Source organism: Microcebus murinus, chromosome 25 (assembly GCF_040939455.1).
Source record: "Microcebus murinus isolate Inina chromosome 25, M.murinus_Inina_mat1.0, whole genome shotgun sequence".
Classification (NCBI taxonomy): domain Eukaryota; kingdom Metazoa; phylum Chordata; class Mammalia; order Primates; family Cheirogaleidae; genus Microcebus; species Microcebus murinus.
The window spans coordinates 11,978,588-12,050,676 of record NC_134128.1 but is presented as its reverse complement, the minus strand read 5'-3'; the positions used below and the strand labels follow the sequence as shown (position 1 = coordinate 12,050,676).

At 39.3% G+C, this 72,089-nt stretch overlaps 1 pseudogene; it reads right to left on the bottom strand.

Moving 5' to 3' along the window:
• Window positions 1–29,528: 29,528 nt before the first annotated feature.
• On the bottom strand, window positions 29,529–57,957 carry LOC105862387 (obg-like ATPase 1 pseudogene; annotated as a pseudogene).
• Between the last annotated feature and the right edge of the window lie 14,132 nt (window positions 57,958–72,089).

Genomic DNA, 72,089 nt, shown 5'->3' with positions numbered 1-72,089 from the left:
AGATGCGAAAAAGCTTTTACTGCGCTCGAAAGTAAAAATCCAATAGCCTTCATCTATTTGGGGCATGAAGTAGAGAGGAATGAGGTAAGAGGGTGAAAATCAGCTATTCTAGAGTTAGGGTTAGTTAGAAGGTCCTTTTTCCAAGCTCCAGTTCTCAATCATCTAGAATTTTCTGAAGCCTGCAGTTATGATCCCAGAGTAAACATACATGACAAAAAATGTCGAATAAAACATTATTGCAACTTTCAGCATAAGACAGTGGAGAGTAAACAGTGCCCGGTAAACAGTTTTCCCTCATCTAGACTATTTGCATTCCTAGGAGTGGACATAAGTCTACCCAAAATGAGAAGTGCACATTTGGAGTGCAACAGATGTGCTGTTTCAGAAATTTGTCTGGTTTGGGAAGAAATACTATTCACAAGAGCGAATATGGAACCGCATGGAGGATTTACCAGCATCTGATGTAAATTTCCACCTCGGAAACACAGCAGGGCTGGGGAGAAAAAACTAGCAAGGCTTTGATTCTCTTCCCCACTGTCTGCCTTTCTTTACCTAAGAACAGAGAGCCTGCCCCAACCAGAAAATCAGGTAGCTTCTCCCACGCAGGAAGGGACCTGCTTCCTGAGGTCGGAACGGCTGTTTGGGTGCTGTTGGACAAAGCACTCATTCATTTCTCTCTTCCCTACATCCTTTTGAGATTACACTTTGATTATATTGTATTATATCAATCACTGAAGGAATAAAAGGGCACAGGAAAAGGAATTGATCAATCATTGCACACTGGGACGTGAAGGGTGGATACCAGGAGAGCCCAGTGACCCCCAGACCTCTCTGGGTTTTAAGTGACATCTGTCATGCACCCTTCCTGGCAGCAGGAGAAGGCCAGGGGGATCAGGATCACCCAGGAATGAATACGTGTGCTTTCTCACAGCCATGAAACCAAGATACGAGAGCAAGAATGAGCTTTGGGGTCTGGTATCTAGCAACTCAAATTAGTTAATTTTGGTATGTCTATTTTATCCCAATTTTTAAAAATAATCTCAAATTTTAAAAATTCAGACATATGTTTAAAGGCTATATGGGGAATCTTTAAGCCTCTGGGGTGGATAGCAAGGAGTCCTAAAGCCTGGTCTGATTAGCGCAGTACCAGAGAGTGGACTCTTCATCTGGGAGTATCCAAATTAAAAACAAACAAGATCATAAAACTTATGAAAAGATTCCATACTGCAGGAGGAGATTACTGCTCCTAAATGCAGAGAAAAATCATAGTTTTGAAAAACACTGACTACAAGAAAGAGAGGAAATTTTCAGAAAGCATTTGCTTCATGTTCTCAATGAAATATAACAAAACATGGAATAAGAAATGGAAAAGTGAGCTTTAAAAGGTTACTTAGATGCTGTCTGAGATATAAACTGATACGATAAGGTGCAGGCTGAAAGAAGAAAAAAAATTGTAGAGAATAAAAATGTAATCGATTTACTGTTTTTAGATACGGCAAAGCAGAGCATTGACACTACAGCAGAATAATTCAGCAACATAAAGGACAAATTTGAGAAGCCATCCTGGAGGGCAGAGGAAAAAGAAAGAAAACTAAAATATGAAAGAGAAATAAAGTTGCTTACATAGGGAGATGGTGGTAAGGAGAGAGAGAGAATTATAATTATGGAAGGTAGAAAATGATTTACTTCACAAAATGCAACCAGAATGTGTGGAACACACAAGATAATCAAAGACTTACTACACACATTTTTTCCCTGAATTTAAAAATATCCAGACCAGGTGATTAAAAAAGGATAGAGACAAAATTACTCAAAAAAGACCATTGTGTCAACATATCACTGTGATTATTTTAAATATAAGTAAAAAATGTCAGTCTCCAATAAAACAAATAATCAAATGAATTACTTTTGAAAACAAACAAACAAAAGACTGCCTTTATTTCTCTTTCAGAGCCCTAAATGTCAGAAAACAAAGGAACAATGTCTACAAAAGTTTTCAGAAGAAAAAAATTGAAGATGGGATCCAATAATTTAGAACTCAGTGTTATCCAGAAATAACACTGGATAATTAATTTAAAAATAACACTTTTAAATTGTGTCCTCAAAATAAAAGTCATGAGCCACAAAAAAAAAACAAAAAAAAACCAGAATTGTATCCTCAAATATCTGGTGTCAAAAAGACTGCCACCCACATTCCAGGGTTAAACATAAGAGAAAAAAATGTATGCCAACTGACCATGAAAGGAGTAAAAAACAATAACTGAAGAAATGGAAACGGGATGTAAAATGACAAATTTCAAGCATTAACTAGAAATTTTAAATTGTACTTCTAGGTTTTTAAGCCATAACTTGATTCGAATTAAAAATAATCCTCAACAAAGAAGTCATATAGTAAAATAATAGCAACTTAATAAAAAGCCTCTTCCTTTTGCCACATGCCAAAAGAAATTTTAGATGGATTAATTTAATTAGTATCCAAATTAAATATTTTTAAATTAGGGATGTATACTTATAGCAGGAGAGTAGACATAAATACATTCATAAGCAGAATTGATAAAGAAAAATAGATATAAGAGATATGACAACAGGAAGATTGAAAATTGTCGATGAAATAAGCACAAACAGAAGTAAATGTTAACGAAACTTTAAAATTAATGTAAATGTATAATAAATAAAAGTTTTACAATTTTGATATATATATATAAACCTCTTGTAAATCAATAAGAAAACAGAATATCTTGAAGAAAACATAAGCAAGGATATGAAAATCCAAGTTATAAAAGAAAAAATATAAATGGCCAACAAATATCTTAAAATTAAACGCAATGGTCAACAAATAAATACAAGTTAAGACATCGATTTTTCATCTTTAAGATGAAATCAGAAAAAGTGGGAAAACAATTATAATACATGCTTCTGGAAAGAGTTTGGATCAACAATCATCCTCTTATAAAGGGGTATAAATTGGAAAAACTATTGTGATAAATTATTGAGCAAGTCATAGCTACATTTTAGAATTTCGTATACTCTTTGAGGCAATCCCTCCATATATAGGAGTTTATCTGAATGATCTGAAATGTGTACAAGATTCTAACATCATTTATGCCACAGTATAAATCAAAATTAAAAGCAGTAAATAACACAAGTATAAAAATGGAAAGCATAAATAAATTAGGATACATACATACATTCCAATACCGTGCTCTAAAAATCATGTTGCAAAAGAATACTAATGGCATGGAGGAAAGTTCAGATATAGTTAAAAAAAAATTTACCCATGTCAAAATATACATAGCAAGATTACTAGATATATGCATATATATGATATTGAAAAGGTAACAAAATATGAACAGTAGTAGAATATGAATCTTTTGGGTGTTGAAATAACAAGCGATTTCCCTTTTCTTTGTGTTCACCTAAAAACATACAATAAAACCTCTGCCATGACTCTTTCTAAAATAATGTGAGTTGGGACATAACACAGTTGATGCCTGCACTCTGCCTAGCCCCAGTTCTCAAACAGGGACAGCGCAAAATCCTTCTGCAAGGAGAAAGGAAGGGGAAGGGAAGGCCATTAATAGAAATAGCAGGCAAACTTCTCTAAGAAAATGGAGAAGTAGAGGTGAAGTCCACAAACCTCTGGTAAAATCAGAATCCAATGTTCCCAGATAGGCCAATGGAATAGACACCAACTAACCAGAACATTCAAACCATAGCTGCTGTTTGTTCTCAGGAAGTCTCATCCAGCCACAGTATCCCAAATCTTCACCGTGGCTGTTTAAGCCAGAATGGAAAACTGATACTAAAAGGTACCAAACCTAGATAGTTCCCATGGGGGTCTCTGGAACTCCAAATTAGCTAGTTAAATAGGTTTGTGCCAGGCATTTCGTTAACCTCGCAATAATCCAACCCTTCATTTCTAATGACTGGATATTTGGGAACTCACTTATGACATTATGGCATGGTTCTATTGGATTTCTTTCATAATCAAAAATGAAATTAATATTATTTAAGAAAAAAGTTTATATTAATATTTTTTTAATTCCAACCACTTGGAAATTTAAAGGTACTCTCCTAAATAACTACAGAGGTAAAACAAAAAAGTTTTCAATGTAAATATAAACAATTTAGAATATATTTTTTAAAATCTAAACATGTATCCAAACCTAAGAAATGAATCCAAAGCTGCATTCAAAGGAAAATTCATAGTATTAAATATTTCTGTTATTTAAAAAAAGGAGGAAACAACATAAAGAAATCAAGTCTAACTTCAAGATATTAATCTGGGGGGGGGAGAGAATACTTAAAAAGGTAAAAGTAACACAAAGAAAATAGAACATGGAAATTTATCTGAATTGAGAAATAAATCCTAGAGCTGGTCATCTGAAAAACAAGCAAACCAATAAAAGATTTTGATAAAGCTTACTAGAAAGAAAAATAATCCATTGTAATGAGGTCATATTTTAAAAACTATTGGTATGTTTTTCTCTTTTGTCTTTCTGAGAACATGAACTTCCCCTATCCAATTTGAAACATATTTCTGGGGAGGAGGGAGAGCTTAAGACTTTTTACTGAAAGAATGCAAAGAAAAAGAATAAGGTAGACTTTAGATGAGCAAAATAGAATTTGCTGCAGATTTTCCAAATGTGTTTCATTCTCCCTCTTTAGCACATTAACCACCTTATCTGGAAGACACAGACCCTTTAGTTTTCGCAATCCTTTTCCTCTGGTCCCACAATTTACCTGAAGGTTTGCATTATGGCAAAAAAAAAATATGTGGCAGAGAAAAGCCTGAACATTTCTGGAATTGAATAAGTAGCAGGAGAAGAGAGAGAAAGGAAGAAGACAGTTTAGGCTTGGAGAGAGAAAAGGGGGAGCAATAACAAGGGTAATAATAAGGACAGAGGGGGCTTTGCCTCCTTCTATTAGGATTCTGGAAATTGATCACCTCTTGGGCAGTGAAATAACTTAGAGAAGGGGCAAGTAGAGTGAGGCCCTGATATTTAGTTTCCTGTACCAACCTTGGTTCTTATATATTTAGGTGGGGCCCTGAAATAGCTAAGGAACTGGCCATGGAGCTAGCTACCTAGAGTTGAGTGAGACAGTGCCATAGCAATGTTGCAGAGTAACAACCCAAGATAGGACCAAAAGAGAATCTTACTCAGATCCCTGAGTGGGGGATCCCATCAGTGGGATCCCACATAAGGCCAAGACAGGCAGGGAGTAGCAGCAGGTGCAAAAAACCACAAGCTGCGGATCTCATAATTGACCATCAACAGGGTGCTCAGCCACCAGATGGAAAAGGGACAACATCACTCTGAAGTTAGAGGAGTTAAAGGATAGCATGGCCATGAACCACATCTCTAAACAATAACCGCACATTATCTAAGGCCCCCTCCCTCATACCTGGATGTCATCTTAAAGTGAGAAGAGATGGTAGAAGCAATCTGAGAATCCAGGCATGTGCTCCCAGAGAGAATAAATATTAACAGAAAGAGTTGCTTAAATTGTCACATCTAAGTTTTCATGTGGAATGAACATTTTGATCACACACACACATACACACCATCTTTCACAGCACCTGTGACAGGCTGCACAGCAGGGAACTTAGGAATGTGGGATTCTGAATCTGCATAACTTAGGTTTGAACTCTGGCTCCACAGTTTGTTAACTCTGTGACTTTGGGCCATTTACTTAATTGCTTTGTGCCTCCATTTCTTCATCTATACACTCAGGATAATAATAGTTTCTCTAAGTATTTTTTAAGGATTAAATGAGTTAAATGTAAAGTGCTTAGATCAGTCAATAGGAAGAATTCATTAAGTGTTAGCTCTCCTTATCCCTAAAACCATCATTACCTAGAGCGTGGGCTCATGGAGGAAGATCAGACCAGCTACAGAAAAATGAAGAAATCGCAATTGTTTTACATAACCAAAATAGTATTGTAGATTAAAATTTGCACCTCTTTTCCCCAAATAATCAAAATAACTAATGATAAATGGGACACAAAATATACCAAAAGACAAAGAGGCTTTTACAAACACAGGAGAATGGTATACATTTTTAAATCGTAATAAAATGGGCCACATTCAGGGAAAAAAAATGAATTACCTATATTAGCTAAGAAGTATGCCAAGTAGAAAAGGAGTATGATCAAAGGAACTGAAAAATTCATTAAAGGATTGCCTCCAAAAAGACCTAGGATCAAATCATTTAATGAGTACATTCTTTCAAACTTTCCCATGGGGCAATCCTAGAAATGTGCAACAGTCAGAGGGCTTGAGAAAAGATAGGATGCTCCCAGTTCATCTCGCAAACCTGAGAAATAAATGAAAACCATGGGATAATATTTTTCTCAAAAGCTTTTGTCACTATAGGATTTCTTAGTGCCTCTAACACACTGTGACATTCCAATGAGGGAGATGGGGCAGGACATGGTGTTTCCCACTTCCCGGATTCCTCCAGGCACTTCCAGACCCTTCTTGGAGCCATGCTGGGGCCACAGAAAAGAAATCCTTGAGTCACAGTAATCCAAGAGCCAGGAATATACAGAAGGGCACATGGAGAAAAAGGGATTCACGAGAGAAAAAAAGAAGAAAAGAGGCAGTGTACAAGATTGCAATAATAACATTCTGCCGGTGAACACGTACATTGATTCAACCCTTCAAGGAAGCAATTGGCGATATGACATAGAACCTAATATGTGGACATACTCTTTGACTTAATAATCCAACTTCTGTCAGTCCGTTCTGGGTAATTAATTTGAAATGAAGATAAAGATTTATATACAAGGATGGATTTAATAGAATTATTGATAACAACAACAACAAAAAAGCACAAAATGGAAACAAGCCAAAGCTAAAGGTCTAAAATTAGAAAGAGGTGAATTGATAAATCAAATTATGCAACAATCAAAAGCAATGTTTTGGGGAAAAAAAATTAATGGCAGGTATAGGTCTATTTTTTTTAGGGAAAAAAGCAGACCACAAACTGCAAAGTATACTATTAACTATATTTTAAAAATATATGCATATAGGAAAGACTACTGGAAAAATACAGACCAAAGCCAACCTGAATATGGTCTCTGGGTGGTAGAACCCTGAATGAATATTATTTTCTGTTATATATTTATCCTATTGTCTAACTTTCTACACAAAGCTGCATTACTTTTACAATCAGAAAAGAATTATAAAAACCAAACAAGTATTGCACATGGATAAATATTCATATGAATGATAAAAAAAAATGTTAAGTCTCCGTTTACTAAGAACAAAAACATACACAGCACAAGAATTCCAGTCCTCCAAGCCTGAATCCTAACACTGGTGCACTTTAAAGCGTAGAAAACAAAAAGCAAACCAACCAAATCCCTCAGTAAAGACAGGCTGAGCTGCTTCTCTCCGGGGTTTTCAACACGCTGTTACCAAGAGGAGAACTCAGCACCCACTTTTTAAGTGCAGCTGTTGTATGTCTCTTGGGTCAGAGAACGTGCACATCGAGGAACAGGTTTTAAAAGGCTGATGGAGTGGGAAGGTAGCCCCCACCTTCTCCCTCTCTCTCTCTCTTACACACACTCATACACACACACACACACACACACACACTCGCGCTCACTCAATCGTGTCAACTGTGTCGTCCCAGGCAGATCAGTGGAAGCGAGTCCAGCCAGTGCAGCCCGCGATCCCCAAGCTCCCGCCCGCCCGCCCGCCGCTGGGCGCCCGGGTACCCGTTCGTGGTGCGCGGTGCCAGGGTCACGGGGCTCCGGAGGGTCCTCAGCGCCGCGGGGGTGCCGTGGGTGGCCTCCCTGCTTTCCTCCACCGAGAGCCTGCACAGCCAGGGAGAAAACTTAAGTTGCCACACCGCGCAGGGAGCCGCTGGCTAGCAGGCTGGGCGTCGCGCTCCAAGCCTGGCATAGCGGGGCATCCTCGCGCTCCCGGGCCCCAGGGCCAGGTCCCAAAGCCCAGATTGGAAGAGCCTTAGGGCGGGAAGGAAGACAAACCGGGGAACGGAATGGAGAGCCCAAGATCTTGCTGAGGAGCCCGACGGCAGGTCCGGCTCCGCAGCTCCGTTGCCCACCGCGACGTGCGCTGGAGCGCTACCCACCCTGACCAGCCCCCTCTACACCCCGGCAGCTGCCGGCTGCTCCAAGTGTCGCCTCTCTGCGGCCCCCTGTCCCGCCCCACCCCACCCCACCCTCGGGCCGCCGCCGCTTCTCGTTGGCTTGTCCCTCGGTGGCCGAAAGTCCGAGCGCCCAAGTCGAGGCGACCGGAGGCTGGGGTCCCCGGGGCGCACCGCGGGGCGCACGGCGGGGCGCAGGAGTGGCGGGGCGCCCGGGGGCCGGGGGTTACCTGGAGCCGGCGGGCGCGTCGTTCGGGCACCAGAGCAGGCGCAGCAGCAGCAGCAGCAGCAGGCTGGCGAGCAGGGCGAGCAGCGCGCCCCCCGGCCGCATCCTGAGCCCCAGGCGCGGCCGCCGCTGCTGCCAGGGCGAAGCGCAGCCCGGGCGGCCCCGACTCGCCGCTCTCGCCGCCGCCGCCGCCGCTGCTGCTGCCACCGCGGCCGCAGCCCCGCACACCCCCAGGGTTCACGGGCGGCGGCGAGGGGCGACGACAGCGCGCGGCGCGGGCCCGCACACCCGGGCGCCGCCAGTCAGCGCAGCCCGCGCGGTCTCGGCGGGGACAGGCAGCGGCCGCGTCCCGGCCCGCTCGCTGCTCCCGCCCAGCTCCGAGCCAGGCGCTCGCTGGCAGATGACGCTTCGCCCGGCTCGCCACCTGGCCTCCCGGAGGCGCTCCGAGCTGCTGCGGGCTCTGGTCTCTGGTCGCCGCCGCCGCGCCGCTGCCACCGCCGCCGCCGCGCGGGGTCACCTGAAGGTTGGGGCGCGGAAGCCCAACTCCGTGCTGATTGGGCTCCAACTTTTCTGCGCCCTCACCTTGTCCTGAGTGGCCGCGAGTCTCCTGGGAAGCCTACGCAGCCACCGCAGTCAATCACACCGCAACTCGGCCCACCGAGCGCGAGGGCTTCGAGTGGCGAAAGGGGACAGGAGAAAGGACCCACTTCAAAAACTTTCAAAACTGTAGAGTCCCTCTGCTGGAGCCTCCCCACATAAAGGCTGCTGGGGACTTGGGAGTTGTTAGGTGGATCATGACACTGAACAGAAACAGTCACCTCCGCCTACTTAAAGCCTGAATCAGAGGGACAGCGAATTGATACCAGGGACTGGGAAATCTTTAGGGGTGAGCAAATTATTAATACTCCATGCTGGCTAATTCCACCCCTGCCTGTTTTTGTAAATAGTTCTGTTGGAATACCTCCATGCCCATGACTTGCTACGATCGATGACTAGAGATGGCCGTGTGATCCATGGCTACTAGTGCACTACAGGGGCAGAATTGAGTAGGGGTGACAGATATGGTATAGCTCACAAAGGTTAAAATATTTCCTATCTGATACTTTTCCAGAAAAAGCTTGCACACTGTTGTTAACTAAGAAGTCATTAGACTGAGGCTGTCTCTGTACTTTCAACTCCTACCTAACAAACCAAAACCTAAATTAGGCTGTAACAAACAGTTGAGTTCAGGCCAATCACAGACAGCAAACTCATTACACTATGCCCACATAAGGCAAATGACTCCTCGCTCAGTGCCCAAATAAGGCAGCTGCCCACCTACAGACAATCGGGTGATGTGTGTATGCTCTGTCTACCACCTGTAAAAGTTTCCTGTTCATACTGTTGGGTGGAGCTCTCTGAACCTCCTCTGGTTATGAGTGCTGCCTGGTTCATGAATCCTGTGCTCAAATAAACTCTGCTAAATTTAATTTGTCTAAGATTTTCCTTTTAACAATGCTATGCACTGAATGTATGTCCCCCATCCTCCCCCCCAAATCTGTAGGTTGAAACCCTAACCCTCAATGTGATGTGGTGGTATTTGGAGGTGGGGCCTTGGGGAGGTGATTAGGTCATGAGGGGGGAGGCCTCATGATGGAATTAGTGCCCTTATAACAAAAAGCAGGAGGGAGTTTGCTTTCTCTGTCTCTGCTCTCTGCAGTGTGAACACACAGCAAGGGGGAAGCTGTCTGCCAACCAGGAAGAAAGCCCTCACCAAGACCTGACCATGCTGGCACCCTGATCTTTACCTTCTTACCATTCAGAACCATGAGAAGTAAATTTCTATTGTTTCAGCCACCAAGTCTAAGGTATTTTTGTACAGCAGCTGTAACTAACACACAGACCCAGGTCTAGATCATACTGGTTAGTATCTCATTTATTGGTTAGCATCTCTTTTATTACAGGACAGTGAACCAATGACAATGTGATAGAGTCTGGCCCTCTAATTTAGAAGTGGGCCTCAACCCTTTCAGCCCTAAGCTATCCCGTCCACACATGACCCACCGACTATCCAAGCCCTCACTGAGAGACCTCCGTAGGTTTTAACCCCATAGTGCTTATATGAATGGTCATTAGGTTATCCATCTTATTTTTGTATAGGTTTGAGATTTTTCCAAAAGCAACCCTTGGACTTTACTGTGTTGGGAGTATCTTGATAAAGATACTTTGAAAAGCTTTTAATGAGTTAACTTTCTCAAGTAATAAAAAAAGTTATATTTCGACTGAAGTCTCCTAGAAGCATAAAGTTCTTAACCTAAAAGAGGCCAAAGTGAGAGCCTTTGGGGAACAAGTAGGCCAGGCAGCTAAATAAAGCTGTCACCAGTGGTTTTGTCACAAGAAAAATAACATATATCACGAAGAGAGACAGAAGGATGCCTAGTCCCTTTCTGCTAATTCTGCATTTATTCCAAAAATATTTGGTTGAAAACAAACCAGAACTTTGCACATAGTAATTGATCAATAAATGTTTGGTGAATGAATAAAAATACCTCAGAACTAGTGCTATTCTTAGAGAGAAAAAGGAGCAAAAACCTAAAAATAAATGTGACTGAAAATATTCTTTCCTTCTATAGCTCACCATTGCTGTTAAAATAAGTTCTAATCAAAAAATAAAAAGCTGCTACTTTTATACAAGACCCACATTTTTAGGGATCCAGTTGCTTCATCTAAGTATGATATAATAATGCGATGCTATATTCAGATAGTGCTAAAATAATATAGTAATTCAATTCTACATATTTGAAAATTTAAGCCCTCTATAAAATAAATGGGATATGGCACAATTATCCTGAAAATGGAAGAGTTGTCTGGATTTGGAAGAGATTCTGAATTCTACTTCTCTTAGTGTAGAAGAACTGTGCAGACAACTCATGCTGAAGACGGTTTGCAGAAAAAGAAAAAGGCATTATTGTATCAGCCAGGAAGCTGCAATTTCACCTAATTTACTAAAGTTTAATATTTCAGCACAGCTGGGCTCAAGGCAACAACAGAAGAGTCAGCCCTGCACTGGGTTCCCTAAACACACTGGCTGCAAATGAAGATACTTTTTATCAAGCCAATGGCTATAGGCAGGGGAGTCACAAAAGCCCATTTTAATTGGAAAACCAAGTGTAAATTCGCAATGGGAATTCCGAGCCCCGTGTTAAAATTTGACAGTAGGGAACTTTACTGTAAGCTTTGTAAGTTAAGACTTGGGTTGGCAAGATATGGATTATCTTGCTTAAGCTTGAGAGATAAAGGAACCTGACAAAAACATGATTCCTTAAATATTATTAGCCACAGAACCACTGCTGGAAAAGTGGGCATTTTGGTAACTTAACATTTACAGGTTTGACTGGCAACCCCAAAGATCTGTGTCATGTAGTAATTTGAGATGCACCTGAGACCAGGAGAATCCAAACATAAACCCAGGCTCATGTGCAGAAGCTGCTCCCAAGCCGGTGATCAGTGTGGAACCTACCCCAATCTCCCAGTCCACCCAGCATGTGCCTCCCATTTGGCCTCTGGTATTCTTTATTCATCATCATGAATTCCTTTCCTTTTATAAAATAACTTTAAAAAAATGATTGGAAAGTTTTGGTATATAAAAATGTTAAAGCCATTAAAATCTTCCTGAAAGTAGAAGAGATTTCTGATTTGGGGTATAAGGTTTTATAGTTAGGAAACAAGTGACTTTCAACAAAAAAGATGATTTGGGGGGAAAACTAGAAATGTGTAAGATTTCCATAGGCACAGATTTTGGGATTCATAAGTATGAATCCCAAATATCAAGTGTCTACTTAACACTTGATACATACATATGTATATATACTATGTAAACATATACACTATACTATTTACATAGTATATATACATATACTGATATATATCATTCCTTTTTTTCTTTATATTATTTCCACTCCTATATACCAGTGAGTGAATATTTCAATATACCATATCTATATATAGATATAAGTATATGGATATATACTTACACACTACATAAGTATATATATGTGTATATGGTGTATACACATATATATACTCACACACTATGTAAATATATATGTGTAAAGGGTGTATACACATATACATCATATATGTATACATACAGATATATCTCACTGGTATATATGAGTCAGAGTTCTCAATATAAGAAAAAAGAGGAATACTGTGAGGAACACTGAAAATTGATGAACCAGAGAATCTTTTCCTTCACTTGGGTGACATTTTTTACCTATGCTTAGAAAGGATGGTTTCTGATGTTTCCAGACTACTTGATTGGTCCTTGTAATATTAAAGATTTGTGAGGACTGCAAGACAATAGCACATTTATAACATTCAACTACTCCTTGGGGAGAAAATTTATAAGAATAGTATGGTCAAGGCTACATATTTTCAATAAATCATAGAATAGAAATAAAAGTAGAAATAACTTAAAGAAATCAATGACCTTGCGTGTGTGGGGGGGGCGGGGGAGGATATCTCTTTAAATATATTACAGATTTGTGCCCACTGCTAATTGAATATGAAAAAGGAAGCAATTCCATGTACGAAGTAGTTTTAACTTTAAAGACAGTATAACTAAAATTACAGAACAGCAAAAAAAAGGGGGTTACTATTCACTTTATAAAATAGATTATGAATGTACAAAACATTCAAACTTCCAAAACTCCTCTTTGTCTCTGAAATCCACTTAAAAGATCATAAAGGTACAAAAAAGGAAATAGAAATGATTTATCCTGAAACTATAAAATGGTCACAATCCCATGTGTCTATTCTGCAAACTCCCAAGAACGGGAGCGAAGGATCAACCAACCAGACGAGAATGCCAGGTTCAAGAGTGTCCCAGGCTGGGCGCGGTGGCTCACACCTGTAATCCTAGCACTCTGGGAGGCCGAGGTGGGTGGACTGCTCGAGGTCAGGAGTTCTAATCCAGCCTGAGCAAGAGCAGGACCCTGTTTCTACTATAAATAGAAAGAAATTAATTGGCCAACTAATATATATAGAAAAAATTAGCCGGGCATAGTGGCACATGCCTGTAGTCCCAGCTACTTGGGAGGCTGAGGCAGGAGGATTGCTTGAGCCCAGGAGTTTGAGGTTGCTGTGAACTAGGCTGATGTCACGGCACTCACTCTAGCCTGGGCAACAAAAGTGAGACTCTGTCTCAAAAAAGGACACATGTCCCCTATGTATGACCTTAGATTTGTGGGACAGAAGTAAAAAGGTTTTCAAGGTTCTATTAATACCCAATTTGGAAGCACAAAGGCTAGGGACAGAATCAGTATCAACCGCCAGTGCTGCAGAGTTGAAAGAGAGATGGTGGTCAACGTTTCTGTTTCAGTAAATGCATCTTTCTCATCAGAAGAACATTGGCTCCCTAGAGACAATCTTGGGGAAAGATGCTACAAAAGAATGTTTTAGCTACGGATTAAAGTCAATTGACCAAGAAAAAAATGAGTACCTATTCTAACTACACAATAAACGAAAGGCCGTTGAGCCATTGGTTTTCACACCAATCTGGCCACTTCCAGGATGTCCTCCCACTTAATTCTAGAGTCTGCAGGACCAGGCAGAACCCCAGTCATTTCAACAGATTGGCAGGGTGGAACTTGAGCAAGCAGAGGTTATATACGAAAATCTGTTGAATTTCTCCCCAACTCCTCTTCCCCACCTCTTCCTTCCATTCACTTATAAAATAGATTTTGAGTGTACAAAACATTCAAACTTCCAAAACTCCACTCTCTCTCTCTCTCTCTCTGAAATATACTTAAAAGATCATAAGTGATAATGGGACAATAGAATGATCTTCCAACCCACCTAAACTGTGTAACAACAACAACAACAACAATTCAATAGCAAGCCCTTAATGCAAAGCTAAGTTTCAACAAGTGCACAAATAAAAAGTGCCACAGATTTTCCATTTATAATATTCCTGGCAAGTAGCAAAAAGAAGCACACATAATTTCTTTCAAGTGTGAGTAGGTGGGAAAAAATTATGCAAAGTTCTGCAAAATATAAGATAAAAGGAATGGAATGTAACCAGGAAAAAGGCAAATGAAGAGTATATGTTGTAAGGATTCCAGGAAACAGCAGAAACTTTAAGCAACAACTACTTCATACTCTCCAGGAAATTAAATATAATAACAATACTGTAATAGGAGAGTCCAAAGAAGAAATAAGAACTGAGAGAAGAGATAATGGGGTAATAGAATATGCTGAAAAGTAAACTGACAACAGTAAAACAAAACAAAAAGCTATTGCAGAACTTAAAATCATCTTTGAAGTCTAAGGAGCAGAATTTATATGGCAAAAATCTGAATCAGTGTCATAAAGATTGGACTCCTGACAACTTCAAAAATAAAAAGAAAGGGACAAGAAAAATACATTGATCAGAAAAAAATATATGTATCAAAGACAGATATTAAATATACATCATATAAGTATTAGATGTTCTTTTAAGAAAAGCACAAAATGAAACATCAAAAACATTTAAGGATATAATGGAAGAAAACTTTCCTTAAACAATGAAATATGTGAACATGTGATGTTTCATCTTCTTGTTGTCTGAACTCATTATGTAAACTTACGGTGCTGCAGAGAAATTTAACATAAAACAACTAACTTAATGACTTATTTGTTGCAGAGATTATTCAAAGACAAAGGAAGAACCTTAAAAACATCCAGTGAGAAAAAAAACAGGTAAAAATTAATCTTGTTTCCAACTTCACCTTAGCAACATTAGAATCAAAAGGAAGAAAATCATATTTAAAGAGTTTTTAAGCAGAAAAGATGTGACCCAAAAACTCTAGACACAGCCAAGACAGTTTTCATAGGTAAAAACAAATATTTTTACATATAAAAGTTTCCAGTATTTTCAAATATTTAAGAACTCAGAATATATAACGCTTATGTGTATATACTGGAAAAAATCAACTTGAGCCATAACCCCACCATAAAACATGAATAAGAATAAGTAATTCACAATGAAGAAGTCTTGATTACAAATAACTCAGATGAGAAATAAGTCATTTAAAAATAGGATTAAGTATAAATAACAGTATCCCACAATATAAGTGTCACATTTTCTTTAAAAATAGCTACATAAATATAAAATAATACTTTGATGCAATAAATCTCAGAAGCTCATGGCAAATAGTGGGAAGGATAAAATAAGAAAAATAATGAAGGATGTAGCAAAAGCTGAAAGTTCATTAATTTCTTCAACTTTCAGGGTAGATATACCTGAAATTAAATTAAATCATTAAAATCATTTAAATCAATTAAATCATTTAAAAAAATGATTAAATCATTAAATCATTAAAAAAATTAAATCAATTAAATCATTAAAAAAACTTAGTCGGAAAAAGTAATCATTGCCTTACCAAAAAAGAAAAAAAAACAGATAGAAAGAAGCAATGTATAAATATCTTCCAAAGAGGAGGAAGAGAAAGAAAATTCAGACGTTTTAGCAAAAGAAAGAATACCAATTCAAGTGCCAAATGACATTTATAGGAGACCACTGATTTGCACTAGGCTCCTGCACAAGGCCCCAACAAGCCAACCCAAAATGGAGTCACTCGTGCTAACATTCTATGTCACCAAACCAAGACTAAGTTGTTTATGGGACTTTCCAAGAAATCAGGAGAGAGAGGTAATAGCTGAATCTCCAAACAAGCCAGTTTTAGCCACCACCATAAGGAAATCCTCTCTGCTTTAACCCTTATAAGGAAAGTAACGTGAAGTAACCTGATGTTACCCAACCCACTTTTTGTATTGTTTCCTTGTTCCTGTTTAAGCTATCTTATAAAAGCCAGCTGTTCTGCCATGCTCAGTGTGGCACTTCTTTATTTTCAGATGAGATGCTATCAGATTAATGAATCACAAATAAAAGCTACTTACCAGTAGATCATTTAACTAAATGTGTTAAAATGTTGTCTTTTGACACAAGCAATAGATGGATCAGTTACAAACACTTAGAAATTTTTAAAATATAACAATGAAAAATTAATGCATAGCTGAGCTCTCAATGAATAAAAATCCCCAGGTACCAGAAGAGAGGAATGAACTGAAAAGAAGACCAGTGAGTGTGAGATCTGACACAACAGCTTACCTGAGATGCATTATCATCCTGGTAACCTAGAGCTTTGCTACAAAGATTCACACACCTGCACAATGACAAATATTTGCCTCTGCCTAGCTCTAGGTGAAAGAATTTTACTCCAAAACCTTTGGGTTCTAGGCCCAATTTTACATCACCCAAGCAGTCCTGAAATGCTGTAGTCCCCAACACCCAGGCTGCAGCCTGGTACCAGTCGGTGGCCTGTTAAGAACCAGGCTGTGCATCACTGCCTGAGCTCCACCTCCTTCTCCCTGCTCCCACTATCCGTGGAAAAATTGTCTTCCATGAAACCAATCCCTGGTGCCAAAAAGATTGGGGACCACTGCTGTAATGACCATAAAAAGTTATCCCTCTCTGGCTAATGATGTCCTGATGTGCAGTTACAATAGAAATAGTTAGAAAAATGCTAACTATCTGGCTCTATAAAATCTAAAAAAAAAAAAGGACTCTCATTAAAAATGAGCTTAAATCCAAAAATTGCAAAACACTTAATGAATTCACTATGGATATGTCTTAGTAGGTATAACTAATGGAAGAATAATAGCCCCCCCAAATCTGATATTGAAGCAATAACAAAAACCCATAAGTTTAAAATCATAAGAATATGAAGGAATGAATCAATACACTGAGAAAACAACTATGATAAAAGGAGATTTTTTTCTAAAAAGAAAAACTACGAGAAAGAAAACATTAGCCCTTGATATAAAGATAATCAACAGATAGATCAAGTGACAAGATTATATATGACTAAAGAGAAAATCAATGACCTGGAATACCAGTCTGAAAAAAATCACCCATTGAAATATAAAGAGATGAAAAATATGAAAGAGGCTAAACATCTGTAGAAAAAAAATATAAAGGTCCACATTCCTATTATCTACTGCTGTATAACAAACCACTCCAACACCTAGTGGTTTAAAACAATAACCATTTTATTATATTTAAAAAATGTTGTTGGTTAGGAATTCAGGCAGGGTTCACCTGGGTGATATAGTGTTTCACACGGCATCAAATGTGGTCTGGAGGGTTCAATATGGTTTCACTGACATGTCTTGCCCTTTGGTGCAAATGGCTAGCAGGATGGTCTCAACACGGACTGTTAACTGGAGGGTCAATATATAAACTCTCCAGTATAGTGATCTTAGAGTAGCCTGACTTCTTACATAGCTGCTCATGATTCCCAGTGAAAATAAGAGGACTAGGCAGAAGCTGCAAGCTTCTTATAACCTAACCTCGAAAGTGCCAGAACTTTACTTCTTCTGCATTTCATTGGTCATGTAAGTCCCTAAGTCTAGCATATGCTCAATGGGAGAGGAATTAGACTTCATCTCTAGGAGAAATAACAAATAATTTGGGGCTATCTTTAATCTACCACAATCCAATATTTCCTTAATAGGAATTCCAGAAGGAAAAAATAGGGATATTGGGAAAGAGGTAATATTTAAAGAGGTAATGTCTGGAAACCTCCCAGAATGAATGAATGACTTGAAACCTCAGATTTAAAAGTCATAAGTCCTGACCAGAATGGATAGAAATACATCCGAATTTAGACACACAGTAATAAAACTGCAGAATTTCTAAGGCAAAAAGAAAGCAATCAAGGAGGAAAGAAATGTAATTTACCCAAAACTGATAATAAGATTATAGCATATTTCTCATCAGCAAAAAATAGAGCCCTAAAGTTTACTGAGTCTTCAATGTGCTAAGGGAAATAACTGTCCTTCTCAATTTTATATCTAGCCAAACTATCGTGCAAAGGAGACGGTAAACTAAGAAGTGTTTATAAAGACTGAAAAAGTCTACCATCCATAGACTCTTTTTGGAAAGAAAAACTATACAGTTGACCCTTAAACAATAAGGTTTGAACTGTGTGTGTCCACTTATAGGCAGGTTTTGTCCAACCAAACTCAGATAGAAAATACAATATTCATGGGATGTGAATCCAAGGATACTTAAGGCCAACTTTTTCTATACTAGGTTCTGAAACTGCTGGACCCGAGTATGTGCAGATTTTGGTGTATGCAGGAGGTCCTGAAACCAATCCCCCAGTATACCAAGGGACGACTATAAATGGTACATTCCAGGAGAAAAGAAATTGACCCCAAAAGAAAGGAATGAGATATCAAAATAAAGGTAAAAAAGGAAAATGGTAAAACAGCATTGACTGCATGAAACAAAATCATGATGACTAATCTGTGAAAGAAACTGCAAAACAAGATTGAATTAAAACAACAGACAGGCCGGGCGCGGTAGCTCACGCCTGTAATCCTAGCACTCTGGGTTGCCGAGGCAGGAGGATCGCTCAAGGTCAGGAGTTCAAAACCAGCCTGAGCAAGAGCAAGACCCCATCTCTATTATAAATAGAAAGAAATTAATTGGCCAACTAGTATATACAGAAAAAATTAGCCGGGCATTGTGTCACATGCCTGTAGTCCCAGCTACTCAGGAGGCTGAGGCAGCAGGATCGCTTCAGCCCAGGAGTTTGAGGTTGCTGTGAGCTAGGCTGACACCACGGCACTCACTCTAGCCTGGGCAACAAAGCGAGACTCTGTCTCAAAACAAAAAAACAAACAAAAAACAACAATGGACAACAATAACACAAAAGACAAGCAAACAGGAAGGATCAGAGTTAAAGCATAATTAGGTCTTTATCTTATTCTGAAGGTGGGTAGAAATAGCAGTTACTTTTATATCTTGTTAAATCAAATATGCACTTTTTGAATGTTAAGACACTCATTAAATAATAATAATACGATAACTCTTAAACCAATGGAGATGGGAGTAGAGAAAAATCAATCCATTCACTAGAAGACAGAAAAGCAAGGGGAGGGGGAAAGTAAAGAGAAGTCCAAAATAAAGCACGAAATAAAATGATGTCAATAAATTCAAATATGTCAGTTATCACAGTGAATAAAATAAATTAAACTTACTCGTTAGGAGATGGAAATTCACAGATTACATAAAAATAAAATGACACAGAAAAAATGAAAACAGCAGTATGTAAAATGACATACAAAGGAAATACTAGTCAAAAGAAAACTAAAACATCTGACAAAACAGACATGGAGGTGTTAAATATTGTTAGAAATAAATAGGGTTATTTCGTAATACCGACAGGCTCAATGCAGTAGGTAGAGATAGCCCTGAATCCATATGGAACAACCAACAACATAACCTCAAATTATACAAAACAAGTTTGATAGATTCAATACACCTCTCTCTTCAGGAGAAAAAAAAAAACATAGACTGAACAACACAATTCAAAAGAACACAATCTTCTCAGACTTATCTGGAATATGTCTGAAAACTGGTTACATTTCAGCCCACAAGGCAAGCCCCAACAAATCCCACATAATTATCATGGAGATCACATTCTCTGACCACAAATCAGGAAAATTATAAAACAATTTTAAAAAGATTAATGAAAGTATCCTCATACTTAAACAGACTTTCAAATACAGATGCTTCCTGATTCATTATGCGATTACATCCTGATAAACCTATTGTAAATTGAAAATACCGTAAGTGGAAAATGCATTTAATACACCTAACCTACCGAACATAATAGCTCAGCCTGGCCTACCTTAAACGTGCTCAGAACACTTACAATAGCTTACCGTTGGGCAAAACCATCTAACACAAAGCCTAATTTATAATACAATGTTGAGTACCTTATACAATTTATTGAATACTGTACTCAAAGTGAAAAAAAGAATGGTTGTACGGAGACCAGAAGTACAGTTTCTACCTAATGCTTATTGTTTCTGCACTATCATAAAGTAGAACAATCATAAGTCTAACCACCATAAGTCAGGGACCATCTGTAATTCACACGTCAAAGAAGTCATCTTAATTAAATTTAGACATAAATTTAAATAATATTTATGTTAAATAATATTTAGACAAAACCAATATTGAAAAGACAGCCTACCAAATTTCGTGTGGTAGCGAAAGCAGGAAAATGGATAAATGGATTAAACGTAAATATTATAAATTAAAACTTGAACATCAATGAATTAAGCATCCAACGTAAGATGCTGGGAAAATACAGCAGAATAAACCCGAACAATATGAAATATGCCCCCACCCGAAAAAAAAGGAACAAAAAGGTAAGAAAATTGGGAGAGCAATCTAAGGAAACCATTCTTCAATAATAGATTATCTTAGCCTGGGTTTTTTTCCCCCAATCTCCAAAAGCAAAGCTGGGACAGGAACTTTTACGCAGGTAGTTTATTTAAAAACAAATCCCCGGGAGGAAGGATGAGAAGCTGTGGAAAGTAAAGCAGAGGACAGAAAGCCACTCATCAAATTGGACATTCCTGTGGGTGACAAGCTTGAGCGTGCCTAGGGGGTCTCCAATGAACCTCACGGAATGTGCCTCCGTATTGTCTGCCTGAAGGAAGGTCGTATTTCTCCATTAGCTGCTGTTGCACGTTGCAATTTCAGGTTGCACAAGAATGAGTGACAGGTGCCCCACTGTGGTACCATGTCCCCACATCAGACATCAGACTTGGATTCACAGGAGAATGCTTCTATACTAACAAATTCTCCCAACCGACAGTTTTCTGCAGCTAACCTAACCACTGCCTTTCCTCTGAAAACTCCGATGGCCTTCAGAAAGGATGGGCACAATATAAGGAGAAGCTTTAGTCAGTAAACAGTGCAGAAAAAGGTAGAATAAAAAGGCCAGATAAATATACTGGCCACGGACTGAAAAATTCTAGCAAGTTGTTTTCCTATGGAAATATTTCTTTCCATTAAAAATTTCAGATGGACATATTTCTTTGGAAAAGACAACATGTGTAAATATAGCACTGAGGTTTTAATAGATTACTCTGTGACCATCCTGTTCTGAAAATCAGAGCACCTTGTTTTAAAGTACAAAACATGAGGGTTTTATTCAAACAGATCTGCTGCATACCTGAGCAGTATGTTTCACCTCTCCAAGTTTCTTCAGCTGCAAAGCAGAGGTAAAATGAACCTACTAGGGACTCTATTCCTCCTCCTGGGTTCAGACAACAAGATGCCCAAGCCAAAAACTGAGTGTTATCCTTCATGCCTTGCTCTCTGTCAATGCCCCCAGCCCCCCCATCCAACAGATCCTCAATACACCTTTCCAAGTCTACGTCATTAACGTCTCTTGAATCTATTCATTTCTCTCCGTCTACACTGCTGTCTGCCTTTTCTGTGGCCGGGGCCACCACTACCTCACTTGTCTGGCTTATTGCAACAGCCTCTGAGCTGATTTTATCGCAGCTGGTGTTCCCACCACCACTTCCCTTCCATCCCCCAAGCGGCAGAAAGAATGACTGCTCTAAAACACAAACATGCAATGATCTATTGCACAGCACGGTGACTATAGTTAATGATAGTGTGTGGTAGGTTTCAAAATAGCTGAAAGAATGGATTTTAAAAGTTCTCACCGCAAGAGAAATGAGAAATGTATGAGGTGATGGATATTTTGTTAGTTAACCTGATTTGATCATTCCACAATGTACATTTCTTGATACAGCACATTGTACCCCATAAATAGATGCAATTTTTATGTGTCAATTAAAAATAAAACCTAAAAAATAAGATATTTTAAAAAATTAACACAAACATGAGAATAAGTAGCAGACATTTGCCTCTTTTCCTGGATGCCTGCCTGATAGTCCAACCCCTCTTCATCTTTCATCTATTTTTATGGGAGTATTCCATGTTTTATGAATTTGGGTGGGGGGTGGTAGGAGGGCAGGCTGTCACTATTAATGTCTGTGGAAAGCAGACATTCTGTCTCCAAACCCTCTGGCAGCTAAGTTAAGGACCTGTGATCCAGGTGTGGCGAATCACACACTCACCTTTACAAAATAAGGATACTGAGGAAGTGACCCCAAGCTGCAGGGACAGCTGGGAATTACGCAGCATGGCGGCAGTGGCTTCAGGGAGAATTCCGTGGCACTGGGGGCGTCATGTGTCTGTGTAGCAGTGTCTGTGACAGAGCCCTGGTGAGATCGTGACCGTTGTCTGGCCTCCTTGGTTCATGTCCATTTTCCAAGCCCCCGTTCTCTAGCCCTTCTGATGCTTCCAGAACTAGACAACAAATACCCTTCCATTAAATTCTACCTTTGCCCAGGTCAGTTATTCATGCTTGTAACCAGGAACACTGGCTGGTGCATCACGAAACTCCCACTGCCTCTGACTCCTACAAGCCCACCTACCACTTCCAGTGACCTGCTGTTAACCCCACGTCCTCAGCATGGCTTTGGGATTCGAACACCTCCCTCCTCTCCTGCCGCCTCCTCTCATCTTGCACTTTAGCCACACTCGTCCTTCTGCAGTTGAGCTGGCGTGACATACTGTCCCTTGCTACTCGACTGCTGTACATGCTGTACTCTCTCTGCCTAATACCCTCCCCTGTATCCTCACCCAACACAACACCAACCCCCATTCCTCCTTCACTTGGCTACTGTCTACTTGTCCTTCAGATCTCAGCTTCAAACTCCCTCAAAAAGTCTTCCTGAAAGTGCACATGAATTTCCTTCCCTCTACTGCAAAAGGGCTCTCTTTACCTAGCAGGGGACACAGCTATGGACAGCCCCACACCTATGGCCTTGCGGCTTCCCAGAGAGATCCGTTTCACACCAGCTGCAGTGAGAAAAATCCTTGAGCAAGATACAGTTTGGATCGTGAGCTCGTCTTTCTACTAAGAGGGATAAGGGAATTCTTTGGCCTACCTCACCCTGGCCCCCTCCCTGGTGCGGTACTTTCTCCAGATAGATTGCTCAATAACTATTTTATTTAGAAAAAGAATTTCTTATTGTGAGTGAGGGGTGTAAAGGAGAGAGAATTCTTTATAATGAGATCTTTATAATGAGCACAGAGCTAAAATAAGGTGTTTTGAATTGTACAAAGGCAACTGGAAGCTTAGAGCTAGGAGAGAGAATTCTAGGAGGTGGGAGAAGAATGCACAAAGGGAGAGGAGAGGAGAGACTTCCAGGGACTTTGTAAATCCACCCAGGCTTGGTGGCAGCCACTGACATTTACAGATGAAAAATCACCGCGGTGCTTTTAAGCGTCGACACGGGAAGGAAAATGAACCTGTGACTTGAAGTCGGAGAGATTTGAATGCTCAGATCTGCCAATCGCTAAGTCAACTGAACCTCCCTGAGCTTCAATTTCCTCAGTTATGAAATAAGGATAAAATACCATTCTTAATATTAAGTGCCCAAAGCAAAGTGCAGAATAACGTGTATAGCAGGGTCCCATTTGCCTTGTTTGGAAAAAGTAGTGTATCAATCAAGCATCGCTGTGTGTGCACAAAGTGGTAGCAGTGGTTACTTCAGGAGAAGAAATGTCAGAGTGGAGTCAGACCTACATTCCATTTCCCTTTTTGAATTAAATGCTAGGTACATGTTTTAACTATTCTAATGAACTAATTGATTGCCTAAGAATATCTAAGATAACCCGTCATGTAACAGGTTTCCAACAAACACTGGCACCCTTCCTCTTTGCAAGTGGGTACAAATCACCAACCTGGAGTAGGATAGGAAATCTGGGAACTTTCTAGTGTAAACCCCACTAGCCTAGGTGTGAGAGCCTGTACGTGTGCTTTAGTATGAATGTGTATGTATGTGTGTAAATCCTGCCTGCACAGCACATAGTAAACGGGAATCAGACGACTTGAACCTATATCCTGTCGAATTGAGACTGCTAAACCTTATTAAAGTATGGCTGCGCTTAGGATTATATCTCAATCTGTAATAGTTTGCTTCATTTTTAAAAGGTACAAAAATAATAATTAAACCTTGAACAAGTGATCTTTCACCCTTTCCATTCCTGAACATTGAGATACAAGGTGAGGGTGGTCCAATCTTATCTACTAGTTCTGAAAAGTGGAAGATATTTTAGAGGACTTATACAGTAAGCCCTTGTTTTTACACATAAGGACACAGTCACCTGTGGCTGGTTTTCTAGCTCATTAGCCATCACCTGCTTAAACTCAATCTATTATCCTTTGCACTTAGTCCTCATGAGCCATTTCATCAACCAAATTTCAAATCAATAGCATGATTGTCCACCTGTTAGTTTTCCATTTTCCAAAGGGGAAAAAAAGGAAAGAAGGACTGACAACAGAGTCAAAAGGAAGGTTAGTTTGAAAAGAAAAATCTATTGACCTGGAATAACTAGTATATTGTGGAAACCACTATGACTTACAAACCACTCTGGGACATTTTTTTTGAAGCAAACACATAAATATTTGTGGATCTAAATACACAACACATTCTGTGCAAAGATATTCCAAAGTAATGGTGGCCTAAGAACCTATCATATATTTATGTTATTATTCTACATACATGTTTTATTTACTATAAAAATATAAAATGTTTGCTTTTTTTTCTAAAAAGATACTGTAAATTATTCAAAGTCTTATACATTTGCCATCTCCTCCCACAGGTAAAGTAAGTTTCCTTGATCACTAGTAAACTTTTTAAAAAGCAATCTTGGAGTCCAGAAAAGCACGATTCAGTAAAATCAAACACCTACACAGGAGACGTCACTGTTTCAAAATTGTTTCTCAATATAGAAAATTGGTTGTCCAAATGGAAAGTAAAAGGTCTTCATTTAGAGATTAACAAATAGTACTATTGTGATTAGAAAACAGCACAGAAATTAAATATCCCTTCTTCTGTACCCTGTGAGAGTTAGGAGATCAGAAATTAAGCTTTGGAGGCTTTTTTGGTCTAGAGTCTCACAAACAGCACTGGAATTTTTACTTACATCAAAACCATCCTGATAATTAAGAAAATCATTGATGAATAAAATATTCCATTTCAGATCCTTATCTTTTAGTTGCTGACTCTTCTATTCCTTTATATTTGGACATGTACATGATAATCCCTCAGAAGAACTACTGATAAGGAGACTTCTGCTTAGTATTTCACATCTGATTCACCATGATGTACAAGAACGGTTTCTTATACTCTTTTGTTCATTGAATTTCTTAGAATGGCTCCGTACCACGTGCATTGATTGCTGCGCTGTTCCATCTCCCTTATATTATAAACTAGAATTCTTATCCTCTTAGTCTACATGATGTGTAAGTGGTAATTCCACATTAAATTTATGAGATAACCATATGTTTACCCAGTTTAATTAATTTTCCCTTGGTAAATGTTCCTTTAATTTTGTTTTGCATATTTGAATGAGCCCCATTTTCCACCTGTGTTCAAAGACACCTGATTCTAATGGATTGATTATCTAGGTTAGAGAAAGAATACCATTGTGTTTTGTCTACTTTGATGGTGAACCTTACGTGTATTTGACCTAGCTGGTATTTTGTATTCTATTTTATCACCTCATTAACTCCATTAAGATGTTTCAACCATAGTTAACATCTTATGGATGTAGAATTAAAATATAAATTTAATCAAGTTTATATAAATTATGACTAAAACGATAGAGCCAAGACAACGCTGCATTTCTCTTTGTGCTTTCTCTGAGAGGTTTACCAACTTGGACCTCTCTCAGCCAATTGTCTTCACTGTTTTTTTTCCCCCACAGTCACTTGTATTTGTTTTGCTTTAGCAATGTGCCTTTAATTACCACCACTTTGTCTGCTTTGCTCAGGTTTCCAACATGGACACTGAATAAAGGTTTGCAGGAGTTATTCCGGTTATTTGAGCCAATATCATGTTTGGTGTTTGGATTATTGGACTAAGGGGAGCAGAGCTAGAATTTTCTTTCCTGCCTTATCCAAACAACAGCCTAATTACCTTTTCCATTCCAGCTGTGAAAGCCCAACCAGCGAGAAGTGAGATGATCTTTTTCCCAGTCCAAAAGCAAGTTATTAGCAGCTGCGGACCCAGGAATCTGTACTGTCTCCGTGGGCGCCCGTCAAATGTGACCCCATGTGTCTCTTGAGTTGGAAGAAGATATTTTTCCATTCTTCCTGAAAACAACTGCATGTTACTGCCGCTCCTGCTTTCATTCCACCTTAGAATTACTGACGCTGTCCTATTTATTTTAAATCTGTCCTAGAAAGTAGTTTGAATAAGTACAATAATATTGGTAATATGACTGGGGCTCACATTTTCAGCCAAAAATGTTTATAGAGATTCCATTAAAGGGACAGCTAGAGAATGAAAATTTAATACAAAAGAAGGCAAAATCTAAAATTACAGACTAAGGATGAATTGCCATTTTAAGAACACACCTTTTTATAGAGTCGGTCCTCCCCGTTTAAGCAGAGCTGAACAGATGGCTATCATCCAACGTCAGGAAGGAAGATTCCTCAGCTCAGAAACAAACAGCACTTAATAGACACCTGGGGGAAGGAAAATTCTGCATGCCTTTTCCTCATCAGCTCATTTTTTAATAAAGCACATTTTCAGAATTTATAATGATTCGGTACAGATACTGGGATAACGTCTCTTATTTTGAGCTCCACACATGAGTAATAGATAGCTCTCCCAACTAAAATAATCAATTAGCCTTCTTTAACTGTTTTTTGCTTGCCTACATAGTAAAGAAATTTAAATTTTCCATTTTTCTTATTTTCTTTTTAATAGCTTTCTTCACTTAAGGAAATACATTCTAACTCACGGTTTTCCTGTTTGGAAGTCAAAGCTCTCTGAGGATGGGGATGTTGACTGTCTTGTTCACACTCTGTGCCCAGTACTTAGAACCATGCTGTTATTTAAGTAAGTAAAATTAAACATTTGGAGGATGAATGGATATACAATATATCTAAGACGTCATTGGCAATATATGCATTATGATGTTTTCACTTAAATATAAATAAATTTCGTATTCTCTTGAGATTTTTAAAACTTAAAGTGCTTTCTTGAGTTTGAAAATGGCAAATCTATGAAGTTCACTAAAGAGGTAAACACACTGAGCATAATATTTTCTCCTGAGACCTCTGGCAAGCCATGCCAAAATGCCATTTTTCTTGGGGAAAAGAGACAAGTTCTCAAGCAACTGAGTCAATACCTGCAGGATCCTTTGAGGAAGCAGAAAGTAGAAAATACTATCTGGTTGATGAAGACCCACAGCTACAAGGAGTGGATCCACCCCCACTCACACCACAGGAATGAATGGTAGAAGACGGAAACAAGAAAGTACTCAGAAACAAGAAAGTGTCATTCATTAATGATATCTGACAGCAGCCTTCACAGGGGCTCTGACTACACTGCCTGATCCTAAACTGACATGAGTCATGTGAAACCCACTGGAAGGAGCTGTTAGTGGCATGAACGTGTTGTTACGTGTCTCAGGCGTGGGGGTGGAAGAAAGGTCGAAAACTAGTCAAAAACGTAGGCATTCTCCGGTCCTTGGTTCTGTCCCCTAATGTGACTCTCATGGGAATATTTCACATGCCTGGACTGACTCCCTTGCTCCTGAACTGGGGGACTCCTAAATCTGACCTCCAGCTTGGTCCTCTCTAGGCAATAGAAAACTCCTATTTCTAGAAGTTTCCTCTCTACCTTTATTTGTCACCAGTACCTCACTTAAATCCCTGAGTTTAGCTCTTCCTCCTGCCCAAAGCAAACCTTCCACGTGGCCCGTGTCCTATGATGACACTGCTGAGCCTCTCGGGCTGGATTTCCCAGAGTCAGCTTTATCTTTCATTTCTCTGCCTCTCATCCCACCCCTTCCATACATGCCCCCTGTCATCACCCTCTTTCGTATAGCATCGAAACTGGTCCCTTGACTTCACTTAATTCTAAGCTGATTGCTCCTACCTGCCACTACCACAATATATATATATTTTTGAGTTGTCACACCTAGGTCATGCCGTGCTGCTGTTCCACAATCAAATCTTCTGTGTCTCTCAACTGCCCCTCCGTAGAGATGACACTTCAGAGTCGACACCCAAACTACACTGCCTTGTTAGCATCAGGATCCGGGCACTTGGGTTCAGCATCATCCTGGGCTTGTCCCTTAATACCTCTGTGAGCTCAGATGTCCCCCACTTGATGGGTCAGTTTCTTCGTTTAAAAAATTTCCTCTTAGGGTTGTGTAAAGATTAAATGAGTTAATATTTGTTATGTTAGGCACTTAGAATCATCCCAAGCACTTGGTATGTGTTATATTGGTGTTTCCAGTTATGGCCAATCTTATAACCTAACAAATAGGACCACTCATTATTTCCCGAACATGTCTTGCTGTGTATTGTTTCTGAATTTTTGTTCAAATTGTTCCTTTGGCCTTAAATGACCTTTTCACCACTTAAAGTGTACTCATTTTTCAAAATCTACTTCAAATACCAATTCTTCCCTTGAAACTTTTACTTAAATGATTTGTCTTTTTCTGAATTCAAGATAATGCATCTGCCCTAACTACTTTTATTCATAGTAAATGAAATAATACACATTTTAGCATTTTAAAATCTCTCTATAAGATGTTCTTTAGGGCCATTTTGCTCTTAAATTGACCTCCTTATTGAAGCCATACTCCAAAAAATTTTTATTACGCTATTTTGTTTCATTTGTAAGTGGTGAACTTGAAATCCTTTTCAATAGCAAAATCAGAACCCCAAATCACAGCTTTAGGAAGAAATAAAGTAGAGCTTTCCTAGAACCTAGCATTTTAGGATTGAGGAAGATTTTTAAGAGAGAAGAGTTTAAATAGTTAATATCTTTGAAGTATAGAAATATATGGCACTTGTGAGAAATCTGAAGAAACAAATACAGCATTGCACCAGTATTGTACCATTTAATATCATTTCAGAAATGACTTTAAAATTTGGATGACCAGTTTTTTCAACTTTACGTTCTCTGCTCCGTTTGATGCATTGCAAGATTTTAAAGCTTGGCCCCTCTTGGAGACAAATTACACCTGGGGAAATTAGTCCAGGTGTTGGCAATTAATTGTGGCGTCAGAAAGTCCCCAGTGGAGTGAGACGGAGCTTTCTCACCGTGTTCCCTGGCTTCTTTTTCTACGACGATGGATTTTTTTTTTTTAATATTTTATGTGCCTTATTTAAAAAATTTTTCATCAAAAAAAAAAACTATCAAGTATCTAAAGAAGCTGCAAATTTTTACTTATATATTCAGGTTTTTAGTTGTTGTTGTTGTTGGTTTTTTTTTTGTTGGTTTTTTTTTTATCTCCTCTTCTCACAGTCGCCTTTTCTAGTTTATCTACAATGGGCCCAATCATTTCCTCATCTTTAAGCCAGAGTGCTTCATGTATCGTTTCTCTATTTCTAATAGGATCTACATTTCCTTCAACATGCATGAGAGCATCATCTTCAAAAGCATGTGTTAGAAGAAAAATCCCACTAATTATGGGATAGAAAAGCATTTCCCTGGCTCTGCCCACTGTGAGCCTCTTTCACAAGGCAACTGATGCCCACTCCATTTAGAACGGCCGGAATTGTCCTTGCTGGTTTTGGGTACTGGCAAAGAACATCAAAACTTTCACCTGGCACAGCTACTCTGCGGCCCTTAGGGCCAAGAGTGCAGAATGGGAAGTTTTCTGCTAAAGCCTTTTGGTTAATACATTGAAGAAGGTAGATATTCGAACATTTGGCAATCCAACAATACCATTTTCAGTAAGGTTGCAAAGCTTCCAACGATTGGAGGTGGTTTCATTCCGTCACCTCTCCTTTTGGGGGCATCATGCTTGGGGCGGGCGATGACACAGGGTCCCAGCTGCAGCAAGAGGCAGGTCCTGCCCTCAGCTGGAGGCAGGGAGGAAGAAGGCGAAAGCCCGACCTCCTGCCAAGCTGCACACAGGACAGCAGCAGTGACAGAACCAGCCAGATGATGGATCTTCACTTTTACTGAGGGAAAAGTGCCCCCATGTGGTTTGCACTTGGACTGGCTTTTTTTTTTTTTTTTTCCTGAGACAAGATCTAGCCCTGTCACCTGGGCTGGAGTGCAGTGGTGTCATCATAGCTCTCTGCAACTTCAAACTCCTGGGCTCAAATAATCCTCCTGCCTCAGTCTCTTGAGTAGCTGGTACTACAGGCATGAGCCACCACACTCAGCTATTTTTTTTTTTTTTTCAATTTTTGTGTGTAAACCGGGACTTGCTATATTGTCCAGGCTGGTCTGGAATTCCTGGCCTCAAGCAATCCTCCCGTCTCAGCCTCCCAAAGTGGCGAGGTGTATGGTTTCTTGTATGCTTTCTTGTTAATCTGTAGTGCCATCTTTATCATATGTTAAGTTGCTGAATTGTCTATTTGGTTACATTCGTCTCTTATCTGTTCGTATATCAATGTCACGTTATTTCTATTACTATGAGGCTGTGTAGTATGGCTTAGTATTTGGTAGAACAAGAACACTCTCATTCCGCTTTTTTCTGAAGACTGAATTATGCATTCCTGGACCTTTATTCTTTTGCATAAGTTTTATAGTAAATTCAACAAGGAATTTGATTAAGATTTCCATGAATGTGTGGATTCATTTGAGAAAAATTGAAATCTTTGTAATATGAACATCCATCTATATTTGTTTAGATTCATATCTATGTTCTTTGTTCACTTCAAAATTTTTCTCAGAAAAAGGTTTTATGTATTCTTTGTTAATTCCTAAATATCTTTAGTCTTATTGGAATTGTGAATCACGTCTTATTTGTTATTGTATTTTCTAGAAAGTTAATACAATTATTTAAAAACTCATGAATTTTTTTACAAGAGCAAAATATTTATTCCTTGTTGATTGAACAGAATTAATAATTTTAATAATGTTGGATATTGTGTATGGGGCTCTAACAAATGAAACCACAGCATTAACATTGTAGTAATCCATCCTGAGGCCACATTTACTTTTCCCAAATTTAAGAATAGAAAAAATTGGAATGTCAAATGGAAAAGTAGGGTTAATTATCCTCTATATGAATTAGGTTTCATGTAATATGTTTTAATTTTTGAAGGACCTGCCTTAGTTTACATTGAGCCATAGTAACTATTTTAACCAGTGGTCCATGAGGATCCCATTTTGTCAAGTTAATTTGTGAGTGACAAAGACTTAATTTAATTTCAATTTATAATTTATTATGTTAGAGCATTTAGGCCCAATATAGGATACTTTACAGCAATGGGCACTATAATTATGAGAAATTTAGGCAAGTCTGCAATTGAAATGAGGCATACCTACTTTCCTGTATTTTATATTTGTTTAATTTTAAGGTTGTTAGAGTGCAATTTTTAAATTGAGTAGGATTCCCAGTTATAATTACAATTTGAGCCTCAGTATTAAGTTCAGGAAGCATTGTCAATTAGTGCATTTTAGCAAATGCTAAAGTTAACTTAAAGCCTATGTTACAGAGACACAAAAGTCAATCTACATCCTTTTTATCTTTTTCTTTTCTTTTTTTTTTTTTTTTTTTTAAGACAGAGTCTCACTTTGTTGTCCAGGCTAGAGTGAGTGCCGTGGCATCAGCCTGGCTCACAGCAACCTCAAACTCCTGGGCTCAAGCAATCCTGCTGCCTCAGCCTCCCGAGTAGCTGGGACTACAGGCATGCGCCACCATGCCCGGCTAATTTTTTATATATATATCAGTTGGCCAATTAATTTCTTTCTATTTATAGTAGAGACGGGGTCTCGCTCTTGCTCAGGCTGGTATTGAACTCCTGACCTTGAGCAATCCGCCCGCCTCGGCCTCCCAAGAGCTAGGATTACAGGCGTGAGCCACAGCGCCCGGCCTATCTTTTTCTTATATAATTTTTTCAATATATAATTTAGCATATACATTTTGGATTTTGAATTAAATCAAATTAGGGAATTTTGTTTTAATTGAATTATATATTCAGTATAATATGCTCAATTTATTATATATTTATTAATATTGTATATTATATATGTCTATACAATTTATTTACCTTTTATTTTCTCACCCTAAAAAAACTCATGAATTTTTGTTAAGTTGGTCATGTATCCAGCAACCTTGATAAACTCGCTTAATTGTTCTAGTAGCTTGTATCTTGATTCTGTTGAGTTTTTTCCTGGGTAAATAATATCATCTACAATAATGACAGTGCCATATTTTACTTTTTTTTTTCCTTTTCTGCCCAATATGATCTAAAGGAAAGTTCCATATTTTTCTTAATCAAGCATTATATATCATTTGTTTTTCTTTTCTGACAGCATTCACTAGAATTATGTTAAGCAGTAGTGATGCTAATGAACATTCTTGTCTTTTCCTCCATCTTAAAGGGAATATTTTCAGTTTGGGTTATACAGTGGTGGCAAAAATATCCCTTCTTTTTTCACTTTTTTGTTTTGTTACAGAACCTCTGAATTTTAACTGGACTGACATCCATCCAAAATTAAGACTAACTTTACCACCCTCTCTTGCAGCTGTATACAGCCTCATGACTAAGTTTTGGTCAATTGGATATGAGTAGAAGTGATGTGCTCATCTTTTGGTTATAATTTTAAAATAGGGGCTGGGCGTGGTGGTTCACGCCTGTAATCCTAGCTCTCTGGGAGGCCGAGGCGGCGGATTGCTCGAGGTCAGGAGTTCGAAACCAGCCTGAGCAAGAGCAAGACCCCCGTCTCTACTATAAATAGAAAGAAATTAATTGGCCAACTAATACATATAGAAAAAATTAGCCGGGCATGGTGGCGCATGCCTGTAGTCCCAGCTACTTGGGAGGCTGAGGCAGAAGGATTGCTTGAGCCAGGAGTTTGACGTTGCTGTGAGCTAGGCTGACGCCACGGCACTCACTCTAGCCTAGGCAACAAAGTGAGACTCTGTCTCAAAAAAAAAAAAAAAAAAAAAATAGGAAAGAGGCTGGGCATGGTGGCTCAGTCCTATAATCCTAGCACTTTAGGAGGCCAAGGCAGGAGGATTGCTTGAGACCAGGAGTTCAACACCAGCCTGAGCAAGAGCAAAACTCAGCCTCTACAAAAAAAATAGAAAAATTAACTGGGCCTGGTGGCGTGCACTGTAGTCCCAGCTACTCGGGAGGCTGATGCAGGAGGATCACTTGAGCCCAGGAGTTGGATGTTGCAGTGAGATATAATGACACCACTGTACTCCAGGTGACATAGTGAGACACTGTCTCAAAAAAAAAAAAAGGATAAAAAGGAAAGGGCACGCCTTCCTATTTCTCATTTCTGGTGGCTGAAAGGTGGATAGAATGGTGACATCTGGAGTAGACACCATGGATCATAAGATGAGGCCAGCACCCAAAGAAGAAATGCCAACAACTATTAAGAGGGAACCTAGTCCCCCCAGACCATGAAACTGCCCCCATTAACCCCACACTGCTGTTGTACAAACAACACCTGGAGGAAGCACTTGAATTTTTATTTATACCCTCGTGCTTACATGCCAATATAGCTAGATGTAAAAATCTTGGCTCGAAGTTTATTTCTTTTCCATACTTTTAAAATACTAAGCCATTGTTTCCTTGTATACCGTGTAGCTATTTAATAAAATCAGTTTTATTTGTGGGTTTTTTTTGTAGGTGATCTGTTTATCTCTAGAAACTTTAATAATTTTCTCTTTGTCTTTGACGTTCTTAAATGTTACCAGAGCATCTAAGGGTGAGGGGGTTTGTTATTTTTTGTAGTTTGATTTTGTGATTTTTGTTTTTTTGTTTTTTTTTTTTTTTACATCATGCTTGCCACTTTATGAGCACCTGTTCTGGTCAGGAATTTATCCTTAAACTCTTCAAAAGAATAGGCATTATAAGTAAGTAGTGTTCCTAATTGTCCTAAGGCTTTATTGGGACAGAGGTGAAGAGCATGCCAGAGTGTGGCTGGTCATTCCTCATGTATTTTTATAAACTCCTCACCCTTGTAAGGCTTTTGCTTTGCCCTGATATTAGCCCCAAAGACCCTGGCACCACAGACCTGGGCTATAATAGCAGATTTCTGCAGTAAAGAATCTAGCAACAGCTAACCCAAGGCCTCAGAAAGAAGAAGCAATAGGGGAACATGAAAGCTCCTCTCCAACCTGTGATATCACCGAGCCCACCGTGTCCTTCTCTGTCCCCATCTCTCCAGCCTGTTCTCCATCTCTTCCCCCCAAACACACAGGAGTTCACCAGCCGTTCATGTTCCCCAGGAGGTTCACGCCATTTTTATGTCAGTTCTGCAGTTCCATGCTTTCTTTCTCACTTCTAGACTCTCTGGGGTTAATTTGGGGAAAGAAAGCCAGCAACCCACCCTGGCTCACCGTGCTAACAGGAAGCCAAAATCAGGTAGAGGGATTGTTGAAGCAGCCTTACGGCGATATTGACATGCTAGCTGTGAGACTTTTAGGCCCGGAAGGGAGGGAAGGTACCTACACTAGAGCCTGGAGAAGAAAAAGAGTTCATCTGCATGAGAGGTTGCTGGGGCCCCTTACTTGCACGGTAGTCTGGCTACAAGTTACTCGAATCTTATGAGATCATCTCTGGGAGAAGAGTAACATTTAGGGCCAACATTAGTGGCCCCCAACCTTTTTTGCACCAGAGACTGGTTTCATGGAAGACAGTTTTTCCACGGACTGGGAGGCAGGGAAATGAGTGGTGGGGAGTGGCTGTAAATTCAGATGAGGCTTCCCTTCATCACCGCCCACCACTCACCTCCTGCTGTGCGGCTGGTCCCCGACAGGCCACGGACCCATAGCAGTCCACGGGCGGTCGCAGAGTGCCATCTAATCAGGTGTCCCCTTGACTGATTCTAAAGGTGAACAGTATGCAGGTAAGATAAGAGGTTAAATAAAGCTTTCTTTCCTATCACTCGCAGTGAATCTCAGAAGCATATCATACGTTAAACACAACCAAAATAAGACTATTCTGGATGTACTGTTTTGTTTTTTTCCTGACATTTCCTTGGGTTGTTCATTATCTAAATTGGGGTTGCCTTAGGGACTTCAGCGAAGGTCATCATTTAGGTCGCCTTTCAACATGTAAAAGTGCAGGGTGAAATAGTCAAAGGATTATTAATGCCTGCATAGCTCAGTGCTGCTGAGTCAACGTGACTTTGATTGAGCCCAGGGACCATTTAGAAATCACAGCCTCTGGGCATTGTCATAGCCCAATGCCCAAAAGACGCTGTCTGGGGCTTCCATTAAACTGATGGATGTCAGGAAAGGGGAGCCAAAGTTCTAAAATGTTGCATCAGAAATTTGATAGGCCTAAGTTTGTTCTCTTACCTTTTCCAAAGACAAAGTGAGAGATGTCTAGTCTTTTAAAATAAGCATTAGAAAATCCCAAATCAGAACCACAGAAGAGACCTTCTAAAAAGCAAACCACGGGAAATATCAACAGATGATCATATTGTTAGCAATCAAACTGGATTGGTCCAGAAATACTACTTTCACACACCACCTTTATTATCTGCTTCTCAAACTTAATTCTATCGCATCATCTCCCTTTAAAGACAGCTTTACCTGTTATTATTAATTAAGGGTGCATGTTAATATGCAGGAAGATTGATAGCTTCCTTGGCCTGACAGCCGTGCTGCAGCTGCCATACATCCACGAGGATGGATGGCCCAGTCTGCCACACAAGAGTGATGGTCCATATCTCCAAGTTGGCCAGAGAGTTTTTAAAAGTATTTTGGGGAAATTGCCAGACAAGTCTTTTCCATTCCACCTCCTCACCCCCTTCTAACCACTGCCATCATAATAAAAAAAAAAGACCACATTTACATGAAGCAGTGTGTAAAAGTGGAGCCCGGGTGTGAAAAGGAAAAAACAAAAAAAAGTGAAGAGTGAAGACCTCATGATCAAATGCCAAATTGCAAAGTTGCAAAGAACGTTTTAGCCTGGGATACCCCCTACTTGAAACACAGCTGCTTTAGGCAAATAGAACAATATATTTTCATATAATCTGTCTGTATGGATTTAAGACAGGTCAGAAACACAATTTTTGGCCTTATAGTGGAGCCGGATGACAAAAAGAATGGATGTCAAAACACTTCTGGAATTTCAGAACATAAAATAGAGAAAACAAATTTGCAACTGACAATCATTTCTGATCATGACATTTCATCCAGTTTCCAACCCCAACTTTTCCAAAACTTCAAGATTTGTCCACATTATGATTTATAGGAGTCACAGGAAGGTATCTTTATTCTGGTTTTGCTATCTATTCAATTTATATAATCAGTGTCTACCTTAATGTGATTTAACTCTCCTTTTGTCTTATGGCTTTATTAGCATATCTTGATTAGCTTAACTTTACTATTCCAGGGTGCTCTTGACCTGGCAAATGACTTGATTGTTCATTACTGGAAGTTCCAGAAAGTCCCATCAGTTCTTCACAAGGAAGCATCAAGAGGTGGTTTATGATTCGTAAGATTCTTGAACCCCTTGCCTCAAATTTCTTGCTTTGCTTTCTTCACCGATCCTAAACTGTTAAACCTGACCCTTACCAACCCTAACCAATCTCATGCTTTGAAAGCCCCACCTTAAACCCAACTTCAAATTCTCCATAAAATCTGGCCTTGCCTTTCTCCCTGGGGACCCTATGGCAACTCCATGGAGGCCTTACCATGGTAAGCAGTAAACCCAGCTTTGCCTTATCAACGGGCTGCATTGGTGAGATTTGAGAAGCATGCCACAAAAGTGTATAATATTGCTTCATAGTCATTGAAAGCATTTAGAACAGACAGAGAAAATAATGACATAAATGACAAATTATTTTTCACTTTAATAAAGATTTATGTGCAAGAGAGGGGGAGATGTTTAAATTGCTGTTAAATAGCAAATGTGTGTGTAAAGTTTTCCAGTGGCGAAAGAAACAGAGAGAGAGAGAGAGAGAGTAGGCCAAACAACGTGGCTTTATTGAGCACTTGTGGGCAAGGTTCACAGGTCCCAGGAGAATGGGGCCTGAGAAGTCGCACCCGTTTGAAAGAGGTGAAGGTTTTTATACTGTCTGAGGCGGGCTAGGGACTTTTGGAAGGAAGAGCTGGGGATTTTCCACTGTGACTTTTGGAGGTTATTGAGAAATAGGAGGGGCTGGCAGTATTTGCGGAATCCAGGAACCGAAACTTTCTTATCCGGGTGGGCATCTGAGAGTGGTTATCCTTTAACTTAGCTGGGCCTAACAGTTATTTTTGTGGGTCTTATGGGCTTCTCCTTTTTTCTTTAGGGAGGGGAGGGGGTACCTGCCACCAGCCTTACAGTATGGGTCTTGGACTACAGAATTCTAGACGCTATACACAGAGAAGTGAGACAACTTTGAAGAGTTTTAAGTGGAGAAATGGCAAAATAACATTTGAGCTTTGAACAATCAAAACTTGGAGATAATATAGGAGGAGGGAGAAAGTGTATTTACAATGGCCCAGGCAAGGGAGATGGTTGCCAGGCCTAGGGTGGGGCAGAGGGAATAAGAGAGAAGTAGAAACATTCTAGAGACATTTATGGATGGATTTATCAGGGTGTGATGGCTCATTTGAAGGAGGAGTGAGGTGGAAGGAGAAGTCTAATATAACGTAAGACTGAGTGTCCAGATTGAGCAACTAAGTGGTGGATGGAGTCATTTCCTGGAGATTGGGCATATTAATTAAAGTAGCACTACCTGTATACACAATAGAAGTTGATAACTGAAATGACTGTCTATGCTACATATTGCACCTAGTTACTCCCTAAAGAGAATCAGATCCATTTTAGACAAAGAAAGTTAAAAATAAAAGAACAGAAATCAATTACATAAGGTGATTGTCATACCATGTGATAAGTAATCATAAGTTGTTATTAATCATTTTGAATAGAAAATAAGTGATGTAAGATGTTGGCAGTTGCACATTATACAGTAACAGCCCAATAATAGGCTGTTCTTGAAAGGCTAGGAGTTCATTTCCTTTTAATTCACCCGGTTTGTATTTCTTGGCTTATTATTCATATGTTCTTCAAACTTGAATTTCTAAGAGGTTTATCATAAGAAAAAAGGTCATAATTCTCAGTATGTATCTTTGAAAGGAATTGGAATGATTTATTTTATAATGTGACAAACATAGACAAAACAGCATTCTCTCTTGAGATCTTTGAGATTTTCCAAATCCTTTTCAGTGATTTTTATTGTCTTTTGAAACAGCATCATGTTTATTATGTGATTTGTTTAAGGGAGAATAAAAGGATAATGCCATTATCAAGAAAACAAATATAATTTCACCTTAGGTTTTATGTGCATAAAAATGTCTACAGCACCACATTTGCTCCAAAATTACCCATAAGCAAAAAGACAGCAGCAGCAGCTGCTAATCCCCCTAATCCTCCTATAAAAATAGACAGAACAATTGATATAGCAAAGCAAAAACTCATGGACAACATCAACACAAAGTGATAAAATATTCCCATGAGAAGAAAGGGTCAAACCACCAACAGCAATGAGATGCCTGTGCTAACAGCAGTGGGAGGAAGAAGAAAGACAAGGCACTTCCAACAACAGCCTAGAAAGCGAACTGCCAACAGGAACTGCTAACTTCCCAAAAGGAAGAGTCTGTTCTCAGTATGGCCAGTACCCACTCCCAAGGGGAAGAGTCCACTGTCAGTCCACCTGGCCAATCCTACATGCGCAGCCAAAACTGGGACTGGCCTTCGCAAGGCTCCAGATCTCCCACAAACTCTCTGATTCCTCACATCAAAATGCATCTCAAATGATAAAGAAGTTTTTGTTATTCTAACAGCTAAAATTCACGACCAAGATACAACAGTTAATACTTAGATGCACCCAAATACTCAAGGCAGCTTTCCTAACGCAGGACAAATCCCCACACTAAGGAGAAACTGCCAGGCATTGAATGCAAATGGGACAGAACAGGGATATGAAAGGCGTAAGAAAGAGCCGGGTGAGACCAAGATGGGAGGGAGAGCAAAGGGAACATATCCCAGAACAGGGTGTGTTCCTACCCAAGTCTATAGATCACAACACACCACAGTGACAACAGAAAAGGGAGCCCCAAAGCACTGACGTGAGGGAAGGCATTCTCGGCATGCTCCCCTCTAGAGCACAGGAAAGCCATTAGCTACAGTAGCGATTGTGGTTGATTCCCATATGACGTAATTTTACAGAAAAAGACAACAACGGACAGAGAACACTATTTCTATAGACAATGAAATGATGTCATAATAATATATGTGACAATAAACATCTAGCCTAATGTTTCCAAAACAGCTTAGAGTCTTTGAGAAAATGACAGAAGCTATGGAAGAATGCCACAAATCAGAATTAGAAAATGGGATGATTGGACAAAAGAAAAGTTTGAAAAGGGAGCTGAGAGAATTCAGAAAGAATTAGAAGTAAACGAAAAAATATATAATTTCAGAAATGAAGACTGAAGTAGGATGAGCAAAACAACAAATAAACATCATAAGAAAAAAAAAAGAAAATAGAATGGGAGGAAAATAAAAAATTGAAACAAAAATAAAAAACAAGATAAAAAGGGTTGGAGAGAAAGTAATAGATTATGACTTACATATTGGCATACGTGTGACAGAAGTCCCCAAAGAAGAAAACGAAAGCACAGAGAGAGAATACGAACTGAAATTATCCTTCAGGAAAGTGTTACTGATATAAAGAATATCTGAATCTACATATTTAAAGGTTTCAGTAGGTACTTTGGAAAATCAACCCACAGTGGCCAAAATGAGATATGTTTCAGTAAATCCATTGATCATAAAAGAAAGAGGGGAAAAACCCAACCAAATCAAACCAAATGACCAAGCCACTCATTAGGGAAAGAAAATAAGATTGATAGACTTTTCAATAGGAACATTTTGTACCATGGGAGAATGGCGTAGCATATATATAATGTATTACAAATGATGAATGCAAGCAAGGATTTTTTTATCCAGCCAAACAGATATTCAAGTATAAAAGCATACACAACATACATAAACTGTTATGAATATGCAAGAACCCAGAGAGTATTGTTCTCACCTGACCTTCCTGAAGACTCTACCATAAAATGACTCATACAACCAAATGACTGAAGAGGAATTGGCATAAGGATTGGAGGTGAGCATTGAATATATATATTTGCAGGTAGAACTAGCACTACATGATGGGTATAAGGGTAACAGGACAGACTATAGTTGTTATATGATACAGTCCAACTATAAATAATTATAACACAATTTTTAAAAGACAATCTGTACAAATCAAAGCAAAATGAAAGGAATAAACATTGTTCATCAAATTGGTGGCATAAGCATAAAGGAGAAATTACTTCAAGTCACTTTAAAATATATAGTAATCTGATGAATCATCCCTAGGCATGTCCCCTAAAAACAAAGAGAAAATCTTAAACTCAAGTTTTAAATCTCATATTTTAATAATAATATTGGTATCGTTATTCTGAAACTGTTAGATATTATATTGGAGAAATCAAATAAATAATTCTGTGCATGTCAATAGGAATCAAGATTGTGGCATGAGAAGGAAAAAATAAAATCAAAGAAATGATTTAAAACTCCATAATGCTAATATTTTAATGGGAAATGTAAATATGAACTAATAATGTAATTTAAAAAATATATATCTGGACATATGTATCATAGTTCTGTCCTTTCAAAGGGCTTCATAAGCGAGGGGGGAAGGGGACATGGGCAATATATGTAACCTTAACACTTGTACTCCTATAATACGCTAAAATGAAAAAAAAAAAAAAGAAAAGAAAAGAAAACAAACAAAAAAGGGCTTCATAACAATAACGCAAGTAGCAATGAGCACCCTAGTGTCCAAGTTGTGGAATATTAGTTCTATTTTCCACTAAAAGAAGCTGGAGCTTCTTGGAAAAATGGCCTATTCCAGGGCTAAGGCAAGGAATATAAAAGATGAACCTAAAATATCTTCTAATGCCAAAATAAGCCTAAAACATCATGTCAAAAGGACTGGAAGAGCCAAAAGAAGAGTCTTCAACTGGACAAAGATGGGACAATTTGAACATCAAATGAATATTAAATGCCATTTATTGAAATATGTCAAATATGTTTCAATCCATTAGTCAATAATGATACTAAAAAATCTCATTGGTAACATTTGGAAGATGCTAGGGCAACAACTCATTATTTGGAAAACAGGTGAAAGTAAAATGAAATCAAGCAGTTATCTTTCCTCACATGTTAGAACTGTACCTTGTGACAATAAATGATGAGATGAAAATTTGAAAGTATTCTTGCTAATTAAAAAAGAACAGTGATAGAATTAGAACATTACTTTATTTGCAAACCTTAATGAAATAATGGATCATTAATGACTGCTGATACCACAGAGCACCAGCCAGACAGTACATGCCTCCTGCTGGAAATACTCACCACAACTAAGGAAGCATTCCCCCAGTTTACAGGAAATGCAAGAAAAAGAAACACATTAAACCATGTATAACAGGGATGCAACCAAAACATTGCAAAATATGAGAAGCTTAACAGGTAAGTATCCTAGTCTCCTTAAGAAATAAGTTACAATGAAAAAACAAAGTTGGGGAGAGATGAGAAATCTATAGATAAAAAGAAATTTGAGACACATCAACAAATGGCAATGTATGGACATTATTTGGGTCTTAATTCAAACAAACCAACTGTGAAAATAATTATGAGATAATCACACAAATGTGAACACTAATTAAGCAGCCGATAGTATCAAGAACTTACTATTAATGGTTTTGGGTTTAATAATAATGCTCTGGTTTTATTTTCAAAGAGTGCTTATGCTTTATGAATACATACTAAAATGTTTTTGGATCAATGAATATTATAAGACTTGTTCCAACAAAAAAAAATGAGCTTGCCTCAAAATAATCTAGGTAGAGAGAGGAGTATAAATGGACCGAAATTGTCCTTGAGTTATTATTAATAATTATTAAAAGTGAGTGGGGAGACTTAGGGTTTGTTATATTAATACTATTCTCTATACTTTTGTATATCCTCCCAATTTTCCATCAGGAAGAGTTTAAAAAACACACATGGTCCTCCTTTTATTTTTTCATTTCAAATTTATCTCAACCGGTCCATCTACAATGAGTGTGTTAGATTAACTTTCCAGGTTACGAAGCCATTTAAAAATGAGCCCTAAGTTGAAAGAATAAATCATACTATAAGCGTGACATATTTCCCTTGATCTTGCTGTATATCATTTGTCAATGAATTTTAATAAACACTAGGTGGCATAGTGATTGCTTAACAGGCAAAAGAAAAAATGGATTAGCCCACTGACATGAATAACACTATCTATCAATGCTGTGGCATAGTGAAATCACTTTTGAAATTATCTCATTTCTTAATAGATGAAAATATGCTTTTTCATTTTAAAATTATAATTTTTCCCTTGGCATCACAAGTTCACCTAAACATCATTTATTTAAACCTCTATGTATGTAATTTTTATTCTTGCATTTTTTCCATCTTGCAGTTTATTCTAACGTGGCTGCACACTCTGGCAGGAAGAAGCTGATATTGAACCTTTTAAGTAGGAGGAAGAATTTTATGTTCTTCAAACTGGACCGACTCAAACTATTCCATATGCTGCAAAACTTAATAGGAAGTAGCTCTGAGACTTTATTCTCATATCTACATATTGCTTCTAGCTTTTCATTCTTATATTATTAATTGGTCCCAAATCTTGTTTTAGCTATCTCAATGTTCCTGTAAGCTGATTTTTTTCTTAATCAAAATAATATATCATTCTATTTTTACAGTGCATGACTAATTTAGGGATTCACTGAGGTTTTAATTAATGGATTATGATTAAGTATTCAGCTTCAAAATTCATTATTTTGGACAAGAAATAAACTTAATGGCCAGTGATATAGTAGAATGAACAAGAGGTTTGGATATTTGGAGATTTGTGCTACCATATGGCATTGGTCCAGTCCACTCAATTAATTTCTCTGGGTCTAGTTCCTTGCCTTCAATCTCTCATTTAATAAATATTTACGTACCTACTAAGTGACCAGATTTGTGCTGAAGCCAGGAATGCAGTGGTACACTTGATATCACATCCCCACAGTGGTGTCAAGTTGACATTAGAAAAATGTTTAAAAGTTGGCAGGATGAACAGTCAGGGACAGGAGTGTTCTGGGCAAAGATAAATTCAGTGGCACTTAGGAAAAGAACCAGTATACAATGGAGAAGCATGATTTAAAATGATAAAGAGGCATACCTGCTGAATGGTAGGATTGAATAAAGTGACCCATGAGATCCTTCCAGTTCTTAAACGCTTGCATAATTATGCAGCTGTGTTGAATTAGAGAATCCTAGCTTTATCATGTATTATTACCAGGATCGAATTCTTAGACTTGCTAACCTCAGTGTCCTCTGTAGAAGGGTGAGTATACCTACCTCCAGGTTGTTGTGGGTTTTTAAATAAGATAATATATTAAAAGCCTGTGTACGGTATACACTAACCATTCTGTGTATAAATGAAAATGATTATTGTTAGCTTATACTTTGCCTAATGCCCCTGCATCTATTACCTTATTTTATTTCAACAAAAGTCCTAGGAGAGATTTATGAGATTTATGACAGTATTTACTAATTCCTGTTTTACAAATGAGAACACATGAACTCAAAGAGGTAGCATAGAAAATGAATGGCAGAATCAGCCCTTTTTTTCTAACCCACATGGCATTCTTAAGACTATTTTAGTTTCTCTTTGAACAAGTAAGGAATAATAACACAGACCAGGGACTTGTACAGATTTGTTTATCTTACAGCTCAAGATTTCAGGTTTTCCTTTGGGTTTTCTCTATTATTCCAACAGATCGATCTTATACGGAAGCAGTTGCTCTCAAGCTAAGCTTTCTTTTTTGGAATGTTAAGATTATGAATGTCCTGTCAGTCAATGACCTCTTAGAACGAAGACCAGTAAGTGTTTTTAATCATTTTTATGTGTGCCATAGTCTCTTCTCTGTCATTCTTCCATTACTTTAGATTTGTGAGCTAAAGCTTTTTTTTTACAAGCTATTTCTCAAAAAATCAGTAAAGCTTCCACTACAAATTGCCTCAATTGGATGACATACCTCAAATAAAAAGTCACATCATTTTGAACTGTGAGCTCATCAGCTCTTGAAAATTTAGTAGAAGTAAGGTCATCCCTAGCCTACTTTTTAACTTGAATTTCAGATAATCAAGAAAAACCCAAAAGCTCTTCCAACTTTTGGAAGTGTATAAAAAGAGGAAGATTGGCACTAAGGGACATGTTGCAACAGTCTTTCCAGCATTTAAACACTTTAGAGCAGAACTCTCTATTATTTAAAAATTATTAAATAAATGTTCCTCTCTTTAGCTGCTGGGCAGTTGGGTGTGTGGGTACAAAGACTTCAACTTAGTTCTTTTCCAGGTAGAGTTCTCATTTCCTCCAGGAAATGAGGAGAAACAAAATGTTTTCTTTCTGATGGCAACTCAAAGGAAACATTCAATTTATTAGTTTCCATAATTCTGTTAAGGAAACATTTCTTCTGCTATTCACCTAAGATTTGGTTGGGTGTTATATTATATTTAAAGATGTTTCCTAAATATTAGATATTCATTTTGAATGTGACAAGGATCCTTTTATTGTATTGAAGTTGTTACTCCTGTTTCTATATATCAAACTTCCCAGCACCCCTACAAAATTCTTCCTGATTTCTCTCCACCCAGTCAGATGGGATCTTGCCTAGAACTCACCCTCTTGCCCCAACCATAGCCATTTGTACCAGTGTTGAGTTGTGGTTGCATTTCCTGAACTATATCTTATTACCTTATCTTCCTTCAGTACTTACCTTGGATCCCTGCACATGGCAGGTAAAAATCCAGGAAATGCAAATAGAATTGAATTCTCCTACCTCAAACCCAAAGTACTTTATGTATACAAAAGGGAATGTTTAGGGAGAAAAATGCATTCCTTTGAAGCCCTTGAAAAAAGATGTTAAGGATAAAGTATACTTCAAATTAGGGATTTCAGACTCTTAAGCTTTTAATACAAGCCATAAATTTAGGCATCACATTGTTCTTACTACAAAAGGAAAGAGTGAATGAGGTTTTGGGGAATGCTGATTATTTGGGAGAAATCTATTGAGAGACTTAGAGCTCTGCCTGCTGCACAGTCATGACTGCTCAGTACAGGGTTGTCAAAGGTCTTATTCTGAGTGTGTTTCCCTGAAAATTATCCCTGGCCATTTGCCTTGAATATTTCAAAAATAAGATCTTTATTGAAAAAAGGGAAGACAAAAGCGAGAAGGATGAATATTGATGCCAGATTCATAGAATAGACAACAGTAGCAAAATGCTTGGTTTTGAGGATTTTCTGACTCTTTTCATGGACCTTGGAATGATTTCTATTGTAATGCCAAATTCTGCAGCCAGGATGCCACCATCATCAATAGGGTTCTTTGTTACAAGTCAATCAGTTAAATCAGTGGGTCCTGCCGTGTGTAGTGGCTCACGCCTGTAATCATAGCACTCTGGGAGGCCAAGGTGGGAGGATCACTTGAGCTCAAGAATTGGAGACCAGCCTGAGCAAGAGCCAAACCCTGTCTCTACTAAAAATAGAAAGAAATTAGCCAGACAACTAAAAAAAAAAAATTAGCCAGGAATGGTGGTGCGTGTCTGTATTCCCAGCTACAGGGGGGCTCACGAGGCTGAGGCAGGAGGATTTCTTGAGCCCAGGAGTTCGAGACCAGCCTGAGCAAGAGTGAGATCCCATCTCTACTAAAATAGAAAGAAATTAGCAGAACAACTAAAAATATATAGGAAACAATTAGCTGGGCATGGTGGCACATACCTGTGGTCCCAGCTACTCAGGAGGCTGAGGCAGAAGGATTGCTTGAGCCCAGGAGTTTGAGGTTGCTGTGAGGTAGGCTGACTCCAGGGCACTCTAGCCCAGGCAACAGAGCAAGACTCTGTCTCAAAAAAAAAAAAATTTAAATCAGTGGGTCCTTTAATATCACAGACATTATAAATCAAGTATGCACATAATAAAAGACATAATATGCACATACCCTCTAAAATGTTTAAAAACTGGTGAGACATATATTATATATATATATATAGCCTTTCTGCAAACCACAGAATGAAAGCAAGACTCTTCCTTATCTGTTTTGACCTCTTCCTCTACCCTGACCAGGACCCGCAGTGACAGATTTATTTTCTTTCTAATCCCGGTCTTTGTACCTCACTCACCTCATCGTCCTCCCGAGGCTTGAGGGCATAGTACTATCTCCATTTTTCTCAGTTTATCAAAATCTGTGCCCTCCTAGCACTAACACCAGAATCAAATGACTAATTTCATTTGATTTATGCGCGACAGCCGCCTTCGAATTCATGACTGTCAGTCGTTCGGCTTCTCCTTTGGAGATCACATGGTTTTTGTCTCATAGGTGAACTAAATTTTATAGGAGATTGTGTTTTCCTTTTTGCCTTGGCTTCCTGGATGTTCAAGGTCAAACCTGTAGCCCCATTTAGTAAATTCAGAGGACCCCATTCCTTGCATTGCTCCATAATATTTTCTAGCTCATTTTATCTTGCTACTGAACTTGTATTTTCTCTGGCCTTGATCTTTTTTTTTTTTTTAAAAATTACCCTCACATTGTATATTGCCTTTAAAGCATATCAAAATTTTTATAGAATAAATAAAGGTATAAATACATAAATAAGTCTTTCAGTTAGAGAATACTGTTCAGAGAGTCAGAGCTTTTTTTCTTTGAAGAAGAGGATAAGTAAGACAAAAGATTAATGCTTCTTGAGAAAAATACGTCTGCAGTAAAACAACATCATGCCTAATAATTATCCTTTAGTTATTTTGCCTGCAGTCTTACCACACTCTAATCCATCTATCGTCTTAAAATTAATTATCTGTCTTAAACACAGATTAGATCACATTACTTCTATAATTTACATAATTGTATTACTTACATAATTATCTGTCTTAAACAAAGATTCAGTTATATTACTTCCCTGCTCAGAAATCTTAGATGACACTATTAAAGGATAAAGGTCAAGTTCCTAAGCATGGCCTTCAAAGTCCTTCATAAAATATCACTCACCTGTCAGGCCTTCACTCCCCACCTGCCTCCACTGTAAGCTCCTCGAATGTAAATTTGTACTGTATGATCCTGGACGTGCTGTGCCCTTCCCTATCCACCTTCAAGACTTGTCTCCCTCTCCTCTTTCCAAACCATAAAGAACATAACTCTTATTGCCCTTCTTTCTGACCTAACATGCTTCCCAGCCTAGCTTCGTTTTTAAAAAGTCAACATGTGAATGATTACCTTTAGGAACACTTGATTTTATAACAACAAAACAAATTGACCCACTCATTTTTAAATTAGTATTGGAACTTTTTGTTTTACCACTTCTTCCCAAACTCAGCTCAAGAACTGTATCTTTTGTCCCCAAATGGTCTCCCTCCTGTGATTAATGTTTACTCCTTTCATATTTAGAAGCAGTACAACTTAATGATTGAGCGGTTTAGCTTTGGAGTCAACTGAATTTGGGTTCAACCCACTTACTTAATCTCATCTGTAAAATAAGATAATAATACACAAAGCCTTAAAATATGCTCACAAATACCTCGACAACCTTCCCAGGAAGAGGCAGACTCTGTGTACCCTCCTCTTGAAACTGTGACTTGTTTGTAACCAGTAGAATGCAGGAGAAATGACACTGGGTAACTTCTGAGACTGGGTCAAAAAAAGTTATGCAGCTTCTGCCTTGTTCACTGAGATATTCATTTTTGGAAACTTAAGCTATCATTTAAGAAGTTCACCTAGAATTTGATAAATGAATTCAGCAAAGTCTCAGGTTACAAAATCAATGTACACAAATCAATAGCATTTCTACATACTAATAACAGTCAAGCTGGGAGTCAAATCAAGAACTCAATACCATTTACAATAGCTGTAAACTAAATAAAATACCTAGGAATATACTTAACCAAGGAAGTGAAAGGTCTCTGCAAGGAGAACTATAAAACACTGATGAAAGAAATTGTAGATGACACAAACAAATAGAAAAACATCCCTTGCTCATTAATTGGCAGAATCAACATTTGTTAAAATGTCCATACTGCCCAAAGTGATTTACAGATTCAACACAATCTCTGTCAAAATACCAATGTCATATCTCACAGATCTAGGAAAAATAATCCTAAGCTTCATTTGGAACCAAAAAAGAGCCCAAATAGCCAAAGCAATATTAAGCAAAAAGAACAAATCTAGAGGCATCACATTACCTGACTTCAAATTATACTACAAAGCTATAGTAAGCAAAGCAGCATGGTATTGGTATAAAAGTACAGACACAGACCAATGGAACAGAAAATAGAATCCAGAAATAAAACCATCTACCTACAACCACTGATCTCTGACCACATAGACAACACTGGGGAAAGGAAGCCCTACTCAATAAATGGTGCTGGGAAAACTAGGTAACCACACGCAGAAAAATGAAACAGGATCCCTATCTCTTGCCATATATAAAAATTAATTCAAGATGGATAAAAGACTTAAATGTAAGCCATGAAGCCATACAGATTCTAGAAGAAAACATAGGAAAAATTCTTCTAGACATCAGCCTAGGCAATAAATTTGTGACTAAGGCCTCCAAAGTCAAATACAGCAACAACAAAAACAAATAAGTGGAACTTAACTACATTAAAAATCTTTTGCACAGCAAAGGAAATAATCAACAGAATAAACAGACAACCTACAGAATGGAAGAAAATATTCACAAACTATACATCCAACAAAGGACTGATATCCAGAATCTACAAAGAGCTCAAGCATATCAGCAAGAAAAATATAAACAACCCTAACAAAAAGTGCACAAAAGACATGCACAGAAGTTTTTCAAAATAAGATAGACAAATGGCCAACAAACATATGAAAAAATGCTCAACAACACTAACCTAAGGGAAACGCAAATTAAAACTACAATGAGATACCACCTTACCCTGATCAGAGTGGCCATTATTAGAAGTCAAAAAACAATAGATGCTTCCCAGTTGGAAGCCCTGCCTGTAATCTTAGTTCTGTCTGGAATAAGGTCCTACTTACATCTGCTAATTGACTACTTGGAAAACTGTAATCTCCCCCAAAACCTCTGTGTAATGGCTAGAGCCTTTGCTACCTATGACAGACTTCTCTAAGAGCCCACCATTAGGGCTCAAAATATTACTTGTGCCAGCATTCTTTGTCACCAAGTCAAGCTAGTCTTTTGGAGCACTCTAATATTTTTGCCAGACCCCCTATCCAATAGCTTGCCTGCTGCTTAGCTGATAACACTCCCCCTGAACATTCTGTTCTGCCACTACATCGAATTTTCCCAGCCATCTGCCCCAACCATTGGATGCAAGTCATTTTGTTCTGGTTAAGCAAGTCACATGGAATGACATGACAGTAATGTGAGGATGAAAAACTTCTCTATTCTTTAGATGGTTCTATTTTATAGTTACAATGTGTCAAATTAAAATGTCCAAATTCCTTTCCTCCTTGAACTGCTCCTTTAGAGAAGCATAAAGAGGTTTTCAGATATCTGTAAAATGAGGTGAGAGGCCATAGCTTTCAGTCATCTAAATAATGACTTTCCTGCTAAGAAAAGGGCAAACAGTAAATAATTTCATTTCGTTTAATACTAAAGATACAGAAAAATGCAGCTTTAAAATTTATCTCTAAAACACTGTCCCAAAGTTCTCTGGGCACTAGGGGGGAAAACTTTTAATAGAACAAAAAAGTAATGAAAAGAGAGGGAAATAAAAGTGGAAGAGACACTTCTACCCAAAGACTGATCTCGTACTTGTTTTTAATTCAAGAAGTACTCTCTGAGGAGAGGAGGTAGAGAGAAGGGTAAATTGTTAAGGTCCATAGTCTTTTTTCACAGGGGGAAACTCTGGGTGATAACGAGCTCATACTTGTTTTTAATTCAAGAGGTACTCTCTGAGGAGAGGAGTTAGAGAGAAGGGTAAATTGTTAAGGTCCATAGTCTTTTTTCACAGGGGGAAACTCTGGGTGATAACAAGGCAGAAATTCTTGACACGGCTCCCCAAGGACAAGTCCAACAAGCTGCTTCAAGTGGAAGCTGTAGAAGCACAACTATAAATGTCTTAGATTTCTCACCCATTAAAATTCTAGGGAAAAGAAGCTAATTTTGCAAGTAGCCAACTCTAAATTCCTGTTATATGTGCCTCTTATAAAATGATGAGAGGAGAATTATAAGACGAGAATACTTGAATAGCTAGAGCCATGTTTCCAGGTACTCACAGTGAGTTGGTAGATAGATATTACCTTGAGATAGATGTCTGCAACTTTTTGTTTTTAAATGATTAAAGAGACTTTTAAGCACAAAAAGGACCACTGAAATAGTTACCAAGGGTACTACCAATGCTGTCCCATAAGAGTTGTCTCTGCTGTTATGCCCAGCAGTCCTGCTGTGTCTTGTGGAGTATGTGTAAATGAGGCATATTATCTAGCAAGGATTGGCATTGGTAGATTGAAAACCCCGTAAAAACAGGAAGAAAAAATCTCTGGCCAGGATAGGCAAAGTAATGAGAAGAGGAGAAACAAGATATTGGCCACCAGCGAAAGTGATTAGGTGCAATGTTAGATCATTTCCAAAGATGGCTGCCAACAATTCTCCCTGCCCTTGCAAGTGTGCACCACTCTTTCCATCAGGAGGTAGAATCTATCTCCCTCCCCCTTGAACTTGGGCTAGGCTACTAACTTGCTTTGACCAAGCAAAAGCAACAAAAGTGACGGGACTTCACCTCACTGGGATTTCTGAGCCATGGCCTTTAAATACCTTGTATTAAATAGCTTCCACTTTCACTTTCTTGGAAGCCACTCACCGTGTAAAGAAGCTCGGGCTAGATCACAACATGGTGAAAGACCACATGGAGAAAAAGAGGTACAGTCAATCCCCAGCCAATCTTGTCACCCAACTGAGGTACCAGATGTGTGAAAGAAGTCATCTTGAATGTTCTACTCAGCAGAGCTCCCAGCTGAAGGCAGCTACATAAGTGACTACAGCCAACACTAGGTGGAGCAGAACACCTCCATTGAACCTAGAGAACAGAGAATTGTGAAAATAGGTGACTGTTGTTTTAAAACAGTTTTTAATAATAGAGAGATGAATAACTGAAATAGGTTTCCTGTCCCCAGTGAAAATGAAGAGGTCATTTGACAACGTATGTGCCTTGAGCAATGAGTAGACCAGATGTGTAGACAAACTTCTCCAGGAAAGTGGGCAATAAAGAGGTAGCCATCCAAGCAACCAGAAAACGGTTGCCAGTTATTCTTTTTTCCAGGATATTATGGGGGTACAAACATATTGGTTACATGTTATGATTCTGCCACACCCAAACCATGATTTGAGGCATGCCCTTTCCCCCCTACAATGCTTACCGTGTCCATTAGTTGTTAGTTTACCCATCCTCAAACCCCCAATCCCTGAAGAATACTACTACCATGTGAGCACCATAGTGTTGATCAGTTAGTGGCAATTTGATGGCGATTACATGTGGTGCCTATTCTTCCATTCTTGTGATACCTCACTTTGGAAAATGGGCTCAAGCTCTATCCAGGAAAATATAAGAGGTGCTAGATCACTGACATTTCTTATAATTGAGTAATATTCCATTGTATCCATATATAATATTTTGTTAATCCACTCATAAATTGATGGGCACTTGGGTTGTTTCCACATCCTTGCAATAGTGAATTGTGCTGCCATAAACATTTGGGTGCAGATGTCTTTATTATAGAATGTCTTCTGTTCCTTTGGGTAATTGCCTAATAATTCTATTGCTGGATCAAATGGTATTTCTATTTTTAGCTCTTTGAGGTATCTCCTAATTCTTTTCTGTAGAGGTAGGTTGCACTAATTTGCAGTCCCACCAGCAGCGTGTGTTCCTATCTCTCCACATCCTCTCCAGCATTTGTTGTTTTGTGATTTTTTTGATAAAGGCCAGTCTCACTGGGGTTAGGTGATATCTCATTGTGGCTTTGATTTGCATTTCCCTAATGATTAGAGATGTTGAACATTTCTTTATATGTTTCCTGGCCATTATTCTATCATCTTTCAAAAATTTTCTATTCATGTCCTTTGTTCATTTATTGATGGGGTTTGAATTTTTCTTATTGATTTTTTTGAGTTCGAGACAGATTCTTGTTATCAGCCCTTTATCGGATGTGTAGAGTGCAAATATTTTCTCCCATTCTATGGGCTATCTATTTGCTCTAATGATAGTTTCCTTGGCTGTGTAAAAGTTTTTTAATTTGATCAGGTCCCATTTATTTATTTTTGTTGCTGCTGTGATTGCTTTGGGGTCTTCTTCATAAATTCTTTGCCTAGGCCAATGTCTGAAAGTGTCTTACCTACATTTTCTTCAAGGATTCTTAAGGTTTCATGCCTTAGGTTTAAGTCTGTTATCCATCATGAATTAATTTTTGTAACAGGTGAGAGGTGGGGTTCCAGTTTCAATCTTCCGCATATAGTTATCCAGTTTCCCCAGCACCATTTATTGAAAAGAGATTCTTTTCCCCAGTGTATATTTTTGTCTGTTTGTCAAAGATTATGTTACCATATGTGGATGGTTTTATCTCTGGATTCTCAGTCCTATTACAAAGGTCTATATCTCTGTTCTTCTGCCAGTTCCAAGCTGTTTTAGTTACTATAGCTTTATAGTACAGCTTGAAATCTGGTAGACTGATACCTACCAGTTGTTCTTTTTGCTTAAGATTGCTTTGGCTATTCGAGGTCTTTTCTGGTTTCATACAAAGCATAGAATTATTTTTTCTAGATCTCTAAAGAATGATGATGTTACTTTGATAGGGATTGCATTAGTTCTGTAGATCACTTTAGGTAGTATGGACATTTTAACAGTGTTGATTCTGCCAATCCATGAGCAAGGCAGATTTTTCTAACTGTTTCCATCTTCTACAATTTCTTTTCTTAGTGTTTTGTAGTTCTCTCTGCATTTGTCTTTCACCGCTTTTATTAAATATATTCCTAGATATTTAATTTTCTTTGAGGCTATTGTAAAAGGTATTGCATTTTTTTATTCAAATTTTGGCTTGACTGTTATTAGAGTATATGAATGCCTCTGATTTGTGTGTATTGATTTTGTATCCTTAGACTTTATTGAATTCATTTATCAATTCCAGGAGTCTCTTGGTTGAATCCTTGGGGTTTTCTAGATATAATATCATATCATCAGTAAAGAGTGAGAGTTTTATCTCTTCTGCCCCCCAGGAATGACCTTAATTCCCCTCTCTTGTATAATTTCTCTAGCAAGGACTTCCAGCACTATGTTGAATAGAAGTGGAGATAGTGGGCAACCTTGTCTGGTTCTAGTTCTAAGTGGGAATGGTTTCAATTTTTCCCCATTCAGTATGATATTGGCTGTGGGTTTATCATAAATGGCCTTGATAATTTTAAGATATGTCCCATGTATGCCAATTTTGTTAAGAGTTTTATCATAAAGATGTGCTGGACTTTGTCAAATGCTTTTTCTGCATCTATTGAAAGAATCATATGGTCTTTGTTCTTGCTTTTATTTATGAGGTGAATTGCATTTATAGATTTGTGTATGTTGAACCAGCCTTACATCTCTGGTATAAAGCCCACCTGGTCATGGTGAATTTTTTTATACATATACTGTTGGATTCTATTTGCTAAAATTTTGTTGAGGATTTTTGCATCTATATTCATGGGGGATATTGGTCTGTAGTTTTCTTTTTTTTTTGTTGTGTCCTTTCCTGGCTTTGGTATCAAGGTGATATTGGCTTTGTAGAATGAGTTAGGGAGGATACCATCTTTCTCAATGTTATGGAATAATTTCTGTAGTATAGGTATGAATTCTTCTTTGTATGTTTGGTAAAACTTGGAAGTGTAGCCATCTGGTCCAGGAGTTTTCCTTTTAGGAAGGTTTTACATTGCTGCTCCAATTTCTGTGCTTGATATTGATCTATTTAGGAATTCTAATTCCTCCTGGGTGAACTTAGGGAGATTGTCCATTTCCTCCACATGAGGTAGTTTGGGGATATATAGGTTTTTATAGTAATTAAAGATAATGTTTTGTATTTCCATGGTGTCTGTTGTGACCTCTCCTTTTTAATTTCTAATTGAGTTTATTGGAGTCTTTTCCCTTCAAATTCTTGTCAATCTAGTAAGAGGGCTGTCAATTTTGTTTATATTTTTGAAAAACCAGCTTTTGATTTTGTTGATCTTCTGTATAGTTCTTTTATTCTCAATTTCATTTAGTTCTGCATTGTTATTTCTTTTTCTTCTGCTAGGTTTGGAATTGATTTGTTCTTCCTTTTCCAGTTCCTTGAGACTATTTATTAGTTTGTTGATTTTTGAGCTTTCTGTGTTTTGGATGTGAGCATTTAATGCTATTAGTTTTCCTCTTAGGAATGCTTTTGCTGTATCCCACAAGTTTTGATAACTTGTGTCCCTGTTATCATTTAGTTTGAAGAAACTTTTGGTTTCCCTCTGTATTTCCTCCTTGACCCAATAGTCATTCAACAATAGATTGTTTAATTTCCATGACTTTGTGAGGTGGTGAGTATTTCTGTTGGAATTGAACTCTAATTTTATACCACTATGATCAAAGAAAATACACGGTATAATTTCTATTTTTTTTTAAATTTGTTGAGATCTGATTTGTGGCCTAGTATGTGATCAATTTTGGAGAAAGTTCCATGAGCTGATGAGAAGAATGTATATTCAGCTTTATTTGGGTGGAATGTTCTGTAGAGGTCTGTCAGACCCTTTTGTTCTAGAGCTCTACTTAAGTCCATTATTTCTTTGCTTATTTTCTGTTTGAAATATCTGTTCAGTTCATTCAGTGAGGCGTTGGAGTCCCAGGCTACTATTATGGTGTTATTGTTAATCATGCTATTTAGATCAGACAGGGTTTGCTTTATGCATGTGGGTACTCTTGAGTTGGGTGCATAAATACGAAGAATTGCTAAGTCTTATTCTTGGATCTTTCCTTTCACCATTATATAGTGGCCCATTATTGCCCTTTCTTACTTTTGCTATGTTAAAGCTTATGTTATCTGAAACAGGTATAGCCCACCCCTGCTTTCTTTTGGCTTCCATTTGCCTGGAGGATTGATTTCCATCCCTTAACCTTGAGCCTGAAAGCATCTTTGTGGGTTAGATGCGTTTCCTATAGACAGCAGATACTAGGCTTGTAGATTTTTATTCGCTCTGCCAGTCTATGTCTCTTCAGAGGACAGTTTAAGCCATTCACATTTATTGAGAGGACTGAAATTTGAGGTAGATTTCTATTCATATTGGGGCTGGCTTATGGCCTTAACTGCAAGTCCCTGAAGGGATGTTCCTTAACAGCGCTGGGAAGATGTGCTCTGTATTGCCTTAGAGGTGTTTTAGCCTGTTGGGTTATCTCTGACCTGTTGTCTTCACCTCTTGTCAAAGATTAGTGAGTTTGGATGTGGGGCGCGGTGTTAACGCCATTGCAAGATGGCGCCGGCTTCCTGGTCACGCCGATACTACAGGACTGATAAACAGGGTGAACCGCGCAGGTGTAGGGGCTTTTCCTGTCTCATCAAGTATGCATATGAAGGATCTTAGCTTGGCCTATCAGTAATAACCCTCGTGCGCTTTCAACCTATCCCCATCACTTCCCTCCTTCCTTAGAGTATATAAGTGTGTGAGAGCTTGTGCTCAGGGTCTTCCGCATCATGAAAGTCTAAAGGGAACCCCATTAAAGCACTGTCAGAAGAACTCCGGTTGCCGCGTCTTCCTTGCTGGCGAGGCGGGCGCGACAAGCGGAGTTCTTCTGACAGTGCTTTAATGGGGTTCCCTTTAGACTTTCATGATGCGGAAGACCCTGAGCACAAGCTCTCACACACTTATATACTCTAAGGAAGGAGGGAAGTGATGGGGATAGGTTGAAAGCGCACGAGGGTTATTACTGATAGGCCAAGCTAAGATCCTTCATATGCATACTTGATGAGACAGGAAAAGCCCCTACACCTGCGCGGTTCACCCTGTTTATCAGTCCTGTAGTATCGGCGTGACCAGGAAGCCGGCGCCATCTTGCAATGGCGTTAACACCGCGCCCCACATTTGGACCCCTTGCTTAGACTCCCATGTGTTGGATCACGTGTGTGTGTGTCTGTGTGTGTGTGTGTGTGTGTTGTGACTCTAATGCCCTTCACTAGTTTGAGATGGAAGACACTGTATTGGTCTATGGGGTTGCCCTCTCTTTTGCTGTTGTAGTTTACGTGGAAGAGTTGATTATCAAGGCATTCCAATACCTTTGTATTGGGCTCTAAAGCCATGAATGGGGTGTACAAGTGCCCCAGTCTTTAGGAAATGTCTTGCCACTCCCAAGGGTTACTTGAGCCCTGTTGTCACTTTAGGTGGGGTGAGAAGAGCAACAGGAACCTGTGAACCTAAGGGCGTATACTTCTGAGGTTGCTTGATCTGCTACTAGGGGGGTGATGCTGACATGTTATTCAGAGCTCTTTCGCCTCACTTGTGAGGCAGCTCCAGGTTGGGGGGGGGGGTGTCAATTGGTGTGATTGCTAAGGACTCTGGCCCAGATTATCTTTCCCAGACCATAAGCCCAAAGCTCGCAGTGGCCTGGGCACCAGGAGCCAGCCCTCGTGTTATGACCTTATCAGATGATCAAAACCAAGTCACTGGACTGAGTCAACAATCTGTGCCCTTTTGCTTAGTTCCAAAGCCCCACAGATTCAAGGCAGTCACACAGGGAAAGGGACTTTTCTCCTTTCTCCCTGCCTCCACCAGCACAGTCTGCCCTGCCTGAGGGGAAGTCACCACGGCAGGGGCAGGGACAGTGCCCGAGGCCACCTGGCTTCTCAGCCCAGGAAGCCGCTACTCTGGTTACTCCGCACCTCCAAGGGCAGGGTTGGTCTAGTCCGTAGGAAGTACATGCTGCCAGGCTGCTGGAGAAGCAATGCCCAAGGCCACTGAGGGTCTCAGGCCAGAAAGCGGCCTCCCTTGCTACTCTGCCCTTCCAGGGCCGACGTCTGTCCCTTTGGCGTGAAACACAAGCTGGCCCGGCCAGGGACGCAGGGTCACCTGAGGCTGTGGGGCAATTCAGCCCAGAAAGTGGCTTCTCTCTTTACTCTCCTCCTCCAACGGCCGGGCAGGGGCAGTGGCCTGAGCTTGCCCTGCTGGGCTGGGGAAGGTGTGGTGCCCAAAACCCCAACATGCCACCGCGTGTCTAGGATATGGACCCCAAAATGGCGGCTGTTCCCCCCACAGAGAGCCAGCCCTGGAGGTGGCTGCTTAGGGAGGAACAGCAGGTGCTGGGTTTGTCAGGCTGTCTCCACGAGCCACTATCTGTCCCCACTGTTTCCCTGACACACTGACTCACGTCAGTCCAGCTGAGGGGATCGGCACTCTCTGTCCCACCCTGCACCGGCCGAATCCCCCGCGGTTTCCAAGGGCAGAGCCTCCCTTCCGGCGTCCACCTCCCTTGTTCCGGTCCCGGTGACCATCTGAGGCGAGAAGCCTGTCTCCAAAGTCCCTCCTGCCACCCGGGAGGCGTCCACTCAGCCCAGTCCCTCCCCCACCCGGTGGGGACCGCGCACAGCGCACTGCAGAGTTCAAAATGTTTCCCGCCATCGTCTTCTCCACACAGCCCGGCGGCCCCTGCCACGGCTTCGGCTTCGCATTCACTTCAGGCGCTTCCCTGCCTGCGTGGACGTGGAGGTCGGCGCAGGAAGAGTCGCCCCCTGTGGGTCAGACCACACTGCCCCAGCCGCCTGAGGGGCGCCGCCGTCCCCAGCCCGCCCGCTTTTTCCTTATTGTATATCTTGCTCTCTCCAGACTTTCCAGTCCATTCTCCAATTTACCTTTTTTTTTTTTTTTTCCCCAGCACTGCTTGTCCCGCTCTGCTTCTCTGCAGGTTCAGGATGCTGTTCCTGTGGGAAAGCGATCCAGTCCCTGTGTAGCTGTCGCGTTCTTCCTCTCCTTCTCTAGGAGCTGGGAGCCAGCAGGTCTCCCCCGGCCCGCCATTTTTCCTCCCCCGCTCTTAGCTCTGTGTCCGGTGGCCGGTTCTGACAGGACGAATGAAGGGCCGATACATTGTGACAGAGCTGCAGGATTTTCCTGACACGTCTAAACTCAGGCCCAAGTGGCAGAATCCCGGAAAGCTGAATGATAGATACAGCCAGGAACAACTGCTTCCTGGGGTCTCTCATTCCAGTCAGGACTGGGGAGGCCAGGTGGGAGGGAATAAAATCGCAGTTTGTTGGGAGGTGCAAGGAATACAGGCAGGTGAGGGAGGGTGTTGACATAGAGAAGTGAAAGCAGCCAAAGTTAGTAGCAGTTACCAGAGCTGGTGACTGGCAATCTCTGAGAGAACTCTGGAAATACACCTCACAGTGATCCACGCCAAGCCACAAGGAAAATGGAATGTATGAATATGTTGATGAAAACATAAACATTCACACATACACATGGACAATGATAATTTTCCAGGAGTGTTGGAAACAAGAGTGGGAAATGTTTTTTGATATATTCCAGAAAACTAATTTCTGAAGGCAAAGTAACAAATGCATTGATCAGGGCTCGCCTGTGAGATTCACAGACAGACATTCTTTGGTGAAACAGATCTTTGCCAAGTGAGCAGTCAGACAGCAAAATGGAAGGGAACTCCCTGACAGAGAAAATAATCGCAAGTCTAATGTATGGGAAGCTTTGCAATGAGAAAGTCACAATTTCTCACCTCTGCATGTCACAACATTCCACAGGCTAGTCAAGTGACAAGCTAATTAATGCATCAAAGTCCCCCAGAAACTGCTAAGACAATAAAAACTACACGAACATAAATTTTATTCAGTAATGAGATAAGATATAATAACTGAGAAGTCTCCTATTTCAAAATATTAGACAGGTGAATTATTGTTTTCATGGCAGAAGTCTTCAAAGTGACAGAAGAGAAATTGCATATTAAACAACTCTAGTAAAATATTCTCTATAAACTGGAAGAAAAAACTTAGATTGAGATTTACACCTCTTAATTTTTGCATCTAGATCTGCTTCTTGATAAACCAACTTAATTGTACTTAATAGTCATTAAAGTATAGATTTTAAAATATTACCCTATTAAATCACTCACAATTTTCAGGTATTTCCATTTTTAGGCTGTCAAAAACACATGTTTAGCTTCTAATTATTCTTTAAAAGTTCTCTTAATTTTACTTTTCCTTCTCTTTTTGTGCACTAGTGAATGAATTCGTTAGGTAGAAATGCTATTTTAGAGAAGAGATTCGAGTACATATTATAATTGGATGAAAATAAACAAAGTAATGACTACTTGTTCTTAATTCTTTAATTTTTTTCATTCTTACTGTCTAGACTATGATTATTCTAATAAGAACACCCTATTTGAGAATCAAAACATAGTGAACACATCACATTGTGATACTGAGAATTCAGTTCGAGACAACTCAGAAATTACTATGGATAAAATAACAGCTTATGTTTGCAATATGTAGTCAGAGACTGTGGAATGGAAAATAATAAAAATGTTTTTAAACAAAGCAAAAATATGGAAAGGAAGAATTTTCTTGTTAGTTTAATTAATTTTTAAAATGCTGATAAACACCCTTTATAAAGCGATGCTATCTACAAGGCTTTGCAGTCATTATATAATACATATAGAAACTCTTTTTTTTACAGGTGGCAAAAAAGAAAGACTAAGAAACTGGCCTGTGATCTCATAACCAAAAAAAAAAAAATTGTAAGACTTCAAAGTTTATCTTCACAGTGTTAACCTAAAATGAGAATATTGGTTGCTTTTGTAACACTAGAGAAGATTTCCTTTTTTCTATTCTAGAGCATCAGTTTGACAGTATTGCTAATGTTTTAGGATCAAGATCACTAATTCTACACATTTTACTACATTTTAAAAAATAGTATGTGAAAACAAGCATTATGTTAGCAACAATTCTTAAATTTGTAATGTCAACATTTCAGCAAAGCTTCAACTGGGAAAATGGAAAAACTAATAGTGTAAATTTTTTATGAAGTAATTTTAATTAGCAGTAAATGCTCATTATATAATATTCAAAGAACAGAAGAGAATTGTAAAAAATAACAATTCTACCCAGAGACATGATACAAACTTTTAACAGCTGTATAGAAGTATAGCTCTTTTGCAATGAAACTAAGACATTATAATTAGTCCAGCTACCTCCTGAGTAGCTAAGGTATTTTGTATCCAGTAAGGTTAAGTGACTTTGGGGATCACCTGGTCACTAAGTGGCAGAGAGAAGATAAGAACCTCAGTCTCTTGCTTCTCTGTGTACTTTTCCTTTCTGCACATGGTACCTCCTTTTAAATTCAATGTAGCAAGAGGATCTAGCCTGCCCAGGATAAGTCACTTATCACCTACTAACCAAAGTAGACACATACGTCCCATAAGGGATGCATGCAAGTTACAGGCGAGCCAAAAATGTGTAGCTTTTCTGATATGCATTCAAACAAATTTGAAAAACAAGAACGTCCTTATGAGGACAAGCTTCAACTTGATCAAACCCACAGTCTATCAGACAGGTGACTATGAGTTGTCTCAGCCTACCTTCCCGATGGTCACACTTCGGATATGAGTTACTGTCACTTCAGAAAGCATCTGTTATGGTTGGAATTTCTGCATCTGTTTCTGGAAGTTGCAGGAGAGAGAATTTGAATTAATTTTGGATTAGCGATACCACTGCAGGGGACTCGAAAATGGTTTGCAGTATTTGAAAACAAGGGCTAATTCGAAATTGCTTGTAAAACAAGTCTCGAGTATATTTTTAAATCCTAGATTGGTTTCTTCCTTTATTCCCCAATCTCAGTGTCTCTTTCAAGTCTACATATAATCACAGAATTAAAATGATTATATTACAATATCCATCTGAAGAATATTTTTACTAGCATGACTATTTTGCCTCCTTCAGACACAAATAAGGTTATTATACCTCTTTCATTTTCAAATTAATTACTTAAATACTCCCTTGTCTAGAATTTCCCAAGAATTTTGGAAGTTTCTTCAATCTGGCTTCCAAATAGCAGGTGGACAAAAAACTGCACATCTGATCAGTCCCCAATCTCAATGCCATTGTTTGTATTGCTGCCAGATAGATTCTTGAAGATCCTGTGCTGTTGTCCACTGATTGAATGACTCTACTGCCATAGAATTTCCTAAAAAGAGAGAGATCCCTCTCTCAATGGTACCTTATGACAGGGCTCTTATGACTATAGTTCTTTTATTTGCATTCATCTGCTCAGACATTGTGCCCCAAGCCCATCCCAGCTAGCAGAGGCAGGAGGGATTTCCAACCTCATCCAAAGTTTGCACTGGAACCAACAAGCAAGGTCCTATGTTGATTCGTAGCCACATGTCCAGGCATTCCCTTCCTGGTGTGAGTTCCATTTTGGAAATTCCTGGTGTCTTTGCAAATCAGCCAGACCTCCGTCAGCACCACTGTGGTCTTCAAAGGAGTCCTCTAATAACAGAAACAATAATGACAGCTAACACTTAAGAGTCAGTTCGAAGCACTTTGTTCATTTCATCCTCATAGAAACTCTATGAAGTAAATAATAATTTTTGCCCCATTTTTTCTGATGAAGGAACAGAGATCTTAAAAGGGAGAGTAGCACAGGTAATAACTGGCATGGGGGATTTGAATCTAGAAAGTCTGGCTCCAGAGCCTGTGCTTGTAAACACATCTTTGTTGAATTCAAAAAGAAAGAGATTGAAGTCTCTTTGCTTCCTGGAAGTTCCCTGAACCCTGGGTGAGGTTGTCCTCCCTCTTCACCAGCCCCCACCCCAATGCCTAAAAGATTACAGAGCAGAGATTTTGTCAAACAAGAAAAGGTACTGTGTGATCCATTCCATAGAGCAATTAGGCACCTACGTGTCTGGGTAGACAGAGGCCAAGCAAGTGATCCTTTAAAGAATAAAAAAATAATTTTTAAAAAATTACCTTCAAAGGTGATTTTTGGTCTCCACCTGGATGAGAAGGTTCTGGAAACTTTTAAAATAATAGCTCATAACAAGGCCTTCATGAAACTTGCACGGAGAAAAAGAATTGCATCTTCCTTTTTGCTGTCCTTTAACTGAAAGCTAGCATTGTCTTCAGTTATAAATGTTGGTAGCAAACTACAATAGTCTTAGGAATACCTGTGACTTGGTAACCAATTGAGATCCCATCTACTTTCTTGTCACAACAGTTTGCAAATATCCCCAAACATCACTTAAACACTAGTGATTACTTTGAAATTCAGTTGCTCCAAGACTTATTGCTACATCTTATGTTAAGACATTAATAAAGAAGCATCTATATTGCTCAATTGCAAATATATTTTAATAGTTTGGCTACTCTATTTCAATATAATAACAACCTATATTCAAAGATTGGTCTACTCAAACGTTTCCCAAAGTGTATTTTGCAGAACATAACCCTTACGATATACTCTATAAAAAAGGGCTCGCTGGAGAAAAAAACATGGGAAATATTCTTGTAAATTCACAATTCATATTAGTGTGTCAAAATCTTGGAGAAGTCCTGCAATATAGAATCTTGTTTAACTTTGTTGTTACTCAGTGTTTCCCAAGCTTATTTGATGGTAAGATTTCTTTTACCTTGAATCCATAATACCACTGAGTTATCCACTGCCAAGATTGAATTCTCTCTGCTCGCAGCTACCTTGGAAAACAGCTCCAAGTGTCAGGAGGTTCGGAGTGCAGCAGCTTGTTCACGTAGAGGTGCTGGCTCAATGCATGAAACAACTGGGCCCCAGTCTGTTCTGGCTCGTGACTTACCTCTGAGTGCAATTCACATTAGCAACTGTGATCCACGAAGCCATTCGGGCCCTTGGTTAAGTGAAGTCATTTGGATCTAAATGTTGCTTTTAATGGCTTCTAATTTTACTCGTAAAATTTTTCAATCATAAAAATCCTCATTTTTAGTACTAAATTGGAAATTTTGTCAGCAAATCACTTAATCTACAGTCGCTAAGGTGATTTCAAAGAGCCCCTTCCATCTGGCCAGTTCTTTTGCTCCTAGCCCTGCCAAGACCACACCATAAACCCAGTTTTTCAATTTGGAATGCAGGAGTCAGCTACTTCCGTATTTGGTGCACATCCAGCTCATGCCGCCCCTTGGTTCCTCGTCTTATATTATGTGCGTGCATATCGGTCCTGCCCCGCTGGAGGTAGGCCCGTTAAGGGCAAACACCATACTGTAGACATCTGTATCCCTTCTACATGCCATGGTTTGAATGTATGTGTCCTCCCTGAGTTTATACGTTGGAACTTCAACCCCGAGATGGTGGCATTGAGAAGTGGGGCCTTTTGGGAACATGATTAAGTCATGAGGACTCTGGCCTTGTGAATGAGATTAATGCCCTCATGAAAGAGGTTTCAGACAGCTGTCTGGCGCTTCCATCCCTCCCACCGTGCGAGGACCCGGCATTTGTCCCCTCTGGAGGACCCAGCCACAGGGCAACATCCGGGAAGCAGAGAGTAGCTGTCACCAGACACCTACTCTGCTGGCACCTTGACTTAGTCTCTCCATGCTGCCTCTTACTTACTTGTTGACTACTCCTCATCACTCTACTGCCAGCCTCCACCCTCTGTTCCCAGCAGCAGTAGTAGTACTACTAGCAGTAGAAGTAGTAGAAATAGTATGGTGGCCTGCTCCCGGGGCTGCTGGGATGGTAGCAGAGTCCTGAGGCCTCCTGCCACCATTGGGCAGGGAGGCCAGTGGAGGCCAGGCTGTGGCCGTCCCTGAGAGGCACCCTGGCCGCGGTGGTCCAGCCTCTTCTTTCCCTGCACAGCCAGGCAGCCCCTGCTCGAGTCCCATGTCACCATGGCTGCAGTTCCCAAGTTGCTGCAGCAGCAGGAGGAGGGTCACAACAAGCTGAGATCTGTGTCTGTGACCTGAACATTGATCCCTCGCTTCAGACCGACATACCTGATGCTCTCAGCAAGAGAGATAAGGTTAAATTTGCAGTGTGCACCAAGACCACCCTGCCCGCGTTTCAGAGCCCAGGGTTTTCTGTTACAAGGCAACATGAGGACTTTATGTGGCTGCATGTCACTCTGATTGAAACCACAGACTATGCTGGCTTTATTATTCCGCCTGCTCCCACAAAGCCCGACTTTGACAGCCCTCGAGAGAAGATGCAGAAATTGGGATAGGGTGAAGGGTCTATGACCAAAGAACAATTTGCCAAGATGAAACCGCCAACTTGACTGGGCCACAGGGTGCCCAGATATTGGGTCACACATGATTCCGGGTGTGTCTGCGAGGGTGTTTCTGAGTGAGATTGACATTTAGATAGGTGGACTGACTAAAGCAGTTGCCCTCCCTGATGTGGGCAGGCCTCGTCCAATCAGCTGAAGGTCCGAACAGAATGAAAAGGTGAAATCCTCCTGTTAGTAAGAGAGAATCCTTTCTCCCTGAATGCTGGAGCTGGGACATTGGTCATTTCCTGCCTTTGGAGTCAAACTGAAATATCAGCTCTTCCTGGATGTCAAGCCCACCTGCCTTTGGACTGGAACTCACGCCATTCGTTCTCCTGGTTCTCAGGCCTTCAGATGGGAACTACACCATCAGCTCTTCTGGGTCTCCAATGTGCCAGCTTCAGATCTGGGGACTCGTCAGCCTCCATAATAGTCACATGAGCCAATTTCTTATTATAAATCGCTCTCTCTATCTACATGCACACGCACACACACATGGATATATACATTCTACTGGTCTGTTTTTCAGCAGAACCCTGACTTCATGAGGCCACTGCCTCCCCTGTCTATTCCATGTTCCACAGAGCATCCAGAGTGATCTCAAACCACATATCCGATCGTGGCACCACTCTGCCCAAAGTACTTTAGGGGCTTCCCATGCATTTTAGGAAAACATCCCAAATCCTCACCAAAGGCTGCATGGTCTGCCCCAGCACTTGGCCGTAGCCACCCTAGGCTTCTTTTTGTTCAAATGCTCTAAGCTCTTTCCTGCCTCCGAAGCTTTGCACATTCCGTTTCCTCTGCCTGAAATAGTTTTTCTTCCACCCTATATGATACTAACTCTAGTTCATCCTTTACTGCCTCAGCCTGTGGAGATTTCCACAACTTCCCAAACCCACAATTCTAGGACAAAGTGCCTATTATACATCGCATCCTGCATTTTTCTCTCTGACCATGCATGTTACTAAAGGTTGCTTATGTACTGATTTGCTTAATGCCTCTTCCACCACTGGTCTGCTATTTCATGCCTGTTGTGGGGGTCTCTCCAATGCTTCCAGGGACTGCACATAAGAAGTCCCCCAGTAATTATTTGTTAACAAGAATCAGTGCATATGCTGTTCTCGATAAACCCATATAAATAAAACAACACAAATACATATAAAAGCATAGCCAACCACATTTTTTTGTTGTTGAAAAAAAAAAAGGAAAATCCTTTAAGTACCAGAACATACGCCCAACTGCAATGCCTCTCTCTTAATATCAGACTTAATAACTGTATTTAAATCTAGCTTATGAAGGTGTAATGCTTTATTTTAAAACCCTGAATTAGCATTTTAATACATAATAGTATGTGATCCCTACGAATTAGGTTGCAATACAAGAACTCTTTAAATTCTTCGCATAATACCAGGGGTGCCTGCGGGATTGAAGGCGTGAGATGCAGGTATCAGCTGATCTAGAGGGAAGAGAGATGTCAAGCAGAGAAATACCAGCAGAACTCATGAAGCGCCCCCTGTTGAGTGCTTCCAGAAAGCACAAAGGAGATGCCAACACAGACTCCCAGAACAGGTTGGAAAGCTTTGGAGAGGGACCGGATTATATTATGCCATTTAGGGGCACCCATTAGTGAAATAAGATCTTTATTTATTTTTTAAAATTTTATTTTATACACGATTCACACCTTCAGACAGCAGAAATAAGATCCTTTTTTTTCTTTTTCTCTTTTTTCCTTTTTCTTTTTCTTTCTTTTGCTTTTTTTCTTTTTTCTTTTCTTTTTCAGCATATGATGTGGGTACAAACGTTAAGGTTACATACATTGATTGCCCTTGTCTCCCCTGCCCCCTTGACTTCAGAGCTTCAAGTCTGTCCATCCCCCAGACGGTGTGCATCACACTCACTCTGTATGTACATACCCATCCCCTCCTCCCCACTCCCACCTGCCCCACACCCGACAAATGTTTGCTTCATGTCACTACATTTGTACTCTGAGTCTTGGGGAAATTTGGGGGTCCATATTTGAAATACCTGGCCCATCATGGCTGAGAAAATTTTAATTTGATCACTTTTGAATGACCTCAGTGATTCCATTATTTTCACTGGAAAAGGCTAATAAAGCCAGATACCTGTACTTAAGTTTCCTTTCAGATTGTCTTCCACCGAGATCATGTTTTCAAAGTGTATTGCAGAAAACAGCTGAGAAGGTTATAAAAATGCCAGCTGTGGAGCCCAGGCCCAGAGACTTTGTCCCCATAGGTCTTGGGGGGGGGCGGAGCCCAAGAATAAATATCTCAACAAGCTCAAGGTGTTTCTGATGTGGATGATCCACTGACCATAGTTTGAGAAACACTGATGTAGAACCTGCCAATAGATCTGTGAGCACAATGCTTTAAAACTGCCACGCATGGAATATTACAATATTAAACTGTAAATAAAAGAGTCTTCAAGAAAACGCCTAAAACCCTGGAATTCTTAGCAATCTTTATTTTCTTTGGTACTTTTCTATACTTCCTGATTTTTATGCTGAAAGGCAGATTTTAAAAACCAGAAAGCATCGTTTTAAAAAATAATGAGGATATGCCATCTTGTATTTAGTCTATGGTCCACCCACATTGAAGAACAAAACACAGAAAATATCCAAAGAAAATACACTAAAATACACTAAAACACTAGTAAGAGACTGTGGTGGAGAAAGAGATTTTTTTTTCATTCCTTTACTTTTTAGCACTTGACTCACTTTTTTTCTTCTAGTGGGAGAAGATTAACTTTATTTTAAAAATATAATAAGTATGTTTTCTATCCAAACCGTTATCTTCCCTTCTCAAATTATGTCATAGAGGACCTGACAGTTTTGACAGAAATAATACCAAGTCCCCATTGCAATTTCTGCTCAGATGGTGACAACAAACCAGGGCAGAACCGTGAAGACCAAAAAATTGTTTTGATTTATATGTGTCCCCAATTTCCCCCCCTTTTTTTGTCTCTCCCTCTTGCACTGGCCTAAATTCTTCCATCCCACTTGAGATTTCCAGGCATAGTCTTTTTCTACTTTTAAATCCCCTGTCTCTGTCCAAATAGACGTCACTCATTTTTATCTTCGAATTATTCACACTGAAGTGTTAACTATTTCAAGGAGACTGTTGTGCTTAGAAAAAAAACCACCTGCCCCGACCCCTTCAACTCTTCACTTTCTTGCTTTCTTTTGCAGAAATAACGTAGGGCCCAGAATGTCACCCCAACACCCACAGCCTGGCTCCCAACAGTGGCCTTGAGACCACAGTGTTTATCTCATTCTACCCTTCATCTCTTGGGCAGCCCACAAGCAGCCCAAGGCTCCAAGGTCTTACATCTTGCGTTCCAATAATCCCACAGTTCTGCACGTGCCTTTTTTGTCCTTCCTCTTGACTCCCTTTTATCTCCTAAAAAACCCTTCCACTGTCCTCTTTGGAATGTATGGTCCATTCATTAGCACAATCCACTCAGCCTCAGCCTCTCTCTAAATATGATGCAACGTGTGTGAGTATTACTATTAATAAAAATCACTGTGCTATTCAAAATCACCACATAAAAACCACAGAGTTTATGGGGGAAAACAGCATTGGGGCACAATGCCCAAAACCTTGATTAGCGACACATCGAAAAAAAAGATAATAACCTAATAAAAACAATAGCAGAGTGTTACACGTGTTAAATGGTTAAGAAGTACATTACGCACCAAAAAAAAACAAAAAACAAAAAACCCATGGCACTTTATCTTGAAAAAGACCTGGCGTGTGCCTATGGCAGTCACAAGGAAATCAAACCAGAATTCACTAAGAATAAAGCAACTAGGAAATCCCTCAAATAACTGAATATGGTATAATGTATTTCTTAGTACACCACAGGTCAAAGAAGAAATTACAATGGAAATTAGAAAATGTTTGAACTCAATGATAATAAAAAACATGATATATCAAAATTGGCGGTCTACAACTAAAGCGGTGTTTAGAGGAAAAGTTACACAGCCTTAAATGCATATATTAGAAATAGAATATTCAAAGTCAATGATCTAAACTTTCACCTCAAAATAAACTCAAAGAAACTAAAGAAGGGAAATAATAGAGAAAAGAAAAAAATCATGAAATAGAAAAAAAATGATGGGGAAAATCAATAAACAACAAACCAAAGTTGGTTTTTTTGAAGGATTAGTAAAATCAATAATCCTTAGACAGAAAAGAAGGAGAAAAAAACACTTATAACCAATATCACCAATGAATAAAGGAACATCATTCTGGATCCTATGACATTAAAGAATTCCTAAGGAGCCAATATGAAAAACTTGTTATCAATACATTTGGGAAATTCCCTAGAAATGGACAAATTCCTTTAAAAATACAACTTTGTAAAAGTAGCACAGGAAGAAATAGAAAATCTTGAGAGTGTCTATCTGTTAAAGATATTCACCACCAAGTATTAAGCAGTCGAAAACGTTGGTTGAAAGAATGAAAGGTCTGTATTTTTTGTACCTTATAGCTCTAAATGTGGAATTAAAAGTTTTCTTTTCCTCTAATTAAAAGAGTGATCAACAAATGGGAGAAAGAACAGGCTTCTCGAACTTGCTCCCCAAATCAAAGGTGGACCTTGCTGATATATGCAGGCAGGGACTTCCTCAAGAAAGTGGGGGCTCTGGGCATGGCAGGGTGACCACTGATCCTCTTTGACTTTTCTCTTCTCTATAATACTTGTTCTTCCTCTTGTCACTTTGTCACTAAACTCTCAAACACTGGCATACCTGACCTACCCAGTGTTTAGCAGGGGCATACCTAGCATATTTGACACCAAGAGCACGTAATTTTTCTAATACACCTTCTATGTGCCAAAACTATTTTCAGTAACAGACATGTAATGAAACAAATCATAGTAATGGCCACAAAAACACACAGTGATAAATTTCTTTTAACTCCCTCTATGTGATTATGCCAGAAAAACATTGACAATAAAAATTAAGCTAAATATCATAATACGAACAAGGAAGAATGTAATGAATTAATCCTTTTTAATTGGATTTCTGTTTTTACCTTGAAAATGGGGGAAACATATTTACATACTGTTCAATCTCAGTAATAAACAAACAACATGTTCTATTTTAAAACTGAGACCACTTCATCAAAATTTTGTCTGCACATTCAAAGCAGTAGATGACTAAGTCTCTCAATCTATGCTTGCAGGTGATCAAAGCAGACTTTATTCATTTTAGTTTTTAAAAATTTCTTTCACATAAAGCAACAGATACACAGATAGTTAGGAAAAGTCTTAAAGACAAAGATAAGTTGGGCAGAGATTTTTTTAAAAATTTTCTTTCACAATAAATTCCAGAAATTGCAATACTAGACAGTTTAGTATTAGTTTCTTCAGGATAGACTCTAGCTGCTTTCAAATGTGCCCACAGTCAAGAACCCTTCAACAAAATCCCACAGTCAAGAAATCTTAAACAAAATTAAATCTCAAGTGGTCACATAGAATGACAGACTCGAGCAATTCAATTACTGTTTCCTTCCTTTTACAGTCACTGTGCTCGCATTCTTTATTTTTAATCCAGTGTTCAGACACAAGAATGTAGTATCACAGGGTTTGGAGGCCTCCACTGCACATGAAGTAAGTGCCAAAAATTCTAAACCACGACAAACTTACTCTCCAAACAAACATTGTATAGCTGAGTCTGTGTGTGTCTCAGTCTATGTGCAATTGTACAACTGGACATTCTCCAAATGCACTTCTATGTAGACGTCAGTGTGTATTAAAAAATAAGTTAAAATGTGCTTATTTGAGGTATTCATTTATAGCACTGAAACTCAAAAAGAATTTGAGTTTACAATTGTTTAGACCACAATTGTTTAAAAAATTGGAGGAGCAGGGTGTTTTATCAATAACTTTGTTTTACATTGCTCTTCCATGGTGATGATGATCAGTTTTAATTTTGTTTTTCACTTCTCTAGAGACAATGCATCCTTTTATTGCCTGTTCCTGAGGCCGATTGCTCTTCAGAGAAATTTTTTACAGTGCCCTGTAAAGTCAAATAAAAATATGGAGATGAATCTCTAAGCAAAACATTTTATTTTGGAAAAAAAGAATTGAAACTCGAGGCATACACACAGGCCAGAGTGGTCTTAGGCATGTCTGAAGAACAAAGAGAAGGTTGGGGGTTTTATGAGAAAGAAAAATGTTACTTATTATTTTGAAAGAAAGCTCATTGGCACCAGAGAAGCTTCTGGGACCTGGCAAGCCCTGATTGGTGAGTGATGGCAGTAGGTAAAACTCGTCTTAGAGTCATGGCAAGTCGTTTCAGCAGCTAGTAGGTAAAATTGGTGTTAGGGGTTACAGCAGGTGGTTTCAGCAGCTGAGCTTATGGATAATTCTTGAAGCAGGTGCTACATGCCCTGAGTGCTTTTTTTACCTGCTGATCCCTTGACTCTGATTTAGTTGTGTATGACAAGAATAACTCAATTCATATCATCAGCTTCCACAGCACGCTCCTGTCCTTTAGCGTCAGGATCTTCTGACCCTCTCTACCCATCTGGGCATGCAGAGAGCAAATCAGAGCCTCTTGGCACCAAGTTTCACTGCCCAGCATCCTGGGACAGGACACAGCGTGAGGAACTTCAGCCCTTGAATGAAAGTCCAGGGAAAAAGTTGGGGGAACTCAGGACCACACCTCTCGGAGTGGGTTTGTCTGATGATTGGGACAGTAAAGGGAGCAGGAAATGAGACAAAACAGGGATCTGATTCTGATTGTAGACACTGGAGAACTCAGAAAGTGAAAAGAGGAAACCAACAGTTGAAAAATGGCTCTTTGTGCAAATGACACCAATTCCATTCAGTCATGTGCACAAATAGCCATTTTCACTGATCACCATGCAGCATATTAACAATGATCCACATCACCACATATGTGTCAGATTAAGTCAAGTTAATTGGGCCATGAGTGCTCTGTCATCACAATTTATAGCTCGTTTAGCCTAACCTAGCCTATCTGCCCATAGGTTTAAAGAATTTCATGGAACATTAGTCCCATGATTTTTTTTTCCTCCTAGTAAAATCTGGATGTGAGGAAGCTCTGGGCTTTTCACAGTTGGGAACTTAATCACTGTTCTCCGCTTTTGTTTACAAGTCACTTTCCACAGCCACCCATTGCAGCCGCCACTGTGCATCCATCTGTTAGGATTCAGGCTAACTTCGAGAAACAACGTGGAAACTTCCAATGTTTCAACAAGAAATTGCTTGGCATTGTTTTCATGATAATTCATCAAGAAGGCAACGCAAGGAGTTCTGCCCTCTGCAATGCATACATTTTTATCCACCAATTAAGGTGATTATAAACTATCGCTCACTGAGCCACATGTACGACAACAAGCGGTCCCAGATTTCCCAAATATCTGGACTTCGAATATTCTCTTCCCCAATTTTTGGCTCAGAAAATATGGTGTCTGTACCCAGGGCTCCTGGCTGTCCATTTGCATGTTACCTGAGTTAGGATACCTAA